This window comes from Danio aesculapii, chromosome 20 (assembly GCF_903798145.1).
Source record: "Danio aesculapii chromosome 20, fDanAes4.1, whole genome shotgun sequence".
In the NCBI taxonomy this organism is placed as follows: domain Eukaryota; kingdom Metazoa; phylum Chordata; class Actinopteri; order Cypriniformes; family Danionidae; genus Danio; species Danio aesculapii.
The window spans coordinates 8,958,547-9,023,030 of record NC_079454.1 but is presented as its reverse complement, the minus strand read 5'-3'; the positions used below and the strand labels follow the sequence as shown (position 1 = coordinate 9,023,030).

Here is a 64,484-nt window from a genome sequence, read left to right as displayed (position 1 = left end):
TGCGCTCTAAGTTTACACAACTATAATGACTTTCGCTGCTGAGAAACCTGGAAATGTGAAAATTGACTGTTAGGTTTTCCATGTGGATAATGCATGAGGCGCCCTCCAGTGTCTAGTATGAATGAGAAAGTGTGTTCTTACAGCAGTCTTGTTTTTCTTTCTGGGAATAAATATAAATTATTGTCATTGCCAGTGAATGTAAATGATATCTTTATCGCGATAAACACCAGAAATATTGTGATATAGTTTTAAAGGTCTCCTGAAGAGCTTTTAAATGTGCATTTTTATTCAATGTTTGACGTAATCTCAACTGAAACATAAGATGGTGAGGAATAGAGTAGCTCCTCCCCTTTTAAAAAAACACCCAATCACAGCTCTGCCAGTTAGAGTGGTTGAGCTCAAATGAAAAGCAAATGAGAAGGATCTAGAAGGGGCGGGCCTTGGCAGATACTAAAAAGCATTTGATTGGTCAAGATTTGATGGGAAACTTATGGGAATTATGTATGGCGGGATGTGAAAAAAAAATCGTTGATCGTTGAAAAAAAAATTGTTGGTTAGGTGGAAGTGACAAACTGCAAGCTTTGAATGTTTATAACATGTTAATATCTTTACACATGATTTGTCTTACTGTTTTGCACCACACTATATAATAGATATCTGTAAAACTAACATACTGATACTAAAATCTAAAAAAACCTTTATTTCAATTTCATAGGACCTTTAAATCCCTTTCCTAATAGGCCATGTTTGCTTTGTTTTAATGCACAACATTTTTTAAATGTACAGCCATTTGCAATGCCTTTTACCCCAAATAAAATACATTAATATAATGTTGCTTCTTTTTTTAATAACTTCAAGGCTTTTTTGGTAGTGCTTATAAAAGCCTGATATATCAAAGAGCTGTGAAGACACAAAGTGAATGAATGTGATGGATTGACTGGTAATTGTGTTAAAGACTACATGGATGATATTTTATGCCACACAGAACCTCCTAAAAGTAAAAACAAGCTTCTTTTTCATAGGAAATGACATGCAGTGATGTAGACTTTAGAACCTGCAGACAAAAATAGAACAAAAAAGCTACAAATACTCTACAGCTAGAAGTAACAAATGCTTATATTGTCTTTTGTGTGGTAAAATAAACATTTTAAAATATTAGATGCAGTTTAGTCTTTCATGACCTATTAATGACAAGGTAATAAACAACTTATACACACTCCAAAAATTATTTTTGCTGCTTGTTCAAACTACTCATTTAAAATGAGCTGAATCAACACAATTCTTAAGGGTTTTTTTGGGGACAACTTAAAAGTTCTATGAAATTAAATGAAAGTTTTTTAGATGTCAATATCAGTATTGTTCATTTTTAAGATATCTATAAGCTAGTGTGCTCCAAAACTGTGGAAATATTTGCGTTAGAAGATATAAACATGTAAAGCTTGTAGTTGGTCACGTCCGCCTAAATGGAGCAACGTGTTTTTTTTTTCACGTCACCTCACACTACAGTTTTTCATCAAAGCATAACCAATCAAAAGCTCTCTAGTATCTGACAAGCCCCGCTCCCTTCAAGACGCTTCTCATGGTTTGCTTTTCATGTGATTGAGCTCAAGATTGGCAGAGCGGTGATCAAAACGACATAGTTTTTTTTTTAAAAAAGGGAGCCACACGATGTCCCTCTCTTTGTGTTTCGGTTGAGATTACGTCGAACATCGAACAAGAATCCAAAGCACGTCACGGGGCCTTTAATTGTCTTATGTTCAATCCACTTTTGTAAAAACAGTTCAGCTAACTTAATCTATTTGTGTTGGGACAACATCAAGGAATTGTGTTGAACCCAGCATTTTTTACTGTTATAAATAATAGCTAAAATATAAAGAAAAAAATTAGGTAAATAAAGAGCGAAGTGAGCAAGAGTGTATGAACGTTTATTTCTTTCACTTAAGCAACATCACATTATCAGTGTTAGAAGTTATTATTCCAAAACTGGAGCTCCTGGAAATCTCTACAGCTCTAATGAAACTCCATGAGAGATAAACTTGACCTTGGTGGCAAAATCAAGAGTATTTGCAACAAATCGATTCAGTGCATTACGGAACGCTCATAAAATTGCATGCTTATCATCAATTAATGTAACATTTAATTTGCCTGAAACTCAAAGTGACTCTATTAGGCTGTTAATATTAAGCCTTGCATGTGGATTTGTCGTTTTTCTGTTTTGCTTTTATCTTTGCTCTTCACAAAGGCTACTGAGAGAATCAATGCAGATCGATGTAGCATTAGAAAAAAATGTTGCATTGGGATTTTGTTATATAATCAAAACAATGTATTTGTGGGTTTCGGCCAAACTGTTGTTTTTGTACCGTTTTCATGAGTGGGCTGATTCCACATATAGCATTTAAGTGCACAGATCACTGTAGTAAGTGTGTGTATGTGTGTGTAGTAGAAGTGTTTGCAATGGTAGCGTCTCAAACACAGATAAGCCTCAGGCTGAGATCAGCAAGAGCTGAGAGAGAGTTGAGTTTGTGTTTGCCATGGCTCCGAACTCCAGGCTGTTTGCCCACAGAGTCTTTTTTTTTAGTGGAATGGAACTGAAGGTTTTGATGTTTGGCACTTTCAAGTGTGTATGTTTGTGCCGAAATTAAATTATGGTCTCTTTTTGTTGTTATAAGGCTGAGTGTTTGTATAATCCATGCTTGAAAGTAAGCTGTTTAGTGGATTTATTCATTCATTAAATTTTTTTTGGCTTAGTCCCTTTATTAATCAGGGGTCACCACAGCGGAATGAACCACCAGCATATGTTTTACACAGCGGATGCCCTTCCAGCTGCACACACTCATTCACACACATACACTACGGACAATTTAGCTTACCCAATTCACCTATAGCGCATGTCTTTGGACTTGTGGGGGAAACTGGAGCACCTGGAGGAAATCCACACCAACACGGGGAGAACATGCAAACTCCACACAGAAATGCCAACTGACCCAGCCGAGGCTCGAACCAGTGACCTTCTTGCTGTGAGGCGATTCTGCTACCCACTGCGCCACTGTGATGCCCTTAGTGGATTTTGAAAAAATCTAACAAAAGTTTGAAGTCGTAAAGCTCCCCCCATCTTTTAAAATGAATTATTTATATTTTTAAGAACAGTTTCTTACCCTGTGTTTCCCCCCTAAACCAAATAATTGGGCCACCCTGAGTCTGTTGCAGCACTGTGGAAGAATTTTGGCCCAATTATCTTTGCAAAGTCATTGTAATTCAGCCACATTGAATGGTTTTTAACGCATGAACTGCCTTTTTATGGTTCATCCCATAGCATCTCAATTGGGTTCAGTTCAGGACTTTGACTAGGCCGCTCCAAAGACTTGTGGACTTGCTTGTGCTATATTTATCGTTTAAATAAATTAGTATATCATCAAGAAGTTGATTTATTTCAGTAATTCAATTCAAAACTTGAATTGATAAATAGATAAATTGCACACATGGCATGATACCAAGTGTTTACTTTAATTTTGATGTTTATGGCTTACAGCTAATAAAAACGTCAAATTCAGTATCTCCGAAAATTAGAATGTAGTTTAAATGCCCGGCACAGCCTGCGCGTGGACTCATAGCCCTCACCGTGGCCGACGCTGACATGCACCTCTCAAAAAATGTAACTACACGTCACACCAACGCTTAGCGCAAGCTCTGTGATTGGTTGGCTTGGTAGCACTGACAAGTGTGGGCGGGACCGAGAGCCATGCGAACCCGTTGGAGCGAGTGTTTACAAATGTCAAGTCCCGTGAAGGAGGTCTAGATGGAAAGTTTTGTGTTTATGTTATAATTAAAGTTGTTGCATGTCCACTGGTTCCCGCCTCAAAATGAGCGAGTTTGAGCTACTTCTACAATAAGGTAATGTTCATAAAAAAATTAAACACCGGTGAAGAAACCATGCTTAACACTATTACAAAAGGATTTGAACACAGAAATGTGTTGGACTACTTAAAAGTATGGACATGTAGTGTTAACGTGCATATTGTTTTGTAATTTATTGAGTTGCACATGTATTTTGTTTCAGAGTACCATTCAAAAGTTAAATTTTTCTGTTTTTATTGCAATTTTTTATGCAAAAATTTATTAAATTGATCAAAAGCGACAGCAAGGAATTTGACAATTTAAAAAAAAAAAAAAAATCAAAGCTGCTTTATTTTGAAACTCTGTTTAAAGAATTATAGTAATGTTTTGAGTTTTGATGTTTGCTGATCAATTGTTTTTTTCCCACAAATACATCAGCAGTCTATTTCGATCAGGAAGCAATACCTAAAAATTAAAAACACATTTTCTCAACATTTTCTTTATTTTCATCTTCGCTTAAAAAATGACCCTTTTTGCATCTGAAATTTAACGTTAATTTAAGTAAATAAATAAAATATATATATTTTTAAACTACAAAAAAAATAGAATACTTTTTTTGAGCAAACATGAGTTTTAAGTACATTCAAGTATGAATAAGATGTGATGCAGTTTTGTTTAAAAAAAATTATAAAAATTCCAAACTATTTATTAATGTTTCCATAAATTAATTTTTTTTATGTATTTTTTCCAGTAATTTATCAAGGGCGTCACAGTGGCACAGTGGGTAGCACGATCGCCTCACAGCAAGAAGGTTGCTGGTTCGAGCCACGGCTGGCTCAGTTGGCACTTTTGTGTGGAGTTTGCATGTTCTCCCTGTGTTCGCGGTGGTTTTCTCCGGGTCCTTAGGTTTCCCCTACAAGTTCAAAGACGTGCTATTGATGAATTGGGTAAGCTAAAGTGTATTAGCATGAATAAGCGTGTATGGATGTTTTACAGTAATAGGTTGCATCTGGAAGGGCGTCCACTGTGTAAAACATATGCTGGATAAGTTGGTGGTTCATTCCGCTGTGGCGACCCCAGGTTAATAAAGGGACTAAGCCGAAAAGAAAATGAATGAATGAGTAATATATCAAGTCAGCTTTACTAAATATTTAGTTGTTTTGTTTACCCACTTAAAAGTCAAAATGACTCTGGCACCATTTTAAGAGCAGGAAAATAACCTAAACAATGTTTTTCATCTTGAAAATGTGTGACTAAAATGACGCCAACTACAGAAAAAATAAAAGAATCTTTCATATTTTCTTGAAAGCCGTACACATTTCGGTTGTCCTTTTGAGTCAATTTTGACCCACCAACCATAATTTTTACACCATAAAAACTGCAGATACACATACACACTTCAACACACACACACACCTAAACACACTCATAATAAGAATTTGCTTCTGTAACTTTTATGAATATTGTCCTTCTAAACTTTTGACACTTTTGCAAGTACTTTTAACTTTAGAAAATATACCTTTCACTTTAGTCAAAAACGAGTGATTAAACATTAATGAAATACTCCACACTGATGAGGAAAAACCTAAACATTCACATGGTTTGTGATGAAGATGTTTCTTCATGCAACTGAGATTTGAGGACTTTAATTTACTTGCTTTATTTTAGGGGTTTAATAAATTCGTGTCATTTTGGCTCTAAAGGACGAACAAGCGTTTACAGAACTCTAAGACAACAGGAGTGTTAATATATCAAAATATTCTGCTTTGTGTTCTCATTTTTGTTTCTTTTTCTCTTCCTGAAGGAGATCAAGTCTGCTGGGAGATGCCAGACTTGCGCAGACAGTAGCAGCAGACGCAACGCAACACCAGGCTGAACTCCAAATCAAACATTAGGAGGATTTGAGGTGACGTGTGTCATTAAAGACACACACACACACACACACTCAAGCGTTTGCGTCTTGTGTAAGCGAGGAAGCTCTCCTGCATCAGTGAGTGCTCTTATGTGAAGTGCTCTGATTTCGTTCGGCGTCTGGCAGTGTCACGTCTGTCAAGGTTGACTCACAGCACTAGAGAAATAACTGGCACGCTTTTCATGATTTTATTCACAATTAAATTCCAGTCGTGATTCAACATTGCTGCAGTTAAGAGAGACTCAGCATAACTGAATATTTTTATCCATTTCTCAGTGAATGTAGGTTATATATTTTAGTGCATTTGAACAAAACAGATTTATTTATTAAGTGAATATATTTAGAAATAGAATGCTAAAACATCCGCTGTGTAAAACATGTGCTGGATAAGTTGGCGGTTCATTCTGCTGTGGTGACCCCTGATAAAAAAAGAGACTAAGCCGAAGGAAAATGAATGAAATGATCGTAAGTTTTGAAGCTAGATTTGGCTTCAGTGCTGACTAAACTAATGTGTATGCACAAATATAATATTGTTAAGATCCTATAGAAAATGTAATGTAAACGAGAGTTTTTTGAGGCGTGTACTCGTATATGCTGAGCACTGTATATATGAGTACATGTCAAAGGGCAATAAGACTAAAGGCTGATTTATTCTTTTCTGTCAAGCACACGTGTATGCTCCGGCGCAGCCTTCGCACGGTCTCATAGCCCTCACCGTGGCTCACGCCGACGCTCAGGGGCGGACTTAGCCAATAAAACCTGGTTTATACTTCACATTCGCACTCAAGCGAACACATAATGTCATCGAGGAGTTTGCAGAGGTTCGCTTTGGGTGCGTGCGACATGATTTCGGCTGGCGGAGCGCATGGTTTTTTTTGAGACTCGAGCGAATAATTGCGGCACCGCGTTTGATTTGAGTTGAATATGAACAACTTTGAAGAGATTTTGTCTGAAACAGGTACAACTGTACAGACATCTTTATGATCTGTGATCATAGAGATAACCAGATGATCAATAATTCTTGGCTAGAAATTGTAACCGCCATGGGAAAGGAGGAAAGTTTTTGTTAAAAAGTTTGGAAAAACCTGAGGGATGAGTTTATTAAAGCCAAAAGAGGCCATGGCAAAAGTGGAGACCCGGGTACACAATTACAGAAATATGTTTTTCCACCATTCATAGGTTTTACAGTGATGTATATATTAGAATTTTTAATGTAAAACAATTTAATAGTTACAAAACTATAATTAAGGAACAAATGATATCTGTGATAACTGGAGAGGAATATTTGAACCTATCGGTTTACAATATACTGATGGCCTGCTTTTCTAGGCTTTATTGGTGATCATGGTCAGGAAGTTGGACCATTATTACTTTTTTAGTATAAGAAGAAGACAGAATCTAGCCAGACAGTGAATGTGTGAATTTTGGAGGGAGCTAAATCTGAAAAAATATCTGTATTTTTTACTAAGTGTCCTTTTTTTGCTTTTATTTTTGCCATAATAAAATATATATTTGTAGAGTAACACATGTTCTCTTGTCATAAATTTTTTAATAAACTTTAATATGTAAAACTGTCCGAGATATGAACAAAAGCAAGTGATGCAGCAAAGTTTGATTTAAAAAAAACATCCTGACTGGTTATAAAAATCCCTATAACCATTAAAATAATTTATAAAAACAATAAAAATAATTAGTTTAAAAATACTGAGTGATAATAATGATATGACGTAGTTCCGGAAACTTCCTACTGCTCTGTTTATCTTGATTTTGCGGTCAGTTTCTTTTTACCGCCCCCTGTCTTTTTAAAGAATATCACACCGTGGGTCTCGCCGATCACTCGACGCAGAAGTATAACTATACTGGAAATCTTGTCAGTTGTTTGCTATAATATTCATTTACAATTAAATGAGTAGTTCACCCAGAATTGTACATTAATTTAGCCATTGATATTTACATTAGATGTCGCCTACGCTATTGTTGTCTATTGGAAGGAATACGTCAATAGTCGCCATTTTAGTACAGGGTAGCGCTTCTTTGAAATGAATGTGGGACCAAGGTGCAGTTGAGGACTGGCCATCCAGAGCCAGTGATACATACACATTTATGCATATATCTATGATCGAGAGTTTTTCCCGGTGGTCAGTATGCAAATATTTTTTTAATTACGAAAAGTATAATTTTTCTACATCGGTGGATAAGTTGCCTCATGGGTATTGCCGACAAAGAGCACGTCTTTATGTTTGTGTGCATGGAAATGTATTATCCATCCTACCTTTTAAATTTGATCTAATCCATGTCCTGAAACACACCCCCTCTCTCGCGTTCACTCTAATTCTAACGTAGAGAGGGATTAGTTTATGAATGAATCGCCGTTATGAACGACTCGTTCACTTAGATGATAATAATACAAGTTTCTGGTACCGCAGCATCTTGTTGTCATATTTCATTTACATTGCTTATTTTATTCAACAAAACTGTATTATAAATATGGCGGCGCGATTGACGCAATCTCAGGGTCCGTATGCAATGTCTAGTGTATACATCTATGAAATTTAGTCACCTTTTCTTTGTTTACCGCCATGTTTATTTTTTTATTTATTGTCAAGTTGAAAGATTTTTTTTATTCCATATATTGTATTGTTTATTTAATTTGTGCTTTTGGTTTTATTTAAAATAATTATTAAACATATATATATAAAATAGGTTTTTAAACATTTTAATTACATTTTTATATTTCTCATTTTATCATATTTAGTTGATTAATTTATCATTTTAAATACTGGTATCCACTAATTTTAACTAAATAAATTTGACCACAACCCAAGCACATTGTCATTGGCTATTTTGACTAAACCACCATTAAAAGGGGTGTTGGGTTTCATTTATGTTGGTGAGACTGCTTCAGAATGTATGCTCTTTAAGGGTTGCCAGATCCATTCTAAGCCTCGATTATGTTTTTAACTTAAGCAATCCAGTTTATGGAGTTAGGAGAAAGCATTTGGGTTTATTTTTTTGTATAAGCTTGTTTTTACTCCATGTTTTTTTAAATAGAAGGATCTGGCAACACTGAGTTTAGATGCATCTTTTTCATGAGAAATACTGAGTTAATATTATGTTGACCTTTCTAGTTTTCCAGTGCTTGGCGTTCGCCATCTAAAACATATGGCAGTGTAATTGATGGTTCATTCCGTGGTGGTTATCCTCCTGATAAATCAGGAACTAAGCCGAAGGGTAGTGAGTGAGTGAGTGTTGGTGCTGGGTAACGATTAATCATAGCCAAATTAAAGGTTTAAATGTACTCATTATATGTGTGTGTACTGTATATATTCATTAAACTTGATAGTTATTTAAATTGAAGACATTTATATTCTAAAACATCCTAAAAATATGAGTGCCAGCTTATTGTAGTCTGATTCTCAGTCAAAAACTGTGCTGATTAACAATAACATTCTACTTTCTCCTCTCATAGGAAGTGTGTCCAGTCCAGCCTGTCGGGTGGTGCTGGTGTTGGCGAGACAGCGGGCATTGCCATGTCCCAGGCATAGGTTTTAGTCTCCGGTGTGGTGGTGGTGGTGGGAGGTGATGAAGCTGAAGCAGCGTGTGGTGGTGCTCTGCGCTGTGCTCTTCCTCCTCGGCCTGGCCAAGGTCTTCCTGCTAGATGGAGGAGAGGGATCGGCCGCTAGCCGGCGCGACCTTCGGGCCTTTCGAAAGATGGAAGCCAGCCTTTCCCTGGCCAAAGGAGCTCGTCTCACACACACCCTTCAGTCACCCTGGGAAGTGGCCGCCCAGTGGGTGGGTCCACGAGAGGTTTACCCGGACGAAACACCTGAGTTAGCTGCTGTGCTGAATGCTCTGGCCACCGCTCGTGTGGAGAGGGCAGACGTGGGGTATAAAGGAACCCAGTTAAAAGCCCTGCTGGTGCTCGACGGGGGACAGAAAGTTGTATTCAAGCCCAAAAGGTGAGGTGATGATTGTGATTAAAGGGTTAGTTCACCTAAAAATAAAAATCAGGGGTGACACTTTTGTTTAGGTCGCAATTTATGCTTTAACTGCTGGCTTATTACCTGTGTATTATTAAGATATTAACTGTTCATTAGTAGTTGTAAAGTATGATTGTATTCTGCATCCTTAATCCTACCCAAAACCTAACCCAACTTCTACCTTACTATTAGTAAACAGCTAATAAGTAGTTTATTAAGCTAGTAGTGTTAATTATTGGTTTCTAAATACTGTGAATTGTGAAGTAAACTAAAGTGTTACCAAAATATGTTATCAATTACTCACCCTCATTTCGATTCAAGACCTTTGTTCATCTTCAGAACACAAATTATGATTTTTTGGATGAAAATCGAGAGCTCTCCGATCTTCCAGAGTCAGGAGACTTTCAAAATCAAGAAATGTGACAAGAACAAACATCCTTAAAACATTCATTCATTCATTTTATTTTCGGCTTAGTCCATTTATTAATCCCGGGTCGCCACCATGGAATGAACCGCCAACTTATCCAGCACATGTTTTACGCAGCGGATGCCCTTCCAGGTGCAACCTCTCTTTGGGAAATTCCTTGAAACAGTCAAACATAATTTTATGTTAAAAGAACTTTTAAAGAAAAGCTTTTGTGCACAAAAAACCCACAAAACAAACAAAAGTAATGACTTTATGCTAGATATGCACCAAATTATTTAGCAAAGCCCTTTGAAAATTATAAGTAAAAATTTATTTCCAATTTTGGATGAAAATACAAGCCGAAAAAAGGCTCTGCTGTGCCGAATTACCCTGCAGTACAGGGCGCTGGTTTTACTCTCCAGCTGTAGTAATTTTATGGTGTGAATAGACTTTCACACTGGACGCAGAAAGCGTTATGCTATGAAACCCATTCATTTCAATGGCTTTCACTGCACAGTGCTCCCGCGATCTGCTCTGTGGATATTCCACTCATGTACCTGTATTCTGTACACTAATCTACACATGAACTGCACATGCTGACTGTAAAAGCAAAGCCCCCTCAAATAATGTACAGTTGTAAATGTCCTCCAAAAGCCAGGGGGTGCTCTTGTGCGGAAACTCTAAATATGACCCAGAGAAGAAACTCCCATAGGAAATCCCTATTGCGGTTACTGAACAGGAGCTTTAACAACTTTCACTGACTCATCACCCGACTACAGAATTTCCTCACAGGGGGATTTATTTCAAGCACTACAGTGTAGTGTATTCACTGTATGTTTGGGGTAATAACATGTTACCATACAGTATGTGGTATTTTTAACATGCTTTCTGATGCAGCAGCTTTTAGCACACAACCATAGTTCACTGAGAATCTACACAAACAGCTGTCAATATCACAGAATGGTGACTGTCTTTTTTTGACAATGCGCATGACGGTTACCTTTATTTAATTGCCTATCAACATGACGTTTATATAGTATACTTTGTTCCTGCTTGTTCCTGCTATTGCAATAGCACTACTGTGTTGTCACGACAGTAGCCATGTTTCCATCCAAATATGCGAATTAAATGTATGTGCAAAACTGGAATATCGAATCTAAGACGTGCTAATAAAGCAACGTTTCCATCCAATGAGTCAAAGAGAACAAAATCGTCACTTCCTCATAAACTGGCGCCAAATATCGACAGTAAAAACGGAATTTGCTGCGGTAGAAGAAGCTGCGCCAATCTTTTTCTTAATTTCAAAAATGACTTGCACCTGAGAAGACGATGCCAACACGTAATGAACATGTGGTGGTGTTTGATGGCGTGAGACGCAGAGCACACTCTTGACAGTTCTGGAGGTAATTCATAATATAATAACACTAATACTGAAATGGTTACGGCGGTTTTAGAATGACCAAAACAACATTTCAGATGTTTTACAATGTGCTCAGCCTGCTGGTTTGTCCCATAGACTGTAAAATATAGAGCGCAAAAGAAGCCACAAGTAGGCGCGGCCAACCGTCGCCATTTTGTTCGCGCGTCATCGCACCCACGGCGGGATACCAAACAAGGGCAAAGAGGCGGAGAGTGGGCGGAGCTACAGACACCTGCTGGCACTTTGCTTAGACCTGGCAGACAGACTTTACATTGGGAGAAACGCTTGATACTTTATTACATGCGACTCGTTTGTGTTCTGACCACATGTGCTTGGCTGTACACTATATAAGTAAAATGATTAGACTTTCAAAAACACTGTAGTAATACACTGAGCCACTAAACATTGTTCTTATGACATTTTTCAACAGGAGGAAAACGCGAAATACTTCCAAACACTTCAATTATAGTCTGTGTTAGTAAATGCAAGACTATTGAAAAAATCCAGCACAACACTGTATGATAACGCTTCAGATGACTGTTCTAGAGCCTACAGCTAATCAATCTGTCACATTCTGGAGTGCTTTACGGGTCTAAAGACAATTATAAATGATAAATGATCTTAAATCAAACAAATACATTTATAGAGATGGTATACAAGTATATAACTTTACTCACATGGGAAACGAGGCCACATGAATGGTTTGTGAGCACAATTAAGTGCACACAGCATCCCATATCATCTGATAATTGTAAGAAATAAGTCCAAAAGTCAACTGACTGTGTAAAGCCACATAAAACAAAACAAAAATACGATGAATATGCCGAGATCAGTGGCTAATCTGCCGGATTCAGCTGAGGTGAAGTGACGGCGACCAGCGAGACCTAGCTGTCACTCAAGTGGCCACGCCCTTAATTATGCAAACTTAAAATAACCTAATATAAAGGAAATGGATGAGTTATAAAAAAATTCACCCCCCTCACAGTTGTCATGGAGGGTAATAATAGCTATATGAACCAAAATCGTTCTTTGTACCAGGCTGTAAACACCTTTTTTTCTGCTGTAAAGTTGGCCATTCTAACAGTGGGCTCAATTGCACTTTGCTCTATTATGGAGCCAGGACTAGCGGAATTTTGATGAATTGCAGTTTCAGTTACTTCCGTATTGGCCTCCCGAGGGAGAGCGGGAGGTTGCCGCTTGGTTTGTCCATTCCCACACATTTTTATCATCACATGATCTCTTATAACAAAATCACATGACTTTTTTTAATGCACATCCTGGAATTTGTCCGGTAAAATTGTTTTCATCGTAGTTTATTAAAAAAAAGTTAATCGAATGCGCACCTACAAAATTGATGCACGTTATGGCGTTTCCATCAACTGTTTTTTTTTTTTATGCGCATATCCAAAATACGCATAAAAATAGGTGGATGGAAACGTAGCTATTGAATCTTAATTTCATCTAAAATTATTTCCTGACAATAAACAAAGATCTAACAGGTTTGAAATGACATGAGTTATTATTAACAGACTTTTTTTTTTTTTTTCAAAACCCTAACTAACCCTTTTAGGTGTGAAGCGAAACAGAGAGAAAGTTATGAGAATGTTGAAATGTGTGATCAGAATTGAGGGGAAGAGCGGGTGAGTGAATTAGAGAGCGAAAAAATCTGTGAGTGAAATAGAAAAGGAATTGAATGAATAAGGAATGTAATAGCAGGCTGTTTTATTTATATAGCAGCACTTTTTCAGAGAGCGAGCTGAGCGGGCTTCATGGCGTGTGGCAAAGTAGAGAAACAATTTGTAAATCAAACTCTAGGGTGATTTTAGAGGCAGTGGAGCTGAAGGACCTGCCGCCCATGTGAACAGTACTTGAAGAGTTATTTATTTTCCGGTTGGTGTGGTTTGGGAAATCTGCAGCACTGCGCAATGATGTTTAAAAAAAATGAATTGGTTTCATTTTACATCATTTATTACACTGCTGCGGTGATGGTGATCCTGCTTCCTTCTCTCTTCCCCAGCTTTCTTGTCCTGTCAGCAATACATTGCAAAAGGGCAAAAACAAAAAGCTATGATATTAGAAAATATGGTAACACTTTAGTTTAAGTGTCAATTCTCTTTATTTAAGCATTAAGGGCGTGTCTGAAATCCACTTTTACTATTTCAAGGATGGAAAAATACACCTATGGTCTAACAGGTTGTGCTTATTCTCATAATGAGTTTTGGGTGTGTTTTAAACATAATGTGCATCAAACCAAACAGAGTCTCATCTCCTATGCCTCTTAAGAGTCAGTTGCGTCGCACCATGGCGCATTTGCTATTTACATGGGGGACTTTATAAATAGAAAACTGAATGCTTCACTAGTGAGAAAACAGTTAAACAGACCATCTACAGCGCAAGGATAAAGAACGAGCCTCCTCTATTCGGCCTCTTTACTTTCTCTTTACTTTTACTCTTTACTCCTTTACTCCACTGAATACATCTATTAACTTACATATTAAATTTAGTTTATTGAGCGCAAAGATTGGTTTCAAATCTATTTCTAAATTCAGTTCTAATTTCCAGCAAACAAATGAATGAACAATAATAACGAAGTGTGGTCAAAAAACTGAGTTTATCCAAACACACGTCCTGTTCTTATGGCCCATATAGTGATGCCAACGTCTCCAAAACCCAATAATATTTATTGTACCATTTTAATCCTTTACTTTTTTCACTTGTAAAGATATTTGTGTATTGTTGTACATCCTGTGTAAGCAATGTGTAAGCATTTGGACATGCCAACAAAAAGCCATCGCACAACTTTGAAGTTTTAAAAATTTTTGCTATTTAAACAATGTGGCTTGAAAATTAGGGTTGCGCTGGTCTGAAAATAGCAACAAATCGCACCAAACATGTCTTGCGCCTTATTGCACCGGATGTATGATAGAGCCCATTGTCTGTTGATTTGTGGAAATAATGTTTGTGTTCTTCATGATCTTATTCTGCATTCCTAATCCTACCTAATACCTACTGCGGGGAAAATAAATATTGAACACATTATGTTTTTCCTGGGAATAAAATTTCTAAAGGAGCTGTTGACATGGAATTGAAGCAGATTTTGGAAAAAAAAAAATTATAATACAAACATAAAAATAAAACAAAACATAAAAAATCTGAAATATTATTGATGAGTAATAACATAATAACAATGAAATGACAGAAGGAGAAAGTACTGAACTACTGAAACGTATTTAATACTTTATATAAAAGGATTTTTGGTGATGACACCTAAAGACAACTCTCATGTGAAGAATCAAGTTACATGAATTGCTCAGGTGAATTCAGGATTCAGTCAGGTGATTGGCTGGGCCTTTCTACAGCTTGATTTTCTTTCTCTGAAAGCATTTAAGAGTTTCCTTGGCTGTGTTTTGGATCATGGCTTGCTCAAATGTCTACTCTGGATTCATCTTCATCATCCTGGTAATGTAGATGTTAGACTAATATTAATTTACACTGAGGAAGGGCAGAGGATTGCTGAATAACTACTGTGCTGCTGTCTGGGCTTTCATCCCTATACACCTCCCTTTCCTCATGTGTTCAATACTGTTATCCTGCGTCATTTCATTTTATTACATATAACTTAATTTTCAAACTAAAATAGATTTGTTTTCTTTGCATATATGGATTTCTTTGGTTGTTACAAACATTCGGTGAAAAGTTTAAGTCAGTGGTACCCTTAGAAATATGTTTTCAGGGAAAAATGGTGACGTGGTCAATACATAATTCAATACCGCTGTATGTAATCACAGCTACTACCATAATAACTACTAATAAGCAGCAAATTGGGAGTATATTGAAGCAAAAGTCATAGTCAATGGTTTATTAAAAGCGAGAATTGCACCCTAAAATAAAATCAAGTGACCAAAACATTATTACTTTTTAAAATTAGTAAATAACAAACGTTATTTATTTTTAAAACCGATTTAATTTTTCATTTGTGAGGGAGCCGTCGGTAAAGACATGAATTCGATGTAAATCCAAATGCTGGAGATTTTAATAAACAAACAGCTATACAAAGTACAGGCAGAGGCATAGTCGTAAAGGGGCAAGGTCAATACAAATGTTAGGACTGTTCAATACAAGCAAACAAACTGAGTCCGATTGAGCGATTTTGTTTGTAAATGAATTCCCGTTTTGAACAACTCATTCGCTTAACCAAAAATAATACAAGTTTCTGGCACCACAGCATCTTGTTGTCATATTTCATTTACATTGTTTGCTTATTTTATTGAACAAAATTAGCATAAGCCTAGTATTTAGTGCGAGTTGGTGCTACTTTGTCTTCTGGGTAGTGCAGTAAGAGACTATATCATCAATACTTGTTTTAGCATAAACGTTCGTAACATACAAAAATGTAAAAAACTAAATCTTACCTATGAAATGTTCAGCCTTTGTACTTTGTTTTCTTTGTTTGCTTGTTACTACACCCATACACAGTGCAAAAGTCCAGCATCTTCAGATTGGCTTGAGTCTTCACTAGTGCGGTTGAATGACATTTGTCCTGAGAGCACTGTACAAATGTGGCAGTGCTATTGATGCATGCTCAGGGTCCATATGCGATATCTGGTGTATATATCTATGTGTGGTGGTAACCGTAAAGACCACTGAGGAAACACACTGGATTAATATTCCAGGGAGAGCGCTCTCTGGTGGTGGGATGAATATGTATCTGCCACATTCGTTACATTATTCTTGTGATTCAAATCTGAATTTTCAGCATCATTACTCCTGTTTTAAGTGTCACACGATTCTTCAGCAATCATATGATATGATGCTCAACGGAAAAAAAATATGCTGATTATTTCTGTTATCATTCTGTCACCCAGCCCTACTTTAATGTATTAATTTTGACTAACATTAATTATTAAGTTGACTTAAATGCTAGATTATTAGAAGTATGCAAGACTTACTGCTTAACCCTCTTGTCGTGTTCACATCCTGCCCCTTACTTTAGTGTTCCTGGTCAAAATTGACCAGTCTGTTTTAACTGCTCTTATATTAGCACAAAAATCATTTTTCTCCAACAAATTTTTATTCAACATTCTTTAGCTGTGAACAATGTCTGAAAGTAGTGTTTAACATGAATTTACAGAATTAGACATAAAATAACTGCAATGAAAATAAAAATAAGCGCTGAAAATATATTACAAAATGAACAATAGATGACAGAAATCAAAATACTTTGTTTAATACTAATAGACAGTTCGCTAAAATGACTATCACAGGGTCTGACCAAAGAAATTGAAATTTTAATCCATCTGAATGATTTATCAACCAGCAAAGCACAAACAAAATGCTATGCTTTCCTGTATTCTGAGTGATCGAATTTTCAGTCCTTCAAGTGTACTAATATAGGCAATAGTGACTGAGGGTATATACAGTAAGCATGGACACAGAGCTAGCACTAGTTATACTTTGGTAATTTTTGAGCGAGATAATAACGATCTAATATAATAAAATAATTGTTGCTAAGCTAAGCTAAAAGTGCTCCTGCAAGACTCAGAGATTGGCTGAACGAAGATTGGCAGAAAGAAAGAAAGGGAACTAGATTCCTTCTCTGTGCCTCTTTACAGAGAGAGAGAAATAAATGAACAAAAAGAATAAAATAAGAAAAGAAAGAAGGAAAGACACACATAGATGGGTTCACATAACAGACACCTAGTCTGTGTGAAGATATGATACACTGTTTTATCAGGGAGTTGATTCACGTTGAAGGATCCAACACTTTCATGGCAAGTCATAACTTTTTGGTTTAGTAGCTAATCCATATGAATTTGTAAGATCTCATTCATACAGTTTTGTACAATTTGCTTATCCCCAATGACGATTGGGTTTAGGGGTGGGGTTGGGTGCCACGCCTCTTTTTAAAATCGTACAATTTTGTACGACTGAACTTGTATGAATTAGCACTAAATTGACAAAATGTAAAATAGTTATGTTTCCTTGTGAGATCAGGCTGGAGGATCAGCACATAAGTACGGAAAAGAGATGTGTACCTGCAAAAGACATTGTTCAGTCTGGAGTGAGTGAGTGAGTGAGTGAGTGAGTTGGGGTAGTGTGTGGGGGGATGTTTTCTGTCTGATGAATGAATATAGTCTGGACCATTATTTCCTATGGCGGTCACTTTTGACCGGGAACACCACAGGTGTAACAAGGATGATTAAAACACTCAAAATTTAATGAAAGATCATCACTTTTATATGTTCAAATGCATAGTGTGGGAGGATATAATAAGGCCTTAAGGCAATCAGGTGTAAAACACAATATTTATGAGTGAGTTGTAAATTGATCAGATTTGACCCGAACACGACAGGAAGGTTAAATGTTACTGAATCCATGACATGACAATGACGTAATTTTTTTTCTACACAAACAGGTATGCAATTACATATTTTGACTGGCAGGTTAATCATCCTATCATAATGTTCGGGCCAACCATTTTGATTGGACGAAATTTTCATGCTCACAGAATACTACAATACATACACTTGGACCATTTAATTTAACGATTGCTATCAAGATTGCTAACTTAACCAGCATAACAAAAATAGCTTCTGAAGACAATCACTTATATAGTAATAGTAGCGTGAGCAATGTTCAACCTATTTGTAAAACGGTACCAGGATATTTCTGGAATAAAATGGCTGGAGCACTTAAGACACAGAGCCGATGTGTGATTAGCTGCGGTGAGTTTGGCTGTCTGCTCTTATCTGAGCCTATTAGAGTTACTGTGGATCTACAGGGACTTGAGATAAGTGAAGAAACGCTCCTGGTGTCCTTAATCCTCAAGGTCGTTGATCAAACACGAATCTCATCTCTAATGGCGGCACATCCCGTCTGAACTTTAACAGTCCCATCGCCTGAACTGGGTGTGTTACTTTAGGTTGTGAGCAATTACAGTGTTGTGTTGGATTCTTTCCAAATAAGAGGTTAGAAAGTGAGGGTTTTTAAAGTGGTATGTGTGTGTTAATGTATTGCCTGCAGTGTTTAATGCTTGTGGTTAAACTATGGATGAGCCGGATTGAGAAATAAGGTTTCGCATTAGTGCCGGTGGGCATATTTGTTCCCTAAATTCAACCTCTGTGTGTGTTTTCAAATTAAAAAATAATAATTGCTGTCTGCACAAGGGTTGTTAAATAAATCCTTGAGCGAAAATTCTTTTTGTTACTTACAAAAGACATTAAAGGGCCATGAACCCCCCCTGTTTCAGCAGGGTGTTTTCACACCTTTAGTTTGGAAAAAGTCAGGAAAGTGGGTGTATCCAGCTCTGTTTAGGTGGGAGTGCCGGGGGAGGGAAAAAGGGAAGGTGCATAAAAATTTGCATAAAAATGGGAGTTTCCATTTGGGCACGCGCTGATTTTCACAGAGGCAAAACAAACACAGATGCAGGGGAGAAAGACAGTGACTGCGTTTACATGGACATCAGTAATCGAATTATTTGCCAAATTATTAAATTGTTGGCTTTAACTGCAGTTTTTCACTTTCATTTAGGAACATTTCATGCATGCCCCCCGTACCAAACGAGATTGAATCAAGGAACTGCTGGAAGAGTGTAGTTTTAATGCAATGTTTGAGACCGCACAGTGAATGGGAGAAAAAAACTCCGCCTTTCTCTGAACTAACTTTGCCATCTGAATAAACAAACATAGATCACTAATCGCTTACCAAATCTGTAGAGACAGGACAATCAACACCAACTAGAGCCGCGTCTTTTTTAGAAGGAGACGAGCAGCAAATTGGGCTTTCACCATTTCCAGATGCGAAAAGCTCTTGGGTAAATACGTTCCTTACAAACGTATTTCTGTGGCGTGTTGCATGCACTGTAATCCACACGTGAGTCCAGCTGCGCTCTCATAGCGGGATATGAAAACAAAACCTTCGTTGCAGCACATTTATAAACACAACACTGACGACCTTTGACTCCAAACAATTCTTCTTCTTCCACTTGTTTTGGCAACACAACGTGGCGTCTCTCTGCTGTCTGAACACTGTAACAGGTAAAAACAGACTTCGAAGCTATCATGCATAGTAATGACGTTGCAGCGCATACACAATAGAGTGCGCTGATTGGTTTGAACCAGGTCTTTCTCATGAATTTCTGCACGCTCCGAGACATCACAAAGTACTCCCAGGTACAGACAGCCAGTCTACACGCTAGAATAAACACAAGGATCTAATCGTCGTGACGCAACTTCAAAAATTTGTTTCAAACCGGAAGAACGAATTAGCTGGAAATAACGCAAAACAACTAAAATTTTTACTTTTTTGTGAAATATATGTGTCCTAATAGTGTTTTTAGCAGCGTGGGACATATATGACTGTCAACAGCTCAAAAAATGTGTATTGATGTTTCGTGACACTTTAAAGGGGTGGTCCACAGTGTATTTTTTTAAGGCTTGGTAGTGTTTATAAGATGCAAAGCAATGTGTGCTCATGCATCACTTGTAGAAAATCTTACTACAATGATTATATACTGCTACTCAGCTAACATGAAACGTTTCCTAGTTGCTCTGAAAAGCCTGCCCTCAAGAGACTTAGCTAACATAATATGCTGTGGATCGGCTCCACATCACCTGTAAAGCATCACACCTCCACAAACATGCGATTTGCCTCAACTGTGTAAATAATGTCAGTCAGAGTAGCTGTTAGCAGTATCAATTTGAGCCTTAATCACACAGAAAATAAAAAGCATGAACCTCATGCCTGCTCTCTAAGATAAAATCTGACAAGTGTGTAATGAGTGAAAATAGGGTGTGGCTCCTTTAAGAGAATCGCTGTTTTATCTGTGCATGTGTGTCTGAACAGACTGTAGAAGCATGTAACTCGAGAACCGAATGTGCACAGGACCACTGTTTATTTTTATTTTTCTCTGATGCTTGAATTAAGTTATTTTTCTTTAATATACAGTGACGCTGTTGACAGAGGAATAAAGCGCGAGAATGCGACCCGTGTGAGCTTTGATTGATTTTTCTGCTACAACACGAGTCAGGCGAGCTATCCTGTATGTTTTTTTTACCTAACTCAACGGCTTTCGCATATATCCGGAATAAGCATGTGTAAGTAATATGAAACGTGTCTTTTGTGAGTTCGTTATCTGAGATGTAGAACACAGGGAATGCAGCCACATAGAAAGACACTGCAGCGCTGCATAAGATTGTGCGGGTTTACAGCTGTTTGACTGATAAATATGAATTTGTAGCAACATTTTTAGCGGTGCCAAACAGCATTTCCCATTGTTTACATCCTTGCTACAACATACCATTAACACTAGACTAGGGTTGGGTCGATAGACGATGTCATCGTCCATCACCGATGGCCGATAGACATCACAATGCTGAGATTGCATCTCGATCCTCCACCCCTTCCCCGTTGCAGCAGCAACAGCTCGCGAAAAATACACAAGGCCCCGTTTACACTAATACGTCTTAGTTTTAAAACGCCATTCTAGAGCGAAAACAATCCACGTATACCGCTGAAAACGCACATCACATGACCACACACACACAGAGGCATGTGCTGCAATGTATGCGCGTGTCAGCTCCAGCAGTCAGCGGGTGACTCTTCGGTCTTTTGAATCTATCAGATAACGTGTCACACCGTCAGTACACTGCTTCAATTTTTCGCTTTCACGCTTGTACTTAGTAATTTTAGCGAAAACCTCAGATAATGTTGGTTGGTTCCTGTTGGTTGTGCACCTTTTTTTTACCAAACATGTTTGTCGACGCCATTATAACTACACAGAATACTCTGCCTATTCATGCCAGATTCCCGCAGAAAAAGTGATTGACAGGTGGTAATTTGTGTGTAACTTATCTTTATTTATTTCTGATTTGGTAATGGGTTAAACAAAGACCGTGCGGGTCAGATAGTTGAAACAATAAGCTACAAATAATTAAATATTTATGAATTAAACAATTATTCATAAATAATTAATTCAAAGCAGCCTATGACGACGATGCCATCGTCCGTCGCGATGTTTCACACTAGACATTGTACAATGTCAAATTGATTGACATCGCTCAACCCTATGCTAGACACTTTACATGTCATAGATCAATTTTAACAAATAAAACTCACAATCCACAGCTTCTGTTTGTTGGAGCTGCTCATTTGAGGAGTTTTTAGCCAAATCCAGCACTGAACTGGGAGAGATTCTGGAAGCTGTCCTTTGTCATATGCTAGCTATATATTTTTTAGAATTCACACATTAAACTGTAAGCACTTCTGTCTTTGTGTCGTGTCCTTTGGAAGCCTTTGGAAGTTCTGTGGAAATAACAGCTTTGGATGGCATTTTAGCTTTCTCTGCTGTAACATTGCAACAGCTTTGGCCACACCCCTTTGCTGCGCAGGGTGTGCGCATGTGGTAAATGCGTGTACATGGAAACCCTTGTGAACTCACTAGCCCGGATGTATTTTTTTGTAGTCCCCAAAGTTCGTTCAGTGTAAGCTTTGCTAAGCTAACTCTGTAAAAGCCGATGTCTCCCTTTGCATTGAACTTTGAGCATATTACATTCAGAGATGTTGTTTATGTTCAGACAGCTACATTACACATCAACTAAAGTTTAAAAATGATATCTTAGTGGACCACCCCTTTAAGTGAAATAAAATGCATGGGGATAAATTTGAAATACAAACAAATATTCAGTTAGTTACCAAGGAAACACACTTTGAACTAAAATAAAAACACAAATAAAAATAAGAAAAAAGACAAAACCATACTTGGAACTGAATAAAAAAATAAACACATTACTAAAATTATAAATAAATAAATAATAATAATAATAAAATCTAAGTGTTAATGTAATCTAAAATTAGGGTTTTCCTGATATTGACTTTACAATAAGGTTATTTAAATGACAAATAATAAAATTAAGTGCATAAAAACTTTCAGTTAGTTACCAAGGAAATACCCTGAAGTAAAATAACTAAAACTTCTAAATAAAAAGAATAAAAAACAAATAAAAAGGATAAATAAAAAAAATTATACTAAATAAAAAATACTTGGAACTGAAATGAAAAAAACAGTAATAAATAATAATAATAATACTAATAATAATCTAACTATTAATAAGATTTCTTAATCTTGATATTTCATTAAGGTTATTTAAATTAATAAAATTAAATGCATAAAAACACTCTGTTTACTTTCGGTAAGTAAAATCATTGTTTTTTTTGTTTTTTTTAATTGTTTTATAATTTAAAAATTATAAATTAAAGTTCGATTAAAAAAAAAAAAACTTCTTCAGAACCACAGATTCTTTTTTCTTAAAATGTGTCTATTAATGGAATTTAAAATGAGAGATTTTCTGATTCTGATTTTACATTACGGTTATTGAACTCAATCAAATGACTGCATAGATCTATAATGTGTACAATTTTATATACTAAAGTAACTCTACTTCCTCTTTATTATAGCATAAAATGTATATTCATTATATTTCTCATTTATAGAACAGTTCAGCTTAGTGCAATTAGTCAAGTGTACTAAACATGAACATTAGTATCTCTGCCGTGTTACATTTTACCTCTTTTGATCACAATACTTCAGTTAAACCTATGGAATTGATCTCATAATCATATTAAAATATGGGTTGTATGCCAGTTTTAATAAAAATAAGCAGGTACCTTAACACCTTTTGTTATTACATCTCAGACCAAAGTATGCATGTGTTTGTTGGACATACACAGATACCGTGCGTTGTTCATGAATACAGTTTTTTTTTTGCAATACACTTCAAATAGCTAAACTGTCAGCACAGCATCCAGGCTAGAGGTGTATTTAGTTGCTGTAATTAAATTACTTATCTGCTTAAAAAGTAAAGGAAGGGATTAAGAAATTGAGTTTTTTTTGTGTAAACCGAGCCAGAGAAGTGGAGTAATTGAATTAATTAGCTGTTACACACACACAATTTAGTTAATAGTTTTTTATTTGTATCAAGTCAAATGCACGTACTTGAGAAACAGTAGACCGAGTATGATATACACTCACCACTTTATTAGGTACACCTGTCCAACTACTTGTTAAACCAAATTTCTAATCAGCCAATCACATGGCAGCAGCTCAATGAATTTAGGTATAGAGACATGGTCAATACGATCTGCTTCAGTTCAAACAGAGCATCAGAATTGGGAAGAAAGGTGATTTAAGTGACTTTGGACGTGGCATGGTTGTTGGTGCCAGACAGGCTGGTCTGAGTATTTCAGAAACCGCTGATCTACTGGGATTTTCATGCACAACTCTCTCTAGGGTTTACAGAGAATGGTTTGAAAAAGAGAAAACATTCAATGAGCGGCAGTTCTGTGGGCACAAATGCCTTGTTGATGCTAGAGGTTAGAGGAGAACGGCCAGACTGGTTCCAGCTGATAGAAAGGCAACAGTAACTCAAATAACTCGTTACAACCGAGGTATGCAGAAGAGCATCTCTGATCGCACAACACGTCCGTTATCCCTTAATGACCACAGTGTACCCATCTTCTGATGACTACTTCCTGTAGGATAACGCACCATGTCATAAAGTGCGAATCATCTCAGACTGATTTCTAGTTTCAGTTCAATGTACTAAAATGGCCTCCACATTCACCAGAATTCAAGCCAATAGAGCATGTAGTGGCAATTTTCTTTAAGGAGGCTCTCTCAGTGGTCAAGAAGACAAATTCTTACCAGGGTTCAGATGCCACTTGAGTTCCTTTTTTCCCAGAGGTCAGTGGGGTTCCTCTCCGGGTCCGGTGGTCTGCCACTCAACCCTGGGCAGGACTGTGACACAAAGTCCCAGGATGATCAGTCACCGTCTGCGGGGTCCAAAAAAGTTCCTCCAAGAAATCCCACTATTCTGACACCAAATTGTTGTTGCAATTTTCTTTAAGGAGGCACTTTCAGTGGTCAAGAAGACAAAGTCTTACCAAAAGTGTCTTTTAAAGTTTTATTCTTTGCAAAGAAGGCTACACAATCTTACAGCAACGCAGGTTTCTGCAGAGAGTGCGAGATACCAAAATAGAGTGCGTTCTCTTTTTATCTAGTTTGTAATACAATCATCAGTGACATACAGGATGAATCACAGTTACATCAGTGCTTAACTTCATATATGACCATCTACATTTCAGTCTATGTACATTTACCTCCCATCCTGAACATATAGCTTGTTAAATCACCATGTACTTATCCAGATCTTGTCTGGTGTTAAACAGATGTTAAAGTGGTCACACTTGGTCTAACTTAAACACCAAATTTATGTAAGAATAAAAGAACAGACCTTTATAATGTATATACATGAGTATATAAACTAATATAAGTTGAATAAAATTAATTTCCACCACTAGCACCTTTGGGATGTGGTTCACATCATGGATGTGCAGCCGACAAATCTGCAGCATCTGCGTGATGCTATCATGTCAATACGGACCAAAATCTCTGAGGAATATTTCCAGTACCTTGTTGAATCTATGCCAAGAAGGATTAAGGCAGTTCTGAAGGCAAAAGTGGGTTCAACCCGGTACCAGTAAGCTGTGCCTAATAAAGTGGCAGTTAAGTGTAAAATAAAATAGTATGAATGATGTATTACTTTGAAATGTGTTATGATGGGGAAGAATAGTTTCACAACCTCATGCATGTCAGTCAATCCTGGATTGGAAAATAATATATGATATTTCCCAGCAGCAGACTCTGCATGGCCACAGTATTCGTGTTTCCTGTGGGTGTAATAGGCACTTTTATATGGATTGAAGTGTGGTATTTACCTGGTGGAAAGCCGGCTTCCTGTTAAGCCTTATGTGGGTGTTGGATGCTGTCAGTGTACCAGCCCTAATTTTTCCTGGAAGACTAAAACTATATTATATTTCCCCTCTACATCCTGCTGGTGTATTTGCGTAAGAAGTGGACTGGCTCATTGTGCTAAGGATAACACTATATCCACAGTTAATATGAAAATGTTGGGTGGCACCACAACCAGTCAGACCACATCAGAAAGTAAAAGAGATCAAATGCAGCAAAATTGCAAGCATGTTATGAAAAATAAAGACAGTAATAAAGAAAGAATGATTTTGAAAGTCAGTTACATTAAAGTGCCATAAATAACTTTCGCCACTGCTATGAGAAATAACAGCAAATTATTTGACAGTCATAATTGGAAGGTACTTGTATGTCGCAACACTGAGAAATAAAACATTGGAGCTGGTTAAGACTAAAAATAATGTTATTGTGTTGAAGTGTTTCAATTGACCCTTTGCTAAGCCCCGCCCTCTTTAGTTACTGTTGCTATGCCTGTCAAGCTTTCGTGCCTGGCACGTCTATTACAATATGTATGCGCCGGTGTCAGACATTGCCAGGGATATAATTAGTCATTTTTGACTAACAGGTGAGATATCCGAGAAAGCCAGACAAAAAAGGACTGCAGTATGCATTACAGTGATATATTCAGCACATAATAGGCAACCGATTAGAAAATAACTTAATTAAAATTGAAGCTAGGTTAGCCTAGCCGCCTCATACACTGGCCATTAAACAGCTTAGTTCATGCACAGCAGGAGAGGTGAAATTTAAAAATAATCTAATAATAACTAATTAAACCGTGATTTCTCTTTTTTTAGCGCAAAAGCCTGATAGATTAATTGTTGTGCAATGAAATATAGCGTTACTAACCGATGAGGAAACACGCATGGACAGTGCTTCTACATCATTCATTCATAGAAAGAACAGCCAGAAAGGGGAGATTCATGGATTTGTGCTGAGTATTAGCATCATTGACCCATAACGATGTGCATTGCCTATAGCTGTCAGTATGTTTGTGTGCTTTTTATACCGTTTCTATCGTAATTAGCAGTTAAGTGAAAAAAATAAATCAATTTAAATGCAAATCAAAGTATAAATAGCGGAAGTGAACAAATAGATTTTTCCTACAAGCAAATATTAATCCAACACCAAATATAAAAGCAGATACTAACCGGGTATAACACCATCACCAATGACTAAATCTCCAAAAAACGGATGAAAACATCAGTGAATAGTAGCTCTGACATGGGCATGAGGGATATAAATGACTGAAAAGTAGCTGCGAGTGAAGTATAGACCTTTTCAAAGTGGTGATGTTATTGGCCCGTAAACATTTCCTGCTTGTTGTCAAACTAGTTCATAACTATATCAAGATGCAATTCCATCATAACTTAACATTAAAATAGCTATCGTAACATTATTTATCAATATACAGGCCTTTTTGGATTTTCAGAAGCTATGGAAATTAAAAATATAAAACAGGAAGTACGTTAAGACCATTGTTATTGTTTACATCCCTCAAAATGTTCTATATTGATCGCAAGTGCTCAGATTGTGATCACATCTCGGTTTTGTTCTGTTGATATGTAATTTCAAATATTCGTAGCTTGAAACAGATGGAATTATGACTGCTATTAGTATGACTACTATGGCGAGAGCTTAAACGGAGCAGTGCTCATAATAGAAAAGACAGCTGGGAAACTTAATCTGCTTTGTATTTTTGTAGGAAACACAGTTTAGATCTTTTAAAGAAGTGTGTGAGTTATTGCCATCTAATTATCACTGAATTTGTCAGTAATATCGAAAACAAAACCTTAATTCTGCTCTTTTAGCTCCCCTCACTCAGCTTTGGGTTTTAGGTTTTGGTGGAATTTTTTCCCTTTTCAACCCGTCCAAACTTTTAGGATACCAGGTATCAGATTTGCACAATCCATACGCACAACGATTTGGCTTGTTTCCCTCGCTCGAAAGCTTGACAGACCTCCTGCACGTAGAGCTATGGTTGGTAAGCCACAATTGGTGTGTGGCGGTTTTCGGGTGTGGCTTAGCGAAGGGTCAATTGCTTGCTTGCCAGAGTCTTGTGTATTTTCTCATCACAGTTCATTCACTGTAGTAATACAATACGACAAGAAGTCCGAGTTTATCTGCGTCATATAGGAATGTCTAAAGTAGGCATGGGCCGATTTTAAGAATCTGACGGTATGATTACCTTGGATAAAAACATTACGGTTTACGGGATTATATTTACTGCTCTAAAATATGTTCTTTAAATGTACTTTAATACTTTTTTCCCCATTGAATATAATATATTTTATTTTAAGAAACATTTCAAATATTTTGGAACATTAAACATGTCAGGCCAAATAATTCAAATAAATCATTGACCTCTGCTATCTTCGTTAGTTTCAAAAACACAGATTTCTTGAACTTGACATGTGTCGTTGGCTATCTTTCTTTTCTTTGGATGTAAAGTAATTTACTGTCCTGTTCAGGTCAACAGCATGTTTGGACCGTGGTTTAAAAGCGTTTAAAAAGTTTACTGAATCGGGGGCTGACCAGTAACTTTTGATGTAGAGGCTCCTTTTCTGCTGGAGATACTGTTGCCCTAAAAAACTAAATAAAAGACACGTAAAAAAAAAACCAAAGCAAAAACATACATATAGGAATGGTATAACAGTAAATTGTAGCGATTTTAAAACCTTGACTTTTCCAAACCGCGGTAAACCTTGAAATTTGTTCTCGTCCCACGCCTAGACTAAAGTACTGATATCGGTACCAGTCACAGGGCTCGAAATTAACTTTTTTACTTGGTAGCACTGATTCCTTATTGATGTTGTTTTCAAATACAATAAATCCATTAATATACAATTTTCAGTGGTGCTCATCTATTTTTGGTGGGTGCTTCTAAATATTTAAAGTTGTGAACACCTGAAAAAAATTTGGAACACCCACCAAAAGTGAATAAGCACCACTGAAAATTGTATATTAATGGATTTATTGTATTTGAAAACAACATCAATCATGAATCAGGACTAACAAAAACCAGAAACAATTATCTAACTAATGCTGTGATGACTTATGGATATTTGCACAATAATTCCAAAAGTAATGTCTAATAATTATAAAATATTAATGTTGACGAAGATGACAACAATACTAACAAAGTCCTACTGTTACTTTATGACAAATAAATCTCTACTTTGCATCAAACAAAAATGAAGCATTGCAGTAAGAATTATTTATTTTTACTACTGTTTTTATTTGCATGTCATTTTAATAAATAATATTTCTGCTACAAAACAAATGAAAGATAAAGATAAGGCTGAAAGCTGCAAAGCACTCACCAGTAATTAAATATAAAAATAACATGCATCTCAAGAAAGAACGGACAAAAGAAAGTAAGAAAAGTCTCACTTCTACCACTCTTTATAAGTTTTGCTTTCTGTTTGTGTCATTTTAAATGCTCAGTCTCGTTATGCGCCGATTTACATTTTTTCTGAGTCAGCCGACCCAATATACTGTATGAGCAGGCAGAGCAGGATTCTTGCGATGACCACCAGCGCAATTCCATTCTTTGTCATGAGCTGCAGATTCAGTTTAAACTAAAGCTGAGCTATTTTGGTGCTCAGTGTTGTGTTAGATTTTGTGTACAGTGTTACATTTTACAGTGTTAGATTTTACATTTAGTGGACATTTGCGCTTCATTCAGGAACATTTCATGCATGCCCCCCGTGACAAGCGAGATATTGGATGCGAGTATGAACTGCTGGAAGAGTGTTGTTTCAATGGAATTTGATTCCGCACGCCGGGTGACGCAGTGGCGCAGTAGGTAGTGCTGTCGCCTCACAGCAAGAAGGTCGCTGGTTCGAGCCTCGGCTGGGTCAGTTGGCGTTTCTGTGTGGAGTTTGCATGTTCTCCCTGCGTTCGCGTGGGTTTCCTCCGGGTGCTCCGGTTTCCCCCACAGTCCAAAGACATGCGGTACAGGTGAATTGGGTAGGCTAAATTGTCCGCAGTGTATGTGTGTGTGATTGACTGTGTATGTGTTTCCCAGTGATGGGTTGCAGCTGGAAGGGCATCCGCTGCATAAAACAAATGCTGGATAAGTTGGCGGTTCATTCCGCTGTGGTGACCCCAGATTAATAAAGGGACTAAGCCGACAAGAAAATGAATGAATGATTCTGCACGCCGTATGAAAAAAAACCTTTGCATTTCACGATGCAGGTGCCTGTGGTCCTTCACTGACTAGGTAGGTGTAGAGAATAGCATCAAACAGCCGTGTGTATAGACTATCCTGTCGCAAAATGCAGTGAAAATTCTACACGACAGTAATAGTTTGATACTGCACTTCAATAATGCGACTAAAATTAGCATACCCCACATGTCTTAATTCGATTTCTGTTTAGTTCGATTATGACCTAATTGAATTAAATTAATAAAAAATCGCAGTTTACATTGTAGACTCTTAATCAGAGTATTGTCTTAATCGTGTTAAAATTGGATTATTGGTGTCCATGTAAACATACTCATTGTTCCTTCTACAGCCATGGTACAGCAGCAAAGTTGATTGATTATTACGCCAGAACGAGATTATAGTTTCTACCTATATCAGCCTAGAAAATAGCAACTTTTCTTTTTTTATGCTTTGTGTTATGCGCTTTGGTGTGCACACTCACAATTGCACTCATTAATATGATAATCATCCCAGTGTGCAAAAGCCTCTAGTCCCATTCACAGCTTGTAGACTCTGCTCTCAACCCTATTCATTCAAACCTGAACATTAATATTTTCCCAGACTCAGAATCTTCACATGCTTTTGGCTTTTAATCTACTATATGAAGAATGTTTGGTTGTAATTTGTTAGTTTATTTTGCATTCCTCGGTTGCTATAGTCCCCTTCATCATAATAAAAAAATAAGTTGTACCTGTTGTCTGAAGAAATCTTTGGTTTGATCTATCTTCTTTTTTTCTGATTATTAGGTACGGTAGAGACTATGTGGTGGAGGGAGAGCCATATGCAGGGTACGATCGCCATAATGCAGAAATCGCTGCTTTCCACTTGGACAGGTAACAAACACAGACACACACTCAAAACCATGAGGCTGAACAAGTGATTATAATACAAGTAATTTACCCAATAATTGTACAGTTTTGTGCTGTGTTTTAAGATTATCATCATCTCGATATGACTTGGTTTTGTTTACACAGCATGTAAGTTATTTCTCATTTATAACTGGTATCAAAGGGATAGTTCACCCAAAAAATCTGCATCATTTACTTGGAATTGGAGTTTCTTTCTTCTGTTGAACACAAAAGAAGATATAAAAAAAAATGCTGGTAGCTGGTAGCTTCCATTGTTTGTTTATGGAGGTCAATAGTAGTCAGCATTCTTCAAAATATCTTCTTTTGTGATCAACAGAAGAAAGAAACTCATGGACGTGTAAAGCCACATGAGGGAGATTAAATTAGGCCATTTTCATTTTTTGTGTGAACTACCACTTTAAGATGTGTTTCGTCAATCTTAACACAAGTAGATGTCAGTAAATACCAGTGTAAGCAAACACTGAAACATCGAACTTGTTCAATCAGAAGCAAATTAGATTGCATTGCTTTCATGAAGTAAACGCTCATAAACACTCTTGGTCTTCTGACTAATGCCTTGATTGATGTATTTTAAGAAAGTGCACAAAAACAAGGACTTCATACTTGGTTGCATTGTATCAATACACACTGTTTACGATGATCATGGGACTTTTTTATCTGTTTGCTTTCCCACTCATTAGTAAGTCACGCAACATGAGTTTGATCATTCAGCATGGTACTGGGTGTTCCTGTGAATGTGTGATGAAACATGAGGGAGGTGTTTAAATAAAATCCACACACAAGACACACATTTGAAAATGTTAATACCAAATGGACATATATAATCACAAACTTTTCACTGATATATTTGTCTCCATCATTGAAAAACTAAAGGTAACACTTTAGATTAAGTACCAATTCTTACTATTAACTTGTGGCTTATTACCTGCCTATATCATTAGGATACTGTATTGGCTGTTTATTGGTATAGATAAAGTACATATTCTGTATTCTTAATAACTAATAATAAGCAGAAAATTAGGGGTTTGTTGAAGCAAAATAAAAAGTTAATGGTTTATTAATAGTGAGAATTGCACCCAGGGTTCTTATGCATATTAAATGTACTTGAATTTCAGATATATGGATTCAAGGCCTGGAAAGTATTTAAAAACAAATATAGGTCCTTGAAAGGGCTTGAATTAAATGTGAAAAAAATTATGGTTTTATTTCAACAATTGTACTCAATTGTCTAAAAAAGAACAGAAAACTAATAAATTCTGAAATGAAAAATCTTACATTTTAATCTTATAAATAATGATAATATTAATGATAACACTGACAAGTAATGCACATTTGATCAATATTTCAGAATTGTCTGCATTTGAATATTACCAGTATCAAATTCAACAAATTTTATTAAAGTTCTAAGAACATGACTGTTTGAAACGATACATTTTTGAAAATGACTTTTTAACGTAAATAGTAAATGTAAGTGAAATGTTAAGTACAGTATTGACTTTCATGGTGCTACGTATGCCGAGGTATGAATTACAAAGTTAAAAATAATGATGTTTTGTCCTTGAAAGACTGAATCTGTTGTTCATCAAAATGTGGGAACCCTGTGTACCTTACAATAAAGTATTACAAAACCTTTGATAATTGCTTATTATTAGTCAAACTTGCAACTTAGAAACGTAAAAGACTGTAATTGTGTATGGTACCGGGCTGCACAAGAAATCATTAATTGTTTCCGGTTTATTTATTATCTGAGTCTAACAATCTTTTAATTCTAAAAGTCTTTTATTTTGAAAAATGTGCATATTCTCTCGGTTACAACTCGGTCACTTGAGTGCCCAAATTTAACCCACAAGCAGCAAAATGAGTAAGAAACAGACGTCTTTGGAAAGTTTCTTGGTGAAGAGGAAAAGGTCCAGTTAAGAACTCGCGAACTGCCAAGGAATAGATCCGCAATTCATTCGTCAACAAATCCCGTAAATCCACCATGGCTGTGCAAGAAAATCAACTAATGGAGATCGCAAATGATTGTGGCCTTTTAGGGGCTGTTCGCATATCGTGTCTTTTTAAGAGTTTGCACAAGTTCGATGTTTCCAGTAGAGGTGCACGGCTTCCGTGCACAAGTGGCGTGACGCGCTCACGCCTTCCAGACGCACCTAGTTGAATGAATGTGAGCTCACATGACAAGAATTGACCAATCAGCTTCAGCTTGTTAGGAATATACACATTTCAGTAGACTAACTATCTCCGATAAACACAGAACACCCAAACACTGAAACTACGAAAAATTCCGTGGTAAAATTGTCGAGCTTTGACCGGTCCGCGGTGATAAAAAGGTTGAGGACCACTGGTTTAGACCATAGTGTGTAAGTTTTTGTGTAAAATTATGTAAAACGTACATTTTAGTTTAATAGTTTTTGTTTCAATACATTTATGTTTATAGTTTGTGATTTTGCTCAAGAGTAAGACAAAATCTTTACATGAAAGACTTGTGAACTACAAAATGAAGCCATTGAAAAGAAAAATTCCCAAGACATTTTTAACATTACATTCATATGACAAAAGAAAGAAAAGGTTATTCTGTTAGTTTCAATAACAGTGAGCCCCTGGGACATTCCCAGCAACACTTACAGGCAGCTTTGTACACTTTCAAAACATAAAAGCAGAGAATTGTGCACAAATGTTCATGTACAGTCAACATAAAACAAGATACGATTTTGAATAAAATGTCCTTGTTATATGACTGACTCGAGTGCTCTAAATAAAGACTAAATAAATCCCTAACAGACATGCCATATGTAGGGAATAATTGAAGATGAGCCATTGATTTATTAGAATAATAATACATACCCAAGGTATTGATGGATTTGAACATTTGTTTGTCATTATTTTTTAATAAATCAACATCTGTAGTCAATATATTCTGCTTATGCTACACTTAATATATGGACGTAATATCTGTGACATCACCCATAAGTTTCTGAAGAGCGCAAATGAAGCTACGAGTAGGGATGCAACAGTTATAGATTTTTGGTTGAATGATTATAGGCTGAGAAATAATCATGGTTTCATGGTTATCACAATTATTATGCATTCATTAATTTCAAAACACTACTAGTTTAGTAAATCACAAGAAAACTCCTTATATTTTAAAGTGTTATTTATTGCTGCTCAGTAACCAAATAATACAGCACAAAATATTTAAAAACAAACAATAATGCATTACTCTCTTTGGACTTAAAAATAAGTGAAAAAAGTTTTTGATTTAAACATGAGTGATAATTTTACACAAAAAAATGACAGAACAATCAATAAATAAATAAATATAAAAATTGTATATGTCTAATTTAAATCTAACCTATATTAGCTAAGTATTTAAATGAACTGTTGTTATCCTCTTTGTTCATATATACATTATGATTTTAAAAAATCGTAGTAATTTGTGGAACACATCTTTTGTTTACATTGCACTGAAAGGCACACACAACTCTCACCACAACAGCGTGAGATGTTTTCAACTGGGTGCGCTTGGAAGGCACAAGCGCGTTGCTCCTTATATATTTTCTCTATTGGAAATAATGAACTTGTCCGTGGAAAAGAGCCGCTGCTGCTAGGTGTCTCAGCCATAGTTAGTCCAGTTTGCGTGCGTATTAGCCCCTGTGTATTAACTCTGAACTAGCGCACAGTTGACATTACTTAGTTATTTACTTAGTTTAGTTGCAGCAGTTTCGTTTCGTGGAACAGAAATGTGGAGTTGAGAAGCCTTTACGATTAGTTGACGTATGTGATGAGTTAAAGCGTGATTAATAGTGAAATCTGTTAATCGTTGCATCCCTAGCTACAAGTGGCTGTGGCCAACCATTGCCATTTTGTTTGTGAGTCATTGCGCCTTCTGGGGGTTACCGAAAAAGGTGGAGCGTGATCGGAGCTACAGATGCCTGCTAGCATTTTGCTTAGATGAGTTTTTCTTTGAGAGAAACGCTTAACACTTCATTACCTGCGATTTGTTTGTGTTCTGAACACATGTGCTTGGTTGTGTACTATATCAATAAAGTGTTTAGACTTAAAACACTGATATAATACATTGAGCCACTAAACATTGTTCTTATGACGATTTTCTACTAGAGAAAAACGCAAATAACTTCCAAATACTTCAAAAATAACGTTAGTCTGTGTTAGTAAATGCAAGGTTTTTTTTATGAAATCCAGGCATAAAACTGTGTGACAACGTTTCAGATGACTCTTCTAGAGCCTACAGCTAATCAATCTGTCAGATTCTAGAGTGCATTCAGGTTCTAAAGACAATTATAAATAATAAATAATCTTACGTAAAACAAATACAGTTATAGAGATGGTATATAAGTATAAAATTTCACTCACCTGGGAAATGGGGGCCACTTGAATGGTCTGTGAGCCCAATTAAGTGCACACAGCATGCCAAATCATCTGATAATTGTAAGAAATAATAAATCCAAAAAGCAGCTGACTGTGTAAAGCCACATAAAACAAAACAAAAATACGATGTATAAGCCGAGTTCAGCGGCTAATCAGCCGGAATCAGCTGAGGTGAAATGACGTCGACAAGCAAAACCTAACTGTCACTCAAATGGCCTCGCTCTTAATTATGCAGAATTAATAAAAATGAAACGGATGAGTTATAAAAAATTCACCTCCTCACAGTAGTCATGAAGTGTAATTTTAGCTATATACTCCAAAATCGTTTATTGTACCAGGCTGTAAACACCATTTTTTTCTGGTGTAAAGTTGGCCGTTTTAACATTGGGGTCAAAAGAAATGTGCTTTTTTTTTGTAGCCAGGACAAGCGGAATTTCGATGAATTGCAGTTTCAGTTACTTCCATATTAGCTTCATGAGGGAGAGGCGGAGGTTGCCGCTTCTCATCCAAAGTCTTCTGTTTTGTTTTGAAACAATTGCTCAAAACCCACCTGGAACTACTTTAGCTGTGCAGTAAGCTGAAAATAATGAACTGCACACCTTAAAATGTTCATCAGCCAATCAGAATCAGGCATTCTACACCTCTGTGCTATAAAACAACAAACACAAAAACTATAAGGATAACGATAAAGATGTTGTTCTAAAAATCAAACCACAGCAGAGTTCAGACCACAGCCAAAATGATTAAGATGTACAGAAACCAATTCATGCTCATTGGGAATGACTGACAAAAGTCTTGTCGTTGATCCCAGTTGTAAGAGCAACAAATAATAACTTGACTTCCAGTTGATCATTTAGAAAAGTGGCTGAAGGTAGATTTTTCAGATGAATCATGTGTTGAACTGTATCCCAATCATCACAAATACTGCAGAAGGCCTATTGGAACCAGCATGGACCCAAGATTCTCACAGAAATCAGTCAAGTTTGGTGAAGGAAGAATCATAGTATGGGGGCGTGCAAGAGATCTGCACAGTGGATGGCAACATCAACAACCTGAGGTATCTGCCCAAAACACAGGAGAGGGCAAATTCTTCAGCAGGACAGCGCTCCTTCTCATACATCAGCCTCCACATCAAAGTTCCTGAAAGCAAAGAAGGTCAAGGTGCTCCAGGATTGGCCAGCCCAGTCACCAGACTTGAACATTATTGAGCATGTCTGGGGTAAGATAAAGAAGGCATTGAAGATGAATCCAAAGAATCTTGATGAACTCTGGGAGTCCTGCAAGAAAGCTTTCTTTGCCATTCCAGATGACTTTATTAATAAGTTAATTGAGTTGCAGAGATGTATGGATGCAGTCCTCCAAGCTCATGGGAGTCATACACATTATGAATTCTTTTTCCACTGCACCATGACTTTATATTCTATACTGTACATTATTTCTGTTAAGTTACAAAACTTTTGTCTAAGCAAAGTCAGACCTTACTGTCCTAATTAAATAATTAAAAATCAAGGCATGATCATATTTTATTTTGGTAAAATAAGCGTAATCTAGAGGCCTTTGCCTTTCATTTAGCCACTTCTGATACCAAATGATCAGCTAGAAGTCAAGTTATTACTTGTTGTTCCTAAATCTTGGATGGGCGACAAGACTTTTGTCAGGTAGTGTATATGACATAAATCAATATAAAACAAGCGCTTACTAAAATAAACGGATCATTATTGTTTACTGGTGTGTACAAATATAGTTAAAAGCACTTAAGAATGTTCGATTTTCCTGGTCAGTTGTGAACATTAGTGTAGTCATTTTTGAACGGCCATCCTTTTACTTTTAGCTAAACGTCTTGTCAATATTTTTATTTTAATTGTAAACTCACACATTTCGCTCTAAACGCATAAAGCGGTCATTTTTTTATGGCACACAAATCTGTTCGTGCAGCTGTAACATAAGTTTGTAGCTCAAACAATAACAAAACAAAGGCAAGAGAGGTGTCAGGAAAATAGCCTTTGTGATTTGTGTCCTATTTAAAGTCTTCTGAAGCAATGTGATAGCTGTGTGTGAGGAACACCTTGAAATTGAAGCCCTTTGGTGTTTCGCTAGAACGATAACTTCATTTTGGAAGTAAAAAAAACAAAGGTTTTTGGTTGAATGATCCCTTTAGGCGTCAGATCAACTTCTGCATGTATGAACAACGCTGACAGAAGACTGGATACAGTTCACATCTTGTCCCTAAATAGCACACGCATATTATACACTTTAGTTAAGCAACAGTTCACCCTATTAACTACTGGCTTATACAGTACCTGTTTATTATTAAGATATTAACTGTTTATTAGTATTTATTGTGTATTATTCTATTTTACATTCTCAATCCTACCCAATACGTAAACCCAAATATTACCTTAATAACTATTATTGAGCAGCTAATTAGTAACCTAATGAGCTAATAGTGTGAATTGTACATTAATATAAATTGTGAGCAAATACACATATACTGTGCAGTTGTGTTTGAAAGTTTATGAACCTCTTGCAGAATCTGTTAAAATCTTAAACAAAATATGCTGGAAAACTGATGCAGGACATAGGAGAATATTTTCAGAGGAGGCGGGCTTTATGACTCATAGTGCAGCCAGCCCCCAGAGGGCGATCTAACAGCCGGGAGCATCACTCAAAAGCAGACGTGTGGCACACTTGATACTAACGGATGTGTTTTTACTGGTTTTGTCTTTTCAATCTCCTCCTGTAGGATTCTGGGTTTTAGGAGAGCGCCTCTGGTGGTGGGGAGGTTTATGAATCTGCGCACAGAGATAAAGCCAGTGGCTACAGATCAACTGCTGAGCACTTTTCTGATGCACGGTCAGTTTCACACCATCCTTCTTATTTTTTCACCTGACCGATCAAATAATACATCCCATTTTTTGCGTATTCTGTCATCTTTCCTAATTTTCATAATTGTCATGTTTTCTAATATCTATAGCACTTTTTTACAATGTAGATTGCGTCAAAGCAGCTTAGCTTGAAGTTCTGGTAAATTAAAATGCTTTAGTTGTTGTCACTGTTGAAGTTCAGTTTAGTTCAGTTCATGGTAATGAATATATAGTTCACTCAGGCAGCCTGGGTCAGTTGGCATTTCTGTGTGGAGTTTGCATGTTCTCCTCGTGTTTGCGAGGGTTTCGTCCAAGTATTCCGGTTTCTCCCACAGTCCGAAGACATGTGGTATAGGTGAATTGGGTTGGCTAAATTGTCCGTAGTGTATGTGTGTGTGTGTGAATAAGTGTGTATGGATGTTTCCCAGTGACTGGTTGCAGCTGGAAGGGCATTCGCTGTGTAAAACATATGCTAGATAAGTTGGCGTTTCATTCTGCAGTGGCGACCCCAGATTAATAAAGGGACTAAGCCAAAAAGGAAATGAATGAATTAATAGTTCACTCAATAATAGCTTCCTATTTGTTGAACTATTGCATGAAATGACATTTGAGATTGTGCTCACGCTCACTTGATTGTATGATATAAATTAACTTTTTTTGCTATCATAACATGACTTACAGAGTCACACAGTCAGTCCTTTCAAACATTCACAATGTGTTTGTTTACTTTTTGTGACATGTCTGCTCACACAATATTAATACCACAATTATGATAATATCATAAACATGCCTAGCCAAACGCCATCATTAACTTTGTTTGGATTGGATATTACTTGTTACTTTTTGTTCAAATTATTTGCAATGGTCATTGAAACGAAAGTATTGAACCTTCATTATTTTTGTGTACATTACCCCTCTGGAAGGTAATATACGGTATTTTGTCAAGCGTTATTGTATCAGTGTTTTTTTTTTTTTTTTTGGACTACTGCATAATTTATAACCGTCTTTTCTTCCCTTCAAAAGTTCCTTCCAGACATCTTTTCAAGTAGTGTTACAAATGGTAATAGATGCTAATGTCTCTCTTCTCTGCATAGGGAATAATACGTGTTTCTATGGGAAGTGTTATTACTGTCGTGAGACGGAGCCGGCATGCGCAGAAGGGGATGTGATGGAGGGATCGGTGACTTTGTGGCTCCCTGACGTCTGGCCCTTACAGAAACACAGACACCCATGGGGACGCACATACAGAGAGGGCAAACTCGCCAGGTACTCTTCAGCTCCAAAGTGTTTGTGGGGTCTTAATAAGTTTTACTTTTCAAAAACAAATGTTACACCTCAAATTTGCAGAAATACAGGGTTGTAGGTCTTAAATCGGTTTAACCAGGTCTTATTTTTTTTGTCCATGTAAAGCTACCCAATCAGGCCAACACCCATACAGTCACCAACAATACATCTCAATAGAACATTAATTAAAGTTGCGATAACCTCTTAAGGCCCAGGGTGTTTTTTACATCAGTTTTTATTTCTCTTTGCTATTTGGGCTTATTGGAACCTAGTTAGAATAAAATCTAGAATAGAATAATCATCTTTTGATATGATGTACTTTTAGAGAAAAATGATGTCCATATATGTGGATTCGTGGTCCCAATTTACATAAAACACTTTTTGTTTATTTTTTAAAATGCATATATAACATAGAATTTTTTTTTTGACTTTGACTATCAGAGAGTAAAAACAATTTTGTTTCCCATTTTTGGCAGTTAAAAATAGGGTTTGGGACATTTCATATGCTGCAAAACGTATGATGTCTGAAAAAAATGTCTGTAACAAAATATAAAACATTCAAAGTATTTTAAATAGCCACTTAAGAGCTAAAATGTGCTGTCCACGTATGTTGACACTCAAACCCTAGGAGGTTAATTAACATTTTATTTATTTTAGTTTTTAAAAATGGTTTATTTTTTTCATTAAAGAAAAGTTCTATCTACATAACTTTAAAAAAGGTGTCAAAAACTATGTATTTAACCATAGTTTTCTTGTTTTGACACATTATTTGAATTATGTGGCTAGGAAATAGCTTTCTATATATTTTTTAATGGGGAATGGCCTGCACAGTCATCAGAGCCAAATATTATCGAGCCTTTTTTGATACATTGGAGGAGTAAGTCAGGAGACATTTTCCTCCAGCATCTTTTCCCTTAAAAAAGATCAACAAAAATAATGTACAAGTCTGAAAATGTATTCATAACGCTCTTAAAAAGGTCTTAAATTTGACTTGGTGAAACCTCCAGAAACCCTGTGAGCCCCCTTCACTGGTCTTTTCCCTTTGCCATCTATTTTCGCTGTTTGACTGGAATGAGTGTATTAGTTCACACTGCTATATTTAGCACTCAGAGCACTTTCAGCTTGATGGCCTGTGGTTGGGATGATGTGTTTGTTGGTGTCTACTGGACAGTGGGGATTTTACTAAACTCATGGGATTAAAAATGTGCTACCTTTACGTGCTCTTAGAGTGTTTGTAAATATAAGGTTACTTGTTTAAAATGAGACATGGATAGTTGTTGTTTTAGGAAACTCATAGATGTATTTCATACTCTGTGTTGGTTGGGTCATTAACTGTTTAAATGGTTGGTTCATTGACTGGAATTTTTTGTGTTCTTGGCAAATCATGGTTCCTTTAAAATCCTTACACTACTAAAGAAAATAAACGAAAAAACGTTGGAATTCGTATTTTTTGATCATACTCCAGGATGACTATGCCAACATTAATCTGGCTCAATCTGTAAAGGAAGGTGTCGTTTTAAGACAAATATTGACTTGAAGCGACAAAGTGTAAGGTATACATCTTCAATTGAGATTAGTCCAGGAAATTGACATTCACATTTTGGCTCAATATAACTTTTATTAAATATAAACTATCAGGCAACGATGCCTATACGATTTTTAAATGTATAAAACACACATACGCATACACCAACTAAAATACTGAGAGGATAGTTCAGCCAAAAATGATAATTTCCTCATATTCATATTCTTAAATTCTGATCTTGTGAGTTTCTTTCTTCTGTTGAACACAAAGGAAGATATTAGAGCTGCACGATTAATCGAAATAAGATCGTGATCTCGATTCGACCCTACACACGATCTTACTTTAGCTTTTCTATGATTCAGCCAATTATATTTTCAAGGTCATGAGAGAAGCGTGAAGGCGGATGCAAGCAACATGAAGTCTTAACAGCAACATGAACAGCAATGAGCAACATGGACACCTCCAAATGGATCCAAGTGCCACATACTGTATTTATAAGGTGTAATTCACCCAAAAATGTCATTTCTGCCTCAATGTAATAATGCGGCCGCGAAATGACACGTGGCAAAGTTTGTTCAAGTCCACCATTCCAAGTCTATACAAAATGTAGCATTTTGACCAACAGTAGACCTATACATAGGCCTAATATTGTTTTTTTGCCATATGTTTTAGAAATAACAATAATTATAGCCTACTCATATTAACATTTATTTTACATCTACAGAATCGTGAGAAAATCAAGATCTTCATTTTAAGCCAAAAAAATCATGATTCTCATTTTAGCCAGAATCGTGCAGCTCTAGAAGGTATTTTGAAGAATGTTGAGAGGAAAATCAGCCATTGATTTTCATAATAGGAATCAGGGTTATAATAGATTTGGATTTTCATTAGTTAGATTTAATTTCGTTTTTGACTTTTAAATTAAGTTTTCATTTGTTTTTATATTTTGGAATTGCTTAGTTTTAGTTCAGTTTTTATTAGTTTCAGTGTTAGTTTTAGTTTTTTGTAAAGATATTTGTTAGGCGCAAGATTCAAAATCATCCAAATAAATATTGTATAATAAAAACTCAACCAAAGATAGGCTACCTTTTTTTTGACTCAAGAACCATCTACTACCATCTACCCATCCTCAAATTCAAAGACCAAAGCCCACGAGATAGCAGCCTTAAGTACAATATGTGTGCAAGGCTGCTTCTGAGGTTTAATACACTGTAGTAATGGGAAGTTTGGATCTTTAACACAAACCGGATCTTTTGTGACAATCCTCCCATGTTTGGACTCAACATATCAGAAATATGCAGTGAGCGATCATAATTTCAGTCAAACACCAGCATGATCTGAAACAGTTTCTTACAGCTTTTCAACCCTACTGAAGCTTGATTCGCTTATTTAAATTCCATTACGACTTTCTGTTATGATATGAACTTACGTTTCACCAGATCCTCTCATTTAAGCCCTCGGTATACCCGCACTGTAGTTGTTCAAGTTTGGCATGTTCAGGCATGTTAAAAAGTAAGCTGTTTGTGGATAAGTGCTTACTGGAAACGCGAATCGTTTTCAAATGATTCAGTTTGATTTGGTGAACTACTGTAGTTCAACCAGTTCACTTAGAAGATCTGGGTAAAAAGATTTGATCGCGATCACTTATACAGAAATAAAACCCATTATTGGGCACAAATGTGTTAAATTAATACTTTTAAGTGTCTGCTCGGGTCATATTTAATGTGTCACTGTGATGCTGTCATGTCCAGCCATTGTTTTTGGCGCAGGAGCAACAGCGAGGATGGCTGGAGGAGGACTGGCTTGATCTAGCCAATGACAGCAGGATTACAGACTCTGAGGTGCCGTACGGGTCAAACACCTGGCAGCACAAAGTAAACAGATTTACTTCTAAAAGAAGTAAAAAAAAAAAAAAATTTCCTACTACTGTTTTGCTTCTTAGACTTTTACATACCTGAAACTTGTCTATAGCGCTTGTTCACTGCTGCTCTTATAGTTGTGTAAATTGCTTCCTTGTCCTCATTTGTAAGTCGCTTTGGATAAAAGCGTCTGCTAAATGACTAAATGTAAATGTAATGAAATGTAAAAGGCTTACAGTCTCTATTAAATACATTTACGAAGACGAAAACGAAGGACGTTTTTGCTATAATTTTAGTTAGCTTCAGTTAGTTTTGTATGTACACGATACACTTTCAGTTAGTTCTAGTTTTTTAAAAAAAACTCATTTTTATTTCAGTTAACGAAAATGTTTTTTCAATTCAAGTTTTCTTCTTTTTCGTTAACTATAATAACCAAAATTACCATGAATGTCAATGACTTTTTTTTCAACATTCTTTAAAATATCTTCCTTTGTGTTCAAAAGAAGAAAAACACTCAGGGTGAGTAAATAATCACAGAATTAAAATTTTTGGGTGAACTATCCCTTTAAATCATATGCGTACCTAAATATTTTCTGTGATTATTTGTTGGAAGAAAAACAACTGCTTGAAAAGTAGAAGCAGCAGAAGAACATTATCTCTCAAAGGGCAGTCTGTATGGCTTGTACCTCAGAATTTTCTGGGAAAAAAACAAACCTATTATTTCAAATGAAGTGTCTCATTTCCTGATCTCTTTCCCAATAGTTTCCTGTCTAATTATGTGTTGCTATGTAATGGAACAATGAATGATGCATAAGTGTATAGTTTAAGTTTGTAAAATTTTGGTTACACTGCAATTATGGCGAGGCGCAGGAAAGGTTTTATTTTCTTCACATCTGTTTTTTTTCCCCACTACTTTGCCAGCAGTACATTGTGGGCAGTTATAACAACCCCAAAGAGCTGTTCACACCAAAGATGATAATTAAAATTGCAACTTCAGTGTTTTAATAATCATACTAATAATGCAAGAATAGTTCATACCACATCTATAATGACAATATTGTTGGAATAATATTAAGAATGATTTATTTTGGCTGATAAACAATAAAACATTGACAAAAACAATCAGAATTCATGTGCCTTTAAAAACTCAAGCATTGAAAGGGGCCCTAAAGGAACACTTCACTTTTAATGAAAATAAAATTGTACCATGGCTGCAGCAGGTGCAATGATATCACGCAGAGCCTACAATTCTTTCTCAGCACCTTTATTTGCACCATGAGTTAGAATATGTATAATATAAATATCAGTATGTACTGTATAATGTCAATATCATAATGGCAGCAATGTTCAATGTTTATTACGCCAGAATGAGAGTATAGTTCTAGTCATATCAACCAGAAAATAGTAATTTTCATTTCCTGTCAGTCTTAGACTCTTAGTACATGATGTATCTACAGAAAAGTCAAGCTTTAAATAAATAAAAAAAATACTGAAACTTTTTTTTTTTTTAATTTTGAGAGAGATGCTAATGGTCTAATCTGATTCAATGATTTATGCTAAGCTAAGCTAACACTGCTCCTGCTAGAGATCAGCTCAATGGATTCAGAAACGGTAAATATCATCTCTTTTACTGTGGGAGAGTTGTAAAATGTTTTCAAAAAATGTGGAGTAAAATTGTATTAGCACTAGTTTCTATTCAGTGAACTACAGTACAGTCTGAACATGATGCAATGCACCAAAATGCTCATAGTGAAGATCTTGTTTATTGTTGATTAGAAGTGATTCATTTATATAAAAAGGTAATATACTAATAACAAACATTAAGGGTGCTTTCACACCTCTAGTATGTTTCCTTTGGACTGGACCAAGGTTGAACATGATATTGTAGTATTTTCAGTCATTTAAGGGTGTTTTCACACTTGTAGATTGATTTTTTTTGTTCTGAAACAGGGATTTAGGTTGTTAGAATGTTTATTTTTTTTCTTGCTGTGGTTTGCTTTCACACAGCAAAGTTTCTAAACTGACCAAAATAGGTGCGAGTAAACATTGGTCAGAATTTTAGGGTTTATTTTTTAGAGTCCCACAGATTCTGCTCAGCTGTCATACATCATTATTTTAATTTCTGATGATGAGAAATGAGACGCGAAAAGGTGCACTTTAATTTTGAATGGTGACACCCATAGACATTGTCGCCAAATATAAGTTACAGGTAAGACTTTCTAATACGTAGCCTCTTTTCAGTTGTCAAGGGTTGTACAAAATGATCTATTGAATCAATAAATCGATTGCCCATCATTTTTTGTAACATTTAATTAGTTAATAAAAATACAACATTTTTGTTTTCATTATTAATTTTGAGCTTTAAAAAAAGTTAGCTATAATTATATTAAATTATATTGCTTTATAGGCTTACATTATAGAGAGAAATAACAGATGAAGCAAGACTGCAGTCAGGTCATGAAGCAGATCAATGTTGATCTTTTTTTCGGGGTGTTAGTGCACAAATGAACAAAACAATAGGTTCAATACAAAATATTATAAGATATCAGATGGTAATTTATGGCAGTTTTCCTAAAGGATGAACAGCTCCTTAATATTTCACCAAGCTTTCTGGTTTGTATCCGGCATGAAACGCACATTTACCTGTGGGAATGATGGCATCTTGCGCTACTCATTATTTTCTCTTCATATAGCTGTATGGCTATTATATAACCACAAAACACTGTGATATAGCCTGGTTCATTGGATCATATTTCTTTCTCACTAGAATCGATCTGCTTCTGAGTTTGTTTCAATTTAGCCGAATCCACATCATTCAGGCTGTCTCGGGCCGATTGTTTTGGCACAGATCAGATCGCAATTTCTGGATTCGCATCTGCCAAATGAACCGAGCTAACGGGGGAAACACACCAGGTTTTAACATCTAGATGTGAAGGCACTCTTAGTTCCATTTCACACCAGGACGATGCTCTGAACAGAACTAGTTGAAATGAATCAAAAAGCAGTCACATGACAGCCACATCAGTTTTTTACTTGACAAATTTACTCAACTGCGTTTTGATTGGTCAGAACTAACACATGGGAAACTCACATGTGCAACACACAGAAGTAAACAAAATGTGGAGGAAAAGTCAGCAGACAGTATGGACCTCCCCACCTGCCATACTGTAATTGTGGTAAAGTGTCAAAAAACTTTCACAGTTGATTATGGCAGCTGGTTTAGCTCAAAAACCAAAGTACTTTTTGCATTTGCATCAGATTGAGGTTGGTTTACATTCTCTATCAAACGAACAGCTCCAGGTATCATTTGAAAGCACACCGAGGCCACCTCTTTGAGGAGGTCCTTTTTTGCTGCACACTCGAGTACGATCGCCGCCTTCACACCTGTCCAAATGAACCGCACCAAAAAGGAAAATGAACTATGGTATGTTTTAACCGAACTAAGGGTGCTTTCACACCTAGACGTTTGTTTCAGAACAAACTGGGCTTGTTTGTCAAGTTTTCGCGGTTCATTTGGCATATTTGAAAACCGCAATCACGATTGGATGCGTGCCAAAACAGTCGGTCTGAGACTGCCTGAGGTGGTCTCAGCTTGATTGAAATGAATCCTGGAGCAGAAAACAATATGATCCAACGTACTACCGCTATATCACAGTGTATTATGAATATGTAATAGTTATATGTACGGCTATATGAAGAGAGAATTATGAGTAGGGCGGGATGTCATTCCTACTGGTAAATGTGCGTTTCATGTTTAATATGAAAGTGAAACCATGCTGCAACAGTAACAAGAGCTTTAATCTATTAGGAAAATTGACATAAATTAACATCTGATATATTTTTTCTATATTTAATCTTATAAAAATTTGTATTAGGCCTATTGTTTGTGCACTGGCACCTCTAAAAAAAAGATCAACATTGGCCTGCTTTATGACCTGACTGCAGTCTCACTTCATCTGTTATTTTTCTCTATAATGTAAGTCTATAATGCGTAATTCAAACAACATTTTTTAAATAGATTGAATGATTCAATAGATTGATTTTTACAGCCTTTGACAGCTGAAATGAGGCTCTAAATGAGAAAATCTTACCTCTCTCATTTATATTTGGTGACGATGTCTGTGGCTGTCAAAATTAAAGTGCACCTTTTAGCTTATAATGTCTAATTTCTCATCATCATAAATTAAAATAATAATGTATGAGCAGAATATGTGGGACTCTTAAAAAATAAGCCCTGAAATTCTGACCAATGTGAGGAGAGTGACTTGTTTGAACTGTTCTGGTCATTTAGAAACTTTGCCGTGTGAAAGCCAATTGCAGCAAAACGTAAAAATTTTAATCCCTGTTTCAGAACAAAACAATTGATCTACAGGTGTGAAAGCACCCTAAATGAGGCAGGTGGGAAAGCACCCTAAGATGATGTCCACACTGCTGAAAGTCACATTTAGATTAATATGTAAATATGTGGTGGTGCACTCTTTCCTCTCAATAACAAAAACAAACACAAAAAATGACTGTTGAGAAAAAAGTGCAGTTAAGTAAGCATCTGATCATAGCGTTATGGTTATCACTGCAGTTTTCTTGCATTGATTCAACAGATGAGCTCTTAGAATGTAGTAATAGTAGTTAGATGAGGGTGCATCAGTTTTTGTACATTTGTATCAGACATGTTCTTACACGAAAAACAATCACTATTAGTTGTGTAACTGATCACAAATCTCAGGGTTCGGATCACGTTATGGTTTTTAGTCACGGACCATTTTTCAGATCAGCCATAAAGGGGAGGAGACAAATGGAATTTTCTTTCCATTTATTACAAAAACAGTACTGTAATAAACTTTGTTTTAACAAACAGAACTTAGAACCTGTAATTTTATTAAAAATAAAATAAAGAAATAATCATCTGAATAAATATAAATAGTAAAATATTCAATACTGTGAAAAATTCACTGTTACTACTACTGTTGCTGATAACGCTAAATGTAGAGATCTAACATAATAATTTGCACAACCTATATTTATTTTTAGTCTCACTTTCATTAAATGATTCAGTTATTGACTCATAAAACGTCATGTTTCATTACGAGATGGGTCCTATTTGCAGAATTATTCAATGGCATGTTTTTGACTGCTGGCATTAAATAATGTAATTGCTGCCTACAACTTTAATTTTTGAGCATCAAGTTAAATGCATGTGATAGTGATTTGAATCTTTACCATAAACATCAGTGGTTTTATCTAAACTGTTATCCCAGTACTTCTGTGTTATTTGACTGTTTGTAACTTCATCACTAAATCAAAAGACTAAAGACTGAATCTCTAAGGTTTAATAAACATGCAAATCCCCATCATTTATAATTTATGTTGCGTGGTTGTTGAGATCTCCATCTTTTAGTGATTAATCGTGCAGCTAACACTGAATGCATTAATGCAGGCTAAACAAATAGTGACAGAAAACACCTTTAATAACCTAAGAAACCCACCACATCTCGAATAACCTACCACAACTTCTTCCATCATCGTTATATTTTACAGGCAAGTCTAAATGCTTTCATACAGTACATGTGATTTGAATGATGCCAGAGGCAATCTCTTTGCGATCTTTACAAATTTGAGTACAAAAAAAATTAATAATCCAAACGTCACTTGTGTTCCAAACCACGGGTTGTGATTCGTTTGAATCACGGATCAACCGTGATCCGTTATACCCTCATCACTATGCATATATGAAGTGTGCTTCACACAGCTGAGTGGGCTTAACAAACCACCTGTAGAAAGATTTTTCACTTCCCGCTCTAAAAAAAGCACTCCCTTACTGTAGCATTTAATTTTCTAAACACTGACAGTTCCTTTGTATAATTAGCACTTCCTGTAAGTACTGCCTCTTCATGTTGATTTTCTGAATCTCTTCTTGATTGTAAGAACAAAAGCGTCTGCCAAGTGTACTTGAGACTGTAGACTGTAAATCTGGCTGTTTAAGACTACATTTTGAATGAAATCTTTGCATTACTGTTAGCTGCACATGCTGCAGATTAGCATATAGAAAGGTAAATCTTTTAAGTGATCTTATCATCTCTGTTGCAGTCAATTTACTGTAAAGGTTTTGGTTTAGGAGTCTAGTCTAGTTTGGCTATTACTGATCTATTCATATTGTGACAACAACTACATTATTTTGGTCTGAAGTTCTCTGAAACTCGCTCTGTTCTGCAAACATCGAATGCATTGCAGTAATCCAGAAATGTCTTTCATATTCAGTTTTAACTGATTTATTTTTAGATGCCTTTGTGGGGGGAAAGGTCTTTGGTCAACATAAGCTTTAAAAATATAATTAATTAATGCTGGTGACATTAAAACCATGTGGAATATTTTGAATTAAAAAAAAAAAACGTTACTTCAGAAAATACTTTATTATGTAATTATTATGTTTGAGCTCAAAAATTCATCCAAACAATGTGCTCTGCAATATTCAATTCAAGTTTATTTCTATAGCTTTTACAATGTAGATTGTGTCAAAGCAGCTGAACATAGAAATCTGAACATTGAAACTGTGTCAGTCCAGTTTTCAGAGTTGAAGTTCAGTTTAGTTCAGTTCAGTGTGGTTTAATTTTCACTGCTGAAAGTCCGAACACTGAAGAGCAAATCCATCAATGCGCAGCTCCACAAGTCCCAAACTAAGCGTGACAGTGGCGTGAAACAAACTTCACCAATTTACAAAAGTGAAGAGACCATTTCTTCTCTGGCCAAACTTCTTGTGCAGAGCTGCAGTCTAGGCGCTGTAGGCTAGAGAACGCTGGACCTCCATCGTGGAGAAGCTGCAGGTGTGAGTTGATCACCAGCGGGTGTTTAGGCTGGCCCGCAGAATCAATGCGAAGACTAGTCTGTCATTGGGGTGTTTCAGGAAAAACGCTCTCCACTCCTCCATGACCACCACAGCATCTGCTCAGGATACGGCCTGGTCCAGGATTATGAAGACCTCTAGAAGTGCTCTGTGGTTGGCATCATCTCTTCACAGGTCTTGGATCACATCAATGGTGCTGCACAATCTCTAGAAGCCTCAGGATGAGTATCCAGCGGAAAAATCCAGGTGTTGTTTTTGTTGTTGAGGAAACCAAGGTGATGCTGATCTTACGGCTGCATAATATTGGGGGTAAAAAATGCTAAATATAAAGAAGTTAATCACTAAAGTGATTATTAAAAAGGAAATAAAATAAGTTCATAGCTCAATCCATTCCTTATATTAAAATAAGTCAATAAATAAAAATAACAAAACATTTTAATAAAACTAAGTACACAACTGTGCATTAATTCAGATGGTTTGAAATAATGTTTCTGACTATTTTTGTTGTTTTATGACAGGCTAATGCATATTTCATTGCTGGAGTTCTCTCCCTGGATATGCCTTTTTCTTTTCTCTATTTGTTAGAGATCAAATTTGGTGTTATCATTTGGAAAGAAGCATGTGGGTTTAATGTTGTGGTAATGTAACTATGCAGCAGGAAATGCTGCGTCTGTTTGCTACAATGCCACTAATACAACATCTCAATGAAATCCCAACACAAGTGCTCACGAGAGATGCATTTAAGTACATGGTAATACCAAGTTGAAACTGTAATGTCCTGAATATTTCTGAGGGAATTACTGCAAATGCATGGTAATATTAGGTCAAAAACAGGGTCTTAAATATTCCATCAGCCCCCCATAGAGCACAGTGTACATTGTTTGGTTGGGTTCTGGTTCCACAATAAGAGACTGATGAGAAATTCACTTGCATCCAGAGCTCTGTTCAGAAGGATGTATCTGCTGTTATTGATTGTGCTGATCAATGTGTGTGTTTGTGTTTTAGGTGGGAGTATGATGAGAGTTACTGCGAGGCTGTGAAGAAAATGCCCCCTTACGATGCTGGTCCGCGACTGCTGGATGTTATCGACACGTCCATCTTCGATTATCTCATCGGCAATGCTGACCGCCATCACTATGAGAGCTTCCAGGACGATGGCGGAGCCAGTATGCTCATTCTTCTGGACAATGCCAAAAGGTAGTGCAAGGGTTCATCCAATAAAGCAAGGAGGCATGATTCGCAAATAAATGATTTATTTGTGCCTTTCAACCAATGTAAACCAAAATAAACATTTTGGCCATACAAAAATTTAAGTGAAACAATAATTAAATGCAACAAAAATAAAGTTTTTTGGGGCGCAGATGTTATAAGGTCGCCATCCAAAACCAAACTTAAAACCTATGAACCAAAATAAACCCTTATATACGCTGGGCTGGGCCACCTTTGAAACTAATAAAGGGGGTTATTCACACACAAATAAAAATAAATAAATAAACATAAATAAAAAAAATTGGTCAATACAAATAAATAAAAATACTATGCATGCATCGTGTTGTATACATCATTCATGAAAAAAAATAATTCTTGCTTGCTATCATTTGCAGTTAACTTGTGTTCACTCAAGCAAATCAAAAATTAGGAGCTACTCGCTGTTCTCTTGCATGCGGAGAGAAAACGTAAACTACCTAACTTAAAGCATAAACAAACAATCGAAAGAAAATATAAATTTACATAAGGAATAATAAACAAGAAATAAATGATTAAACAAATAACCTTATTGGATAAACATTTAAACTAGGGCTGTGCATTTAATTCAAATTCAGTTTTGATTTTGTCTTCCAACGATTATGAAAAACATTAATCGAAATTAAAAGATTATTGTGTTACATCCCATCCCCTTTCCAGCAGTATGCAATTGTTCCTCTGCAAAGCTCAGTTTCATGTGAAGATTAGTAAAAGCATGTACTTTAACGGGACATTTGCAGCATGGGATGCGCTTCATTTTTTTTCTGAGCCTTAGAGACGAAAAGTCATCTTAAGGTGAGTGCTTAAATGGTCAAATACATGCAAAAGTGGGAACTGTGTGGTTCTTTTTATTTTTTTATTTTATTTTTTTTTACCCTTTCCAAAATTATATATATATATATATATATATATATATATATATATATATATATATATATATATATACACCCCAGAGTTATCAGCCCCCCTGTTTCCCCAATTTCTGTTTAATGGACAGAAGATTTTTTCAACACATTTCTAAAGATGACAGTTTTAAAAACTCATTTCTAATAACTGATTTATTTTATCTTTGCCATGATGACAGTAAATTATATTTTACTAGATATTCTTAAAGACACTTTTATACAGCTTAAAGTGACAAAAAAAAGCTTAAGAAGTTTAATTAGGTTAACTAGGCAGGTTAGGGTAATTAGGCAAGTTATTGTATAACGATGGTTTATTCTGTAGACAATCCAAAAAAAATATAGCTTAAAAGGGCTAATAATTTTGTCCTTAAAATGGTGTTTAAAAAATTAAAAACTGCTTTTATTCTAGCCAAAATAAAACAAATAAGACTTTTTCCAGAAGAAAAAATATTATCAGACATGCTGTGAAAATTCCCTTGCTCTGTTAAACATCATTTGGGAAATATTTCAAAAAGAAGGGGGGGGGTGGGGGGTGGGGGGCTAATAATTCTAACTTAAACTGTGTATATATACATATATATAGTGGTTTAAATAATTGTGATTACAATTATAATTAATATAATCGAGATTATGATTTTTCCCATAAACTAAACAAGCAGCCCTGATTTAAACCCATATTTGCGATGGATAATATGCGAATTGGGACCTCTGAGATGATCCTGATTGGTTGTGTTGTGTGCATTTGAAGTGCTGATTGGCCAACTAGAATCTTATAGAATGTACTTTGTACACCCAAAGTTATTTTGCTACTTATTTAAAATGAGTTGAAGCAACACAATTCTTGAGAATTTCTTTGGAACAACTTGATTGTTTTATGTTTAAACCACTTCAAGTTTTAAGTTAACTTAATCTATTTGTGTTGGGACAACTTGAATGAATTTTGTGGAACCTTGCATTTTTAATGTATATAGAAACTTTTTCTTCCTTTTTTGTTTTTTTAAATAAAAGTCCCAAAACCTGAAGAAAAATTCCAAGGTTTTGGTTTGAATTGTCTTGCTTTCTTTTGCAGTTTTGGGAACCCGTCTCTGGATGAGAGGAGTATCCTCGCCCCGCTCTATCAGTGCTGCATGTGAGTTCTCACACAAACACTCATAGTTGGTTCGTAGTGCTCCTCAACTTCCTTTTGCAACCCACTCTTTTGAGTTTCTATACCTCAATAAGCCTCAGACAGTCACTAACCTCTGGCTAAATTTATCTGTTGACTGTGGTGACAAACGCTTCCTGGTCTGTTCTTTTAAAACCAGACAGACACTCTCTCTAGTTTCTGTTGACTCAAGTACACAACACAATCACATAGCACATGCAACACAAAAAATGGTGTGTTTTTGCATTGTCTTGTGTGAGTCAAAGTTTCCACTGAAACATGCGTATATGTGGGTTGTTCCTAGTAACTTGTTCTGAATTGTTTCTAATTGGAAATATGTTAACATTAAAATATAACCATCAGCTTGTGGTTGACCAATAGATTTAGAAAGAAAGTTTGTGGATGAAAGCATAATTTTCTTTGGATGGATCGACAAACAAGCTCTACTACGTATATAACTTTTTTATATCGCTTCAGAATTTATGCATTAATGGTCAAATGTTTGGGATCAGAAATTAATATTTTTTGTTAGGATGGAGTAACTTGAACAAAATAAATAAATAAAATAAAGTAATTATTATATACAGTTAAAGTCAGAATTATTAGCCCCCCTGATTATTTTTTCTCGCAATTTCTGTTTAATGAAGAAGATTTTTTTCAACACATTTCTAAACATAATAGTTTTAATTACTCATTTCTAATAACTGATTTATTTTATCTTTGCCATGATGACAGTAAATAATATTAGACTAGATATTCTTCAAGATACTTCTATATAGCTTAGTGACATTTAAAGGCTTAACTAGGTTAATTAGGCAAGTCATTGTATAACAGTGGTTTGTTTTGTAGACTATTGGGGGAAAATTTAGCTTAAAGGGGCTAATCATTTTGACCTTAAAATGGCTTTTAAAAAATTGGCTTTTTTAAAACTGCTTTTATTCTAGCGTAATAAAACAAATAAGACTTTCTCCAGAAGAAAAAATATTATCAGACATATTGTGAAAATTTCCTTGCTCTGATAAACATCATTTGGGAAATATTTAAAAAAGAAAATTAAATGCAAAGGGGGGCTAATAGTTCTGAACTGTGTGTGTATAAGTATATGTATGTATGTGTGTATATATATATAATGTATATGTATATATATATATATATATATATGTATATGTATATGTGTATATGTATATGTGTATATATATATATATATATATATATATATATATATATATATATATATATATATATATATATATATATATATATATAGTCAAAATTAATTAATTATAATTAATTATTATAATTTTTTTATAGAGAGAAATATTTATTTCCACAATAATGCCTATTGCACATAGTCTCATTATCTTTTGGGAGAATTCTGTGTCATTTATGCTAAAAATAAATATTAATAATTTGAATAAAACTTTAAATCAGAATTTGCCAGGGATATGAATAATTTTGGTGTTTAACTATATATATATATTTTAATGTTTGCTTACTATTTATCAAGGAAACAATAAGATAATCAATAACTGTTTATAATTTTAAAATAATCAGAAATATTTCTTAAGCAGCAAATCACATTAGAATGCTTTCTACACTGAAGTCTAGAGTTATGGTGGCAAAAATACAGCTTTAAATAACAATAAATTTTACACTCAAAATTGAATATTTTATTATTTTATTATATTTCTAATCAGTTAAAATAAGAATTTTAAGACCCACATTTTTAAACTTCAGTGTGTAATTAAGTCTCTCCTTGTTTAATCCCTTTTTTAATGGCCCTGAGGTGTAACATTAATGTTTAAAAGTACAAGTGTTCTGGGGAATAAAGCATTTTAGAGGGTCATCAGTACTTTGATTGTCCCCCAGAATGCCTTAGTGCTGCACATGCTCATTATCGCCTTAATGAGATATTGATTGGCTAATAGATGAAAAGTCTTGTGCAGCTTTAACTGTGTATGTGCCTTAAAGACTTCCTGCCTGACTATAGTATATCCGAGTTAAAAGACACTGATACTGGATACAACAAATCTGTCAGAAATCATCGATTTTAAATGATAGAGATCAGTATCTGTGTCATGTAAATGCACAGGTTACGTGAAAACAAGCATCTGCTTAGTTATTTCCAGCAACAACACACTCAAATGAACATTTTGGGCCGAAACCGAAAATTCAGGATATGCTTGGGTGAAAACAGAAACCGAAAATGACATTTCCATTTGTGTTTGTTTGGTTTTTAGCTGCCTGACTGTCTGTCTGTGTGTAACTGTGTAAAGTGTGTTAATTGAATTTACCTATAATTAAAATTTTTACAAAACAAATATAGTTTATTTAATAATCAATTCATTTAAATAATTGAATAACAACCACTCAAATTCAATTTAAAACTTAGCAGAAAGGAATTTTGCATGTAAGACATATTTTAAATCAACTTTTTAATGAAGAATTATATTTCTATTCCATTTTGTTGGTCAAAAATTTGTATTTAAACAATGCATCATTCTATTTTTACACTGACTTTTGAGTTCTTTTAAAGATGTATTTCAACTTTAGCAATCTTGGCTGTGTTGTTAACCAGTGGTGATAGTTGAAACACTTTTTTTCATGCATGTAAATGGAGAAAATAAATATTGAAAATAAATATTGAACCCTGCCACCATTTTTCTCAGAAAACATATTTCTAAAGGTGGCGTTGACTTGAAATTTTCCCCGGATGTTAGTAACAACCATAGACATCCATATATGCAAAGGAACCAAATCTAATTAGTTAACAAATGAAACTGTGTAATAAAATGAAATGACACAGGAAAAAAAGTATTGAACACATGAAAAAAGGGAGGTGTAGAAAGGCAGTGTAAGCCCAGACAGGCAGCTGAAATCTCTCAGAAGTTCTTCAGCAATCCTCTGCCCTTCCTCATTGTAAATAAATATCAGCTGCTTCAGTCCAACATCTACATTACCAGGATGATGAAGATGAAACCAGGGTGGACATTTCAGCAAAACAATGATCTAAAAGACAGCCAAGGAAACTCTTAAATGCTTTCAGAGAAAGAAAATCAAGCTGTGGAATGGCCCAGCCAATCACCTGACTTGAATCCAATAGAGAATACAAAGTAAAGATCAGATTTGATAGATTAGACCCACAGAACCATCAAGATTTTTACACTCTATTGAAGTCTGTGAAAAACTCACACCTGAGCAAAATGAGAGGCGTCTTTAAGCTGCCATTTAAAAAAAAATACTTTTATATAAAGTCTTAAATACATTTCAGTAGTTCCGTACTTTTCCTTGTGTGATTCCATTATTATTAAACAACTAATTTTTCTAATTTTTTTGTTTTGTTTTTATGTTTGTAATTTTTGGGTTTTTACCAAAATCTGGTTCAATTCCATGTCAACAGCTCCTGGTTATTCCCAAGAAAAAAACAATACGAACAATACTGTTCAGTACTTATTGTTGTCTGCTGTAAATCTAGGAATTTTGAAAATATCTTAATTTTATTTTTCAATTTTTGTTTTAAACCTTTTTTTTTTATATCCCTATTTTATGGTCCAATTTAGATGTCAATCTGGTGACGAGCCAGGTATGAAAACATGATAAAATAACATTTTAAATGTCACCATTATTTACTTTACTTGACATATAATATGCTCTGCTGAAGGTTACGGATTTTCCTCACAGATTTTACAAATCTCTGTTTAGGAATAACATAATGCTGTCATCTTTCTAAAATCATCAACAACACTGTAATCTGGTCCCAAATCTCAGGCTAAAATGGTCAATTTGACTACAGAATAGTGTGGAGTAATACACAATAGAAGTCTAAAATAGTAGTGCAGAATTTATGTGGATCTCGATGTTTGTATCTATCTTGGCTTTTCATTTTTTTATGCGATATTCTGAAAACTGATTAAAAATAGGTGGATGGAAACAAAGACCCAATTCCACACTCAAAAAAAATACTTTCGTTGCTTGTTCAAACTGCTTTTAATTTAAAATGAGTTGAAACAACACATTTTTCCATTTTTTTTTGGGACTACTTAATAGTTTTATATTCGATCCACTTCAATTTTTAGAAATGCTTGAGTAAACTTAATCGATTTGTGTTGGGACAACATGCAGGAATTCTGCGGAACCCAACATTTGTTGACAGTGCAATTCTATTTTATACCCCTACACCTTACCCTTGGCCCTTGAAAGAGAGCATGAAGGAGGAGGGATATTCCACTAATACTAATACATCATTAATAAATGAGTAGGGATAGACCACTAATACACACATATCATTATATGTCGTCGGTAGCTCATACTTCACACCTAATGTCGTCTGCAGTAGTCTTTCCAGACGGTTTAAGCAGAGTAACATTTAATAGATTACTCACTTGCAAAGTTGCTTTGAGCTGTATTTAGGCTTTAGAAAACATTGTTCATTTTCAGCTCAAACATGTGGGCCTCCGGGTTTCCTCAGGCAACTCTGTTATAACTGGTGGGTCATGTTACTACAAGAAAACATTACTGTTAGACCAGACGTGCTGTAAAAAGCAAATTCACGGCAACTAGACATTTCTGACAAGGCAGCCTATTATGTCAAATCATTGGGTATGAGTTGCAGAATGTTGTGCAGCGGTTATTGTAAGGGACATTTGTTAGTGAAATTTTGTAATTTGCCAAAAACAATAAAACAGTTCTCGGCACATGTGAGGTTTTAGTCAGGTTGCTTTTAAATAACAGAGCAAGAGGGTACTTGGACAGGAGGTCAGATGGTGCATTTTCCTTCATTCATTCATGTTCCTCCAGCTTAGTCCCATTTATTAATCTGGGGTAGCCACAGCAGCATGACTTAACTATTCCAGCATATGTTTTACACAGCGGATGCCCTTTCAGCCACAACCCAGTATTGGGAAATTTGCCTATTTGCCAATTTAATACAATTCACCTATAGCGCAGGTATTTGGACAGTCTAGGAAACCGGAACACCCGGAGGAAACCCACGCAAACACAGGGAGAACATTCAAACTCCACACTGAAATGCCAACTGGTCCAACCGGGACTCTAACCAGCGACCTTCTTGCTGTGAGGCGACCGTGTCGCCCATATTACACATTTTGTAGATAGATATTGGTGATTACATTACCAGCCCTCACACTTTTGTCATCAAAAGCGTTAGGACTACAATCGGACTACATTCGCACATTTGTCGAGAACTGTTTGACAGGGCTGTGGATTAAATCTAATTATATTGTCAAATATGTTAATTTTCTTACACGGACCAATCATTTCGATTCGTAAGACCTCAGTGTGTCATAAGAAGCCATGGGTATTAGGGTTGGGTGATGTCGACCAATTTGGCATCATACGATGTCTAATGTGAAACATCGTGATGGATGATGGCATCGTTGTCATAGGCGGCAGTGAATTAGTTATTTATGAATAATTATTTAATTCATAACGAATTAATTATTTGAAGCCTACAGTTTCAACTACCTCACACGCATGGTCTTAGTTTTACCCATAACCAAATCATAAATAAATATAAGTAACACACAAATTACCACCTGTCAATCACTTTTTCTGCGGGACTCTGGCATAAATAGGCAGAGCGATCTGTGTCGTTATAATGGCGTCGACAAACTCGGTTGGTAAAAAAGGTGCACAACCAACAGGAACCAACCAACATTATCTGAGCTTTTCGCTAAAATTACTAAGTACAAGCGTGAAAGCAAAAGATTGAAGCAGTGTACTGACGCTGTGACACGTTACCTGATAGATTCAAAAGACCGAAGAGTCGTTAGATAGAGACAAAATTAGTTAAATATCACCTTTAACAACTATGGTGAGACGCGATTCAGCAGTACAACCTTGATAAACTGTCCGACGTGCACTGCTATCTGGGGTTTTGTGCACAAAACTGAAGCGTGTGCGTGCGTGCGTGCGTGCGTGCGTGTGGTCACGTGATGTGTGGAAGGAGGGCTTTTTAGAAATGCTAGATGAAACGCCAGTGTTGACGTGGATTGTTTTCGTTCTAAAATGGCATTTTAAAACGAAGACGTATTAGTGTAAACTGGGCCATGTGTATTTTTAGCGAGCGAGTTGCTGCTGCGACAGGGGCGAGTTGGAGGATGTGATGTCTATCCACCATTGGCGATGGATGATGGCATCGTCTATCAACCCAACCCTAATGGGTATTGAGTTGGATTCATTTGTATGTTTTAATTTATAATCTAAAAATCCATAATTCACCATTCTCTGCCATTATACGAATCACCAAGAATCACAAATTCAGCTAAGAATCTTTTACTGAAGAAGAAAGAGCCACATGTGGGTAATTGAGCAAGACACTTTCGTTTTTAGGTGAACTATCACTTTAATCAGTAGTCCAGGCTATAGTCATCATTAGCAGTCTGTTACAGTCAAAACTTTTGGCCGTTCTAAAGCATATTTCAATTTCCGGTTATATAATTTTCTACTCTAGATAAAAAACAATTGCATTATATCTAACTCACCTTGTCTATCTGGTTCTATCCACAAGGGTCCGTGTGTCCACCTGGAACAGACTGAACCTCCTGAAAAGTGGCGTGTTGAGTTCAGCCATGCGGCAGGCCACGGCTCACGATCCTGCTTTTCCAGTCTTGACGGGAGCACATCTTGCTGCGCTCGACCGGCGCCTGAATGGAGTATTAGCCACCGTCCGGCAGTGCATGGAGACGCAGGGCTCTGAAAACACACTGATTGAAGACCGCATGAACCTGCCTCATCCGTAAAACACACTTGGACAAACCAGGGAAGTACAAATGTGATTGACTCTTGATGCGCAGGCTTCTTTTGCCTTCTGCTATAGAGCCAGAGACGAGGAGTCGAAGAGAAAGCCTTAGGAGTCGAATTTTTCACTGGATTTATTCAGCGCTGAGGCCAAGGAGACTTTACTTACCGTTTTATTTTGTCTTGATCTGGATGGAGGGAGGAGGCCTTGATAACATGTAGGTGGGATATAACACTACAGCAGATATTGTCGTTCTTTTCGTTTCACTTTTTACTTCTTTTGGCCATCCACAGGAAGATGGATGAACGATTCGGAAACGTGGAATTTAATATTTGGCCTTATTAGACTCCGATAACTGGAAAGCGACCATGATGGATTAGCAAGACTATATGAACAGACCTTTTAATGATCTACCGGATTGTAAATAAAAGAACAGGTTTTTGATTAATATGGAGTAATAATATTATTGATCTGAAGATTAAATGATGGGTTATGTTGTGTTCTGAATGCAGGATGGATACAGAGTCGTACGGATGTTACTACTGACACCATTAAAAATTAATATTTAAAACATATGGGGGGTTCGTATGAGTTCTTGTTCACAAGGTAAGTTGTTAGTGGGGATGTTCTGAACCCATCTCATGGATCAGGATCAGGATCAGAGGGCGGTCAGTCAGTTTTGTAGCCAAATATATTTGGCTCTCATAAACCTGGTCCTTATTTTCCATCGGCTGTAATGCCGGTGATGTCCAGCAAGAGGAGGTTTACACTTATAAAGCCGGTTTGGAGGTGCAAGACCGTTCTTTATTAGCACAGCTGTTCAAGACACTTCTGGAGGTAATAATAGTGAACCATTGTGATAACAGCCTTTGGCTGAAGGATTTTAGAATGACATACATTTACTTGTTTGTCCAGTAATGCCGCCAATTTTTGTTATCACGTGATCTGTTCAAACAAAATCACACGACTTTAAATCCACGTGCTGGTAGTTTATGTGCATTTGTTTTTTTATCGGATAAAAAGGTTATATTACTCTTTAGACTAAAACTTAACAAAAATGTATTTTGAATGACAAAAATGTTCTGACACATTTTTGTCAATAATGACAAAACAAAAATAAGTGCTAATTGTACACATTTGAATTGTAACCTATAATGATCTGAGGCAGGACATAAGCAACCATTTGCTACACAGCTGATTAAACGTCCAAAAAGAAAGTAAACCTAAGAGCAGGTATAAATAAATCCCAAACACACTTGAAACGCATTTCCGAGAAGGCACTTTAGACTTATTTTTGAGCAAAGTCTTTGTTCATCAAAACGCCATTAGTTGTGTTGACCAATCACACCCTCTGTTGACCTGATCTTCACCCTTACTGATGATTTTTTTAGTGATATGAAAGTTGTATTAATAATCTTTAAAACGGCTCGCAATAAACATCTAAACTAAAAGCATCTGTCCAATAGTCATTTTGCCACAACACATTTTTACTTTCACTTTCAAATTGGCAACTGGTGCCAAATTACCTTCACTTTTCAGCCTCAGATGAACACGCTGTTTTAGTTGTTTGTTTGTGAATGAACATGCTGCAGTTTTCAGTGCTTAAGTGTAAGGCTCAATCTTAAATACTCAATCATCGTACAAATAGTATCAGTGCATTAGGTTTGTTTTTAAAACTGACACCAGCATAATACAATTCTGTAACAACTTTAGTACAGTAGAATTTATTTTATTTTATTTATGCAGATACATACAGTACTGTGCAAAAGTCTTAGGCCCCAGTTACATTTGTTCAGTTACATCTTTATTAAAATACAACCAAAAAAATACAGGTTCTAGCTGGATATTTTTTAGGGTCAAATTGTTTAAGACAAATCAAAGAAAGAGTTTGAGAAAGATGGAAGAATGAATGAAAAATATTGGAGTTGCTGTATTGGTTTGATCTGCATTTCTGCCAGAGCTGTTGTCAATATTACCTGAATTGGCGGGATTGTGAATGCTGAAAAGTACAGACAGGTTTTAATTCATCATGTAATTCCTACTAGAAAGCACCTCCTTTGTAATGTTTTATTTTTTCAGCATGATAATGATTCCAAACACACTGCTAATGTAATCAAATCATATTTGGAGAGAAAACAAAGAAATAGCCTCCTCAGAGTCCAGACCTGAATATTATATACAGTATGTATAGGCAATATTATAGGCAGAATAAGATTCACCCGGAGAGAAAAAGAAAGATGGATCATGCTAAATCTAAGGAAGAACTCTTAGAAATGCTGAAAGATGCTTGATATTGAATAGCATATCATTTCAGAAAACTTCAAGTTGTTGCTTGATGTTAAAGAGGTCATGTTAAACAGACTTTTGATTCTAGTAGTTTGATTCCAAAAGTAATTTTGTTCTGAGTATTGTGTACATATTTCCCATAATTTTTCGGTTTGTATATTAAAGGTGAAATTCACCCAAAAGTAACAACCCAACACTTGCTCCATACTTTTTAGATGGATAGATTTGTGCAGAAGTCTTAGGTTCCCAAAGCTGGTGGTGGCCTAAGACTTGCATACAAAATAATGTTTACAATAAAATGTTTTAACCATAACTGTTAAATCTGGACCTCATATTCATGTTTAAAAGATTCCAGGAATATATACTATAATGAGCTTAGAAATTTTAGAGATGTGCAAATTGAACATTCTGATTTAATCGACTTAATCTTATGTAAGACTAAAACTGCAGGTCATGCAGATGACATAAACTTAAAGTGAAAGTCATGAATAGCATTTTTTAATTTAAAGACAAATTAAACCAAAAGTGCTCTGCACAACTCTATACACTGAATTGAGTTTAATTACTTTAATGTACTTGAAGTGTGTGTGATGAACATATATTCATATAGGAATATATAAGTATCGGATCACGAAACATTTGTGTCAGAAAATACGCTGTATTTAATGACTCTGATTGGGTCGGGCCCAAAAAAACCTGACCCAGGCATACCTAGTTAGCAGACTTTCGTATTTAAAGAAGACCGTCCCCTAATGTCAGGGACAGCAGCCTGTGGTTAGTCTGCGCAGTTGTTGTCTAGACTGCACTGATGCTAATCTCCTCTGTGTTGTAATAGGAACTTAAACTATAGCGCTTTAAATGTTGGAAGTGGTTTCCTCATGCAGTGCAAAAAATTATTTTTACTTTTGCAAGCTTTTGTCTTGCATCTAATCCAAATATCCTCAAATTCTTAAATCAAGAAGCAATTCTGTAGACAGGCAAAATATTGTATTGTTTTCAGAAATAGTAAGTCAAAAATAAGTGGGGTTTTCCTTAAAACAAGCAAAATAATCTACCAATTGAGTAAAAGGTTATCTTGTTTTTAGCTTTGAGATAGATTTGGTAGATTTTTCTTGTTTTATAAAAAAAAACTCACTTAATTCTAACATTATTTCTAAAAACAAGACAATATTTTTGACTACTAGCTAAAACAAGACAGGTTGATGGATTATATTTCAATTTCGAACAGGAATGTTGTGTCAGGATCGCATCCTATTTGGCAAAATCAAACCCGCCATTTTTTTTTTAGGGATGGGATGAATTTTTTATTTTTTTTTTTTTAAAGTGTTTTTTTTTTCACTCATTTTAAGGGTAAAGTAAGGTGTATATAGTATGTATGCCTGCTGCTGATGCACTCTCTCTCTCTCATTCCCTCGCTCTCTCTCTCTCTTTTTCCTCTTTCTCCCTCACTCATGTTCAAGTTGCTTTATTGGCATGACATTTTGTACAGTATTGCCAAAGCATTTTAAATATAACATGTAATATATAAAGGGCACCTATTTTACCCCTTTTTCAAGATTTAAGTCTTTTGTGTCCTCAGAATGTGTCTGTGAAGTTTCAGCTCAAAACACCCATCAGATTATTTATTATACCTTTCCGAATCTAGAGAATTTGAGCTTTTACGAGATTGTAGCTGTTTTTGTTACCTGTGCCTTTAATGCAAATGAGCTGTTTTTTCTCACCTACCATTCCCATGTGCGTGTCAGAGCCACAGAGATTGCTCTGATGGGGCATAGCCTTTACCTGCTGCGTCTCACGTAGATAAACAGCACAGTGATAGACAAGAATGAAGCAGATCTCCCTTACCACAGTAAGAACTTTCCCAACTGTTGTTATATTATATATAATTGTTGTGGAGTTAATTCAAGCCAACGATGAGTCACGTACAATGTCGTTATAAAGTTGTCACAGCAAATGTGACAGGACACACGTTAATATACACTGCTGTATGGACATCCATTATGTTAGTGTACAAAATAAACCTGATTTAACGTCCACAAATGGATTGAAGTGCCTTCTTTAATAATTGTACTGACACTATGTGGCTGTGATGATGAATTACGTAGCAATTTTACTGTCTTTAATTTACTTTATTACAAACAAATTACACGGATAAAAAATTTTTAACTTGTAAAACTCATTCTTGATCACATTTGATGATGACTGATGATCACAGAGTGCTGAACAGATCTTTTAATCTTAGTTGCTTTGCACACGTTCTGTCTTGTGTATATGATTATACACGTTACTAGGGAGACATGTTAATACTTGGCTGTCAATCAATTCGATGGGCGGGGAAACCGCACTCCTACATCTCGATGCGGTGTGCCTCGAAATAAGAGGCATTTGGATCCTATTTTAACGTCAGGAAATGAAAAAGAGAGACTTATTGTGTTTCTATCACTCCAATATGACGGGACACACTAAACCTACACACAGTTCTGTCCAAACTGCTTCCAAACGATGATTTTCATCATAGGTGCCCTTTAACATAATCAAATTAATAAAATATGCAATAAATAAAAATTCATTCATTCATTTTCTTTTCGGCTAATCCCTTTATTCATCATGTGGGGTCACCACAGCAGAATGAACCGCCAACTTATCCAGCATATGTTTTTACGCAGCGGATGCCCTTCCAGCTGCAACCCATCTCTGGGAAACATCCACACACACTCATTCACACTCATACATGGACAATTTTAGCCTACCCAATTCACCTGTACCACATGTCTTTGGACTCTTTGGACTGTGGGGGAAACCGGAGCACCTGGAGAAAACCCACGCGAACGCAGAGAGAACATGCAAACTCCACACAGAAAGCCAACTGACCCAGCCAAGGCTCGAACCTGCGACCTTCTTGCTGTGAGGCGACAGCACTACCCACTGC

The 64,484-nt window shown here is 36.0% G+C and overlaps 1 protein-coding gene across 1 annotated transcript; it reads left to right on the top strand.

The window, feature by feature from the left end:
* The first annotated feature begins 5,643 nt into the window (after positions 1-5,643).
* On the top strand, positions 5,644-59,809 carry fam20b (FAM20B glycosaminoglycan xylosylkinase). The gene is made up of 8 exons (XM_056481618.1): positions 5,644-5,740; positions 9,216-9,705; positions 30,334-30,420; positions 37,589-37,698; positions 38,804-38,975; positions 50,221-50,412; positions 52,435-52,494; positions 59,039-59,809. Exons 2-8 carry the CDS (start codon positions 9,329-9,331, stop codon positions 59,268-59,270), a joined length of 1,230 nt encoding a protein of 409 aa, XP_056337593.1. The 5' UTR covers positions 5,644-5,740; positions 9,216-9,328; the 3' UTR covers positions 59,271-59,809.
* Positions 59,810-64,484: the final 4,675 nt, after the last annotated feature.

Excerpts from the sequence above, each read along its gene's own strand:
- fam20b (XM_056481618.1), top strand. The coding sequence starts at position 9,329 with ATGAAGCTGAAGCAGCGTGTGGTGGTGCTCTGCGCTGTGCTCTTCCTC. Across the intron at positions 30,421-37,588 it reads GCTGCTTTCCACTTGGACAG|GATTCTGGGTTTTAGGAGAG; the intron begins GTAACAAACACA and ends CTCCTCCTGTAG. Across the intron at positions 37,699-38,803 it reads GAGCACTTTTCTGATGCACG|GGAATAATACGTGTTTCTAT; the intron begins GTCAGTTTCACA and ends TTCTCTGCATAG.